Source organism: Panicum virgatum, chromosome 3K (assembly GCF_016808335.1).
Source record: "Panicum virgatum strain AP13 chromosome 3K, P.virgatum_v5, whole genome shotgun sequence".
Taxonomy (NCBI): domain Eukaryota; kingdom Viridiplantae; phylum Streptophyta; class Magnoliopsida; order Poales; family Poaceae; genus Panicum; species Panicum virgatum.
The window spans coordinates 18,292,099-18,363,840 of record NC_053138.1 but is presented as its reverse complement, the minus strand read 5'-3'; the positions used below and the strand labels follow the sequence as shown (position 1 = coordinate 18,363,840).

Below are 71,742 nucleotides of genomic sequence, written 5' to 3'. Positions count from 1 at the left end.
CGCATGTTGGACGCCGAGACCAGGTATCCTGAGATTGAAAAGCTTTGCCTTTGTTTATTCTTTACATGTACAAAGCTTCGACATATTTTGCTCTCGGCGAAAACGATCGTCATATGTAAATCGGATGTCATCAAGCATATGCTGTCGGCTCCTATTCTAAAAGGCCGACTAGGAAAATGGATGTTTGCGTTGTCAGAATTCGATATCCGATATCAACCTGTAAAGGCAGTCAAGGGACAGGCACTGGCGGATCTCATTGCAGATAGGGTCAACACTGACGTGTCTGCACTTTTTGTACGTGTCTGGGCCATGTTTTTCGACGGATCGGCTTGTGATGATGGGTGCGGCGTAGGAATTCTTTTGGTATCGCCTCGTGGGGCGACTTATTATTTTTCCATCAAGATGGCTACTCCATGCACCAATAATTTAGTAGAGTATGAGGCCGTTCGCAAGGGGATGGAATTACTCCTGGAAGCTGGTGCAGAAGCAGTGGAAATATTTGGGGATTCGAAACTGGTGATTTCTTAGCTCACGGAAGAATATAAATGTGAGAGCGAGCTTCTTTTTCCGATATGGATGCAGTGCCGTGAGTTGATGTCACAATTCAGGTACATTAATTTCCACTGGATATGAAGGACTTTGAACAGTTAAGCCATTGACTTGGCACAGATGGCTTCCGGATACAAGAAAACAGCCGATGGGGTCGATGTAGAGGTTCAGTTTCTAGAACCTGGAGACTGGAGAGCCGATATCTTCAATTATTTGAAGGATTCGGCTCGGGGGGCACCCAGAAGGATAAGACTCAAAGCTATGAAGTATGTTCTGATAGGGGACGACATGTTCTACAGGACTTTGGAAGGACTGCTGCTTAAATGTTTGGGGCCTTCGGAGTTGAATCGGCTCTTGCATGAGGTTCATGAAGGAGCCTGCGGTACTCATCAATCGGCTCATAAGATGAAATGGCTGATTAGACGATCGAGATATTACTGGCCTACCATGCTTGAGGATTGCTTTAAATATTACAAGGGATGTCAGGCATGTCAGAGATTCGGCAAGATTCAGATGGTGCCGGCATTAGTAATGAATCCTATCATTAAGCCATGGCCGTTCAGGGGTTGGGCCATGGATATGATTGGCTAGATTAACCCGCCATCTAGCAAAGGTCACCAATAGGTGTTAGCTGTCACGGATTATTTCACAAAATGGGTGGAGGCGGTACCCATGAGGTCGGTGGCATCGAAAGATGTGATCAGTTTCGTTAAAGAGCACATCATTCATAGGTTTGGGATTCCTCGGACCATTACGACCGATGGAGGATCGGTCTTTATATCGGAGGAATTTAGAAAGTTTTCCGATGACACAGGGTTCAAGCTGATCAGATCATCCCCATATTATGCCCAGGCTAATGGACAGGCTGAAGCATCCAACCAGAGCCTTATCAAGCTGATCAAAAGGAAGATCGATGAATATCCTAGGCGCTGGCATGAGGTGTTGTCAGAGGCTTTGTGGGCATATCGTATTTCGTGTCACGGATCCATCAAGACGTCACCATACCATCTGGTCTACGGTCAAGACGCTGTGTTGCCATGGGAGATCACGGCTGGATCAAGGCATGTTGAGTTTTAGAAAAATCTATCGGCTGAAGAGTATGCAGCCTTGATGAGCGATAATGTGGAGGATCTTACAGAGCTAAGACTTTGGTCACTCGAGAAGATCAAGGAAAACAAGGCTAAAGTTGCTCGTGCATACAACAAAAAGGTCAAGCCGAAAGAATTCCAGGTTGGAGACCTAGTTTGGGAGGCAGTGCTACCATTGGGAACTAAAGACAGGAAGTATGGTAAGTGGTCTCCTACTTGGCATGGACCGTACAAGGTTGATCAGGTCCTGCCTGGAAATGCGTATATGCTTGAAGAATTAGATGGTGTCAAGTTTCCTGTAGCCGTCAATGGCCAACACCTAAAGAAATACTTTCCGAGCATGTGGGAAGGGGACTAACAGGAGCCGATGAGATCCATCTGGCTGCATTATAAAAGGCCAACACGTTGAGTTGGCCAGTAAAAAAAAGCAAAAATGAGATAGGCCAACACGTTGAGTTGGCCAGTAAAAAAACAAAAGTGAGAGAGGCCAACACGTTAAGTTGGCCAGCAAGTAAAAATTATATGAGAAGCAAGGCAGCCGATGTGTAACCATCAACTTAAGATGTTTTTAATAGATACGAGTTTCAGTTTAACAGGCAACATTAAATGTTTTCTGAATTATTCTACTAGTTCAGGAATCCTTCTATGGCATGGATGGCTTCTGCGCGTATGGCGTCGGCTCTTGCTATGACTACTTCGTCGTCTTTGTCATCGCCCGTTACAATCTCTTGACTCAAGGTGTTGATTTCTACAAACTCTGCCCATATTTGCTCGGTTATTTCTTGTGCTTCTTGCTTGGAGTTTGCAATCGAGGCTTTCTCCTCTTGGATCAGTCTCTGTGTGGTGCGGACTTTTTCTTTGAGTTCTGCCAGTTCTTGCTCCAGGAGGCTGAGCCGCCTTGTACTCGCTGAGATATAGGCTTTGGCAACCAGAGTTACCTTCTTCTAGTTTAGCATCTTGCACTTTTCAGCGATGTCGGCTTTCAGAGGGATTTAAGAATGCCTTAGTTCTATCCTCTGTTGCGCTGCTTTCACCTCTGCCCGAAAGAAGGGAAGATGGCCGGCTGGCCAGAGCTTGGCCCGAAGTGACTCTGGGAGTTAGGATTTTATCTGCTCGAGGACTTTCTGTATTTCGCTGGAGTCATCGACCAGGGTACTGATTGGAGCAGATAGCAGATTTTTGATGTGTTGAAGCTGATCCGCGAGGTCAATCGGCTGCTATGGTGGTGGTACCTTCGCTCCAGGGGCGATCAGACCCATTGATGCCGGGTCAAAGGAGAGCAAATCTGAAATATTGAAGCCCTGTGAAGATATCAGAGTTAGTTTTAGGAGCAAGGTATATCAATAGAGTTATTGGCTGATTTAGAATCGGCTCATGCGGTGTTACCTGTTGTGAGGAAGAAGCGATGGTCGGTCCGAGTGTGATCGGCTCAGTTGGGGCAACAACAGCGACATCGGCTGTTGCAGTTTCTTCACTGCGAATTTCTGCTGGGATGATGAGTGTTTCTCGCTGTTCTTGGACTTCAGTTGTTCCAGTATCGACTTCATGAGCGGCGGTTCTCTGTTGTGATGGGCTTCCAGTGCTAAGGATGTCTTCAGCTGTGTCCTGGAGGAAAGATTACAATCAACCAGAGTACATGTACATAAGAAAGGAATTTTCCAGAAAAAGTTTCGGAGAGTGAATTACCTGGTTGGCATTGGATTCTGATCGATCTGAGGGAGGCTGTGATGTTTTCTTGATGATTCGTCATGTGAAGATCTTCCTTTTCTTAGTTGGGACTCGGGGGGCAGCACTTCCAGAGATTTGTCTCCGCTTAGAGGCCGACTGGGGTGAGTCTGGCTGAACAGTCATTATCACTTTCTTCATTGGCGGTGATCCCTTGCAAAAAAGAACATCAGGGGCGGTTGGGAGAAAGTGGAATGGCTCCCCGTTACTGGTCATGGGTTCTGGACCATCTTGTTGTTGTAAACAAGGTGAGCAAGGTTAGCCAAGTAAAGCAATAGAAGGCTTAGAAAGAATAGGTGCATGGATCCAGTACCTCTGCCTCGGGGATTGTATATTCAGGATCAATTTGTTGCAGTAGAGGGCCTAAAGTTCTTCTGAATACATGAGTTTTCCACATTCCCCACCATGTGTTAAAGCCGGTTGACGAGGGAGTAAAGGATAGATCGGCTGGTATTGGAATGTGTAGATTGTCAAACATGCTGTAGCATCTTGAACTGGTAAGACCGTCAGGTAGATCGGCTCTACTCTCCACCAAGTGGTGAATATGGAAGTGGGGAGGGACTTGTCCTAGGCCGAATTGCCGAGCTGCTATGACTGGTTGATAGGTTTCATAACCTAGTTTGATGATTCTGTTGGAAGTGCTTATGCCGACAGGAAGGAAGTCAGGTCGGATCATTAGAGAATATAGATGCCGAGTGCTGTTGTCATCGGCAAAGCTATCCAGCCTGAAGGTTGTTGGGTTCTCAAAGGCTTCAGATTCAGTGAATGGAAAGTAGAGGGGATTCTCTAGGCCTTTGTAGAAAATTCTAAACTATTTTGCTGCATCTGTTGAGTTCAGTTTACTGCCAGGGAGGCTGAATAGGGCTTGGCCATAGCTGGTGCATCTAATTGGCTTGCCATTCTCTGGAAGGAATTCTTGGCTAGGCTTTGAAAGTTTGGAATCTGGTGCTGGAAGTAGAGTAGTTCCCATAACTGAATGAACCACCAAGGGCCTCCAGTTCTGAGTTTCCTTTGGCTGAGCAAGCTAGTTGTCATCAAATGGAGACATCTGTATGTTTCTCCGAGGAAAAGCTTGTCTAGGCTGGTGCGGTTGCCATGGGCCATATGGTAAGCCAAAGGAATATAATTCTTGATTGGGGCTAAGGAAGGACCACAGAAGATGAAATGTTCTAACCAAAGATTTAGAAATGCTGTGTGTTACTTTTTATCTACTGGACCTTTCGTTTTCATGTGCTGGTTCATGTAAGTGCTCCAGTTTGTGCAGTCTGTTTTAGATGAAAGTTTGAAGGGGACTTCTACCATTATGTGAGCTACAGGATCAGGGGACCTAATGTCTAGGCCAGTAATCATGGTAACATCTAGCAGAGTAGGGGTCATGAGTCCATGACCAAAGAGGAAACAGTTCAGAGCGTCGGACCAGAAATAGCCGATGGTCTTCAGAAGGTTTTCATCTTTATCTAGGGGGGTAATGATAGACTGAATGCATCAGCTATGTTCAGTTCTTGCCACAAGGGCATATAAGTTTTTGCTACTCTGTTATACCATGTAATCCAGCTTTCAGGTGGATTAGGCCAGACTCTTAAGCAGTCGGCCCAGGAATTTAAATTGATGTCTTGACTCATGAAAGGGATTCTATTCGCTTCACAGGAGATCAGATCCGTGGGATTTTCATAAGCTCGTGGACCAAGACAAAAGGAGTTGAGATTGGAAGGATGCGGCAAAAGGATGTCCGAAGCCTGGAGTTTCAAAAATTCAGAAATTTGTATATGGTGTCATATTTCAGAGCTTAATTTATTCGGAGGATTGATGAGCTGAAAAAAGTTGAAGGGATAGGCTGAATATTACCTTCAGGCCGAAGATTGCCGTATCGACGTTTGGAGATCTCGCTGTTTGAGCTTCAGAGTCCGCCATGGTTCAGATCTACTAACTTAGTGTTTGGTTGTTTTGCGGGCTCTAGTTCAAGTTTTGGATGCTGTGAGTTTTCGTTCAAACTTATGAAGCGGGATTCTCGAATTGCGTTCGGATTTGGAATATCTGTTTCGAGTTGGGTTCAAAGTGGAGGTGATGTTCTGTTCTTATACTGGTTGCTTCCAATTTTGAATTCCGTCGGCTCTTGGTTATTGGTTATTGGAGGGTTGTCCGAGCAATATTTGTCAAAGATGATTCTAGGCGGATTAATTCTATGAAGTGATCTTTAAATGGGCTGTGAGGCTAGTGGTGGAAATGAAATACTTTCTCTTGATTCACTTCTGGTGCATAATCACATTCATCTTAAAATTTCAACCTAGAAGAATCACTCTCATGTTTTTTAGAGATCACTCTACCTGGTGCATAATCCATTCACTTCTGGTGCATAATCACTTTCAGCAAAAGAAATCACTTTCACAGTTAATCGGAAGCAGAATGAGCTTTCACAAACAAGCCCTTACTTTTGTCGTCTAACCACAGTTTTAGTTTTCCGCAAATCCATTATTTTTACATCGGAAAAGCCACTTCCAAATATAAAATCGAAAAGGGTAGCCGATGTGCTATTGGGCAGCAACAAGCGCAATGTTTGTTTGGCAGAATTTTTTTTCTTTTTTGAGTGGAATGTTTGGCAGAATGTTGAGAACAGGTGCGGCTGGCATTAGGACAGAAGCGATTCACGACAGTTCGATGTTTGCCGCTTGTAAGACACGCATTTCTTCTTCCCTGTCTCGCTCCAAACCTCCTGCCGTCACTCACCAGGTAGCCGGCCACTTGCATGGCCAGCACCCGTCGCCAGCTGCGGTTTCGGCTTCAGATCAGGCGTCCGCTCACCAGCCGATGACGCTGCCACCGCACTCACTGAGGGCTCGAGTACGCTTCGACGAGCTAGCCCTGCCAAGCAATGATCGCCCGCCCGCCCGCCCCCCGCTCAGAGGAAGCCTGGCGTCGTGGGCGGCGTCGCGCCTGGGAGGGGAAAGCAAGGTGCCGTGCGCGCCGCCGCAGCCGCGCGCAACGCCAGGCCGCAGCCACCCCGACGGACACCCACGGCGTAAACATTCTAGTGAACCTACTGGCTCGGCGTAAACATTCATGTGTTGTCCGTTAGATGGAATTTCGCTCCGCGGCCGCGCGCGCGCGCGCTCGCCTACCTGCCTTGCGGCTTGCCTTGCCTGCACGCGGCGCGGCGCGGCGCGGCGCGGCGCAGAACGAACCGAACGGGGCGGGGGCGCTGGGTGGCGTTCCGTATTGGCGGGCGGGGCTCGGGGACGTACCGGCGCTGCGTGCGCGGCCGGGCGTGGGAGCGGGACGACCGGACCGGACGAGACAACTCACCGTGCAGGGGGTTGACGTCGGAAAAGGGTAATTGCGGCCGGCTTGAGAAAGTTGAGGAGGGAGGAAGTGGGCACTGTCTCCTGGCGCACGCATGCCCACGAGCTGGAAGGAGGAGATTCTGCCTGCGCCAGATCATCATCAGCAGCAGCCACGGCAAGTGGCCTCCGGTGGTTACATTACAGGTCAATTCTTCTCTTTCCCAGCTGCCCGACCGTCCCGTCCACGGTCGGCGAATGCTCTTTCTCTCCGTTTTTTTTTTAACGTTTGTTCTTGGGGCGGCGCCGGCTTTGTCCCCCGAGGCCCCCGACAAATTGCTCGCCGTGTCTCCTCTTTCCTCCGCTCGGCCCCGGCTTGCTTGGACTCGCCTGTCCACGGCGAGAGGGTGCGGGTGCCTTCCTCCACGCACGCACGCGCGCGCGCAGCCAGCGAGAAGGGAGAGAAGTGGGGTGACTACAAGCTACAGCGTTTGAGGTCGCGCCCGCTTGGACTGTTGCGCCTGCGAGCTAGCTGCCCAAATCGTCAAAGGAGCCTGGTGGTGGCTGGTTGGCTGGCTTGCAGAGGGTTGCAGCGCCAGGCGGTGGGAAAGAGGAGCGATGCGAGGAGGAGGAGGGCCGGGCGTTGTGTGTACGCCATGTGTGCACGCCGGCGACCTCACCTGCGCAAGCTCGTTCTTGGCTACCTCCGCTGCGCGTCGCATGTCGATCTCATGTGCAACCCATCACGCGGAGGCCAACCCTGTTACATGGTCGTCAAATTAAAATAGCTCAGAACCGGGTAGATTCTTTTTGCTTTTGTCTATAGTTGTGCACACTAGAATGGTTAGTTGTTCTCTTCCGAATACAGATGGCATGTTCTTTGTATCCATGATCCAGTTTGCGGTACCGACCACCCCAGTGCACAAACTGGAATCTGTGCACCCACCGCTGCGCGTCGATCGCATGTCGACCTCACGTGCAACTCACGCGGCGGCCAACCCTGTTACGCGGTCGTCAAATTAAAATAGCTCAGAACCCGGTAGATTCTTTTTGCTTTTGTCTATAGTTCTGCACACTAGAATGGTTAGTTGTTCTCTACCGAATACCGATGGCATGTTCTTTGTATCCATGATCCGGTTTGCGGCACCGACCACCCCAGTGCACAAACTGGAATCTGTGCGTATATACGTCGCCAATCCTTCCATGCTGGACTGCCGCCGGCCGCCGGCCACCGGTGCTGCCTGAAGTCGCACGTCCACACCATACGCAGGCAATCATGCACCTAACGTCGTCACATCTTATCACTAGCTCACATGTCATAAGTTCCAGAAGCAATGACATCCTTTGGTAGATTAAAAAAAGACAATATCCATGAATGTATAAAAAATGCACGGCTCCATCGTGGTGTGCGTATATACGTCGCCAATCGTTCCATGCTGGACTGCCGCCGGCCGCCGGCCACCCGTGCTGCCTGAAGTCGCACGTCCACAACATACGCAGGCGATCATGCACCTAACGTGTCATAAGTTCCAGAAGCAATGACATCCTTTGGTAGATTAAAAAAAGACAATATCCATGAATGTATAAAAAATGCACGGCTCCATCGTGGTAATAATGATCCTTTTGCTAAAATAAAATTTAACATGATTCCTTTTGCTGTCAATGCTGATCCTCGGGCATCCGCCGTCGTCCACCGATGCAGGCTGCGGGATCCCCACCGCGTTCGCAGCATTCTCCGGCGGTGGTGGCGCCGTCCTCCTCCACCCCCACTGCTTCGTCGTTGTCGTCGTTCCAGAATGAGAGTTGGATACTGTGAACCCTGTCACCACTGCAGCTTCTTGGCGGCGCTGCTGTTGTTGTCGTCGTCCATTTTCGTTGCATGTCAACTACCGCTCGTGTGCAGTGTTGATTTGTGTTTGATTGAGAAATCGATTGGGATTTGAACTCCTCTGCTGTGTATACGTTCAAATTAATGTGCTCGTCGTAATTTGTTGTTCAATTGTTTGTTGTCGCATATTAACGTATGCGTCGACCGTCGGGGGATTCTTGCCCCTTGGATGCTAACTCAACGGCCACGAACCGTAGTCAACCGATGGTAGAGTCAATCAAATGGTCGTCAGCACCACCCGGTCTGTAGATGCTCGTCCAGAATCTAGATCTCCAATCTTACTAGACTGCGGCGGACCCCGGTTCACGATGCCAGGTAGGTGTCCTGGTGTCATCAGCTGCTCCTGGGGAGAGCCCTTTCATTCCACCCTTCTGCTGCGCAGTCGTGCGGAGCGGTGGCCTCCTCTGGCGGTTCCAGTCCAGCTAGTACATCATCTGGAAGTAAGTCTCATCGGCCGCAACCATCAATTTGTTGATATGACTATAGTTTGCAAGTGATAGCTTTGATTTTCCTCTCTAGTACATGCTGAACTAGTTCCAATCCGGCCACTCCCTCATCCTGCTTTGTTTAGGAACTTTTAATATTGAGATGGACAGAAGTTGGATAACTAATGGGAGAAAATTCACACCTTCATACACCCTTGGAGTGGAGCCATTCATGGAGTTTGTTAAGCAACGATCTCCTGAGAACACCCATATAAGTTGCCCATGCACCTGGCATCTTAACCAAAGTCACAGGGCTCAGGCAGTTGTCCATGAACACCTTCTTCTGTTTGGAATGTCAGCTGCATATATAAGGTGGACTCATCATGGGGAATCTGCAATTGATGCGAATGTTGAGTTTTCAGAGTAGGTGCATCCACATGAATATGATTCTGGATTTGGGTTTCATTTAATGATGAATCTCACCATTATGATGGGATTTATGTGTCTAAGGAACCCAATGATGGTGTCCAAGAAATCCTAGATCTGGAGATGATATCAGAATTGTATGCAGCCGTAGAGGAGTATGGACAGGTGCCAAATTTTATTAGAGTGCTCAAAGATTCGAAGCAGATGCTTTGCCCAGGATCTAGCCACTCAAGATTCTCCTTTCTTGTGAGGCTGATCTGTATCAAGTCGCGCTACCGATTCTGCAATACAACATTCAATGCAATATTGAAGCTGCTGTCCTCGGCATTCCCTGACTCCAAATTACCTTCAACATATGATGATGCAAATAAGTGTTTTCGTGAACTAGGCCTTGGATACAACAAGATCCATGTGTTCCATAATAACTGTGTGTTGTTCAGGAACATGTATGCCAACATGGATGCCCGCCCAAAATGCAAAGAATCTAGATGGGAAGATAAGGATGGCAAACGTGTTCCTCGAAAAGTTTTGAGGCATTTCCCCCTAGTCCCAATGTTGAAGGGGATGTTCGCTTCAAACCAAACAGCTAAGGACCTCCAGTGGTACTGCACGAGGCGCGAACCGGTTGAAGGCCAAATGAGCCATCCTGTAGGTGGGAAGGCATGGAAGCACTTCAACGACAAGTTCAATTGGTTTGCAAAAGGATGCAAGGAACCTGAGACTTGTCGTGGCTACAGATGGTTTCAATCCGTTTGGCAACTTCAGCACAACCTACAGCATGTGGCCAATGCTTTTTATGCCCTTAAATCTTCCACCATGGGAATGTGTGAATCCTGGGAACTGCTTCATGTCTTTGCTGATCCCAGGTCCTAAATCTTCAGGAAAATATTTTGATGTATTTTTGGAGCCTCTTATAGAAGAACTTCTTCAACTCTGGAGTGGTGTCATGACATATGATGCTGCCCGTCGAAGAAAGTTCAAGCTGCACGCAGCTGTGCTTTGGAGCATAAATGACTATCCCGTATTACGCACCCTGTCAGGTTGAACTACAAAAGGTTATTATGCATGTTTTCATTGTGACAAAAATCCATTGTCATGGAGACTAAAGTATAAGTTAGCGTACATTGGCCACTGTCATTTTCTGCCAACAGATCATGGTTGGTGACAAAATAAAGTAGAGTTCGATGGGAACACAGAGGAGCAGGAGGCACCTGGAAAGTTCACTAGGGAGGAGGTTGCGGAGCTACTTCAAAGGGTCAGCCATGTCCAGCCAGGTCTACAAGACACAGGGCTCAAGAGAAAGCGTGGTGATAATGGAGAGCGAGTAATTTATAACTGCAAAACTGGGTGGTGGAAGCTGCCATATTGGAAAGACCTGCTGCTCCCCCACAATCTTGATGTCATGCACGTAGAGAGAAAATATGTGACAACCTCCTTGGCACACAGCTGAAACTGGAGGGCAAGACAAAGGACACACTGAATAGTATGATAGATTTGGTTGCTATGTGCATAAGAAGTGGTTTGCATCCTTACCAGGAGGGTCACGTGGTAAAAATTCCACCAGCTTTATATGTCCTCAAGGCTGCACAACAAAGTACATTTTGTAAGTTTCTAAAAGGTGTAAAGTTTCCAGATGGATTTGCAGCCAACCTAGAAAGTTACATTACTACAGATGGTTCAAATGTCCAAGGCCAGATGAAATCATACCTGCAGGCTTAAGATGACTTGTGCGTCGTGATGTATATGAAGCAGTTGCAGAGCTTGGGAACTTCTTTCAGGAGTTGTGCAGCAGAAATTTTTCGGTACATGTCGTCAAAGTGCGACTTTTGAATTGAAATTCTAAATTTGAATTCAACCCACCCCATGTTCCTGAATAGAATTACCCTTCTTTCTTTTGTTTTCAAACCCTACTACTTAGTGTAGTTAATCTTGTTATTTTATGGAGTTCCTTGTGTTTACTTTTACTCTATAAATGATTGCCCAGTAAAGTAATACTTTTAAGCTCGGTCTTAAATAATTACTTTATTGCATAACAACTTTTTCGTGAAGGAAAGCTATACTCAAGCACTTCACTAATTTCGAGTACTGCATTACATATAGAAATAATATCGCTAGTCGATGAAATGTACGAATTCATCCAGAAACCAGACGGGGATATCTCTGAAGCCCAAGTCAACATTACGGAAGATAACAAAGGCATGAATGTGAAACCGGAATCCAAGAATGAACTGCATGAAGTCCAACCAACATCGTGGAATTAACTGAAGTCCCGAACTCCGATTCGAAAGAACTAAAATCTACTAACTCTATAGACCCTTTTAAAGGCAAGCCCCGGTGCATAATCCCATTATTTTAAATTATGCAATTTATTTACTTGTGCATTTAAGTTATTAGAGTTGAATGAAAACCTTAGATGCATAATCTTAGGTACCTATTGTTGAACACTAGAAATAGAGTTCGACTAGCTGCTATGCTAATAGGACCAGTAAAAGTCGAGTGATTGCCTGTCACTCGCGAGCTTTATAGGAATTGATTATTTACTTTCTACAATCACTATAAGGACCATGGACGGATTGGGTTACTAGTTTCAACTAGTTTCATGGTGGAAATCCGTCTGTGTTGATAAAATTTTGTTAAGGCCGCAGTGTGTGGTAGTGTTGATTAAGCGTTTGAAAGTACTAGCCACATGCCGTAAATATGGTACGCGGCAATTCTAGTAACCAATCGGCCCGGCAAGTGGACATATCCCCCACTCTCTCTTAGGGATAGGATGAATAAAATAGATAGAATGGATGATATGGAATCTGTAGCGCTACAACTACGACTATGAGGGACGAGGTGTGGTGCCCTATAGTTGGGGAGAGTGGCGCTGATCCACGACCCGGAATGAGAACCAAACGGTTGCTTGAGAGTGACTCAACAGTGCTCCAAGCGTGTGTGTTAGGTTTTACCTTGCAAGGATTGAAATTCGGTTCGAACTGTTCCGCCGCTCACGGATATTGAGCCTGCTTAATCTCTTTGCCACATAGAGTAAGAAGTGGAATAAAGGTGATACTTAATTTTGTTGGATGCAATTAATTCTCTACATAATTGTATAGATAGGTGCAAACCTAGAATGGTTAACCCAACTAGAATCTGAAAGCTAAAACTTGAAAATAAGGACCTACTCTTTATTGCTTTTCAGCAAAATAAAACCCAGGGCCTTCACAAGCATTGCATGTCTAGTTAAAGGGATGTTATATACCCTTAATCGAGTCAGTCTTGCTGAGTATTAGTATACTCAGTCTTGCTTTTAACTTTGTTTTCAGATAACCTTTGGAAAAAAATTTTGATGAGATTGACGTCATGTACGGGCTTCATCATGATGTCATTTATCGTCGCTAGATATCGTTTCCTTTCCACTATTTATAAACTCTGAAGAACTTATCTACTTTCAATTTTTTGAGGTACCCTACTTGAATCCTCAAACTCAGTTTGCAATAACTTTTACTATTGAAGTTTGTATTGTAATCTCTGGGCTCACTTTCGAGTGAGGTATGTTGTTTCGATCCGAAATACAGTGGTGTTATCGGGATTTTACCCGACAGACTGTTAGATTACTCCGTTGAAGTGCGTGTAGATGATGGTTAGGGCACTTTAACTGGATTAATTCAAGCAATTCTGCCACAGAACGTTAATAATTTTTAAATTTTATAAATGAAAATTATTGATGGTGATCCGATTGTTATTTTTCAACTATGTACATTTTTATTAGTTCAAATTCAATCAAATTTTAGAATGACACCATTAGCATGTATTCAACAATTCTCATGTTTGTTTCTATTTATTTAGCTCATTTTTCCTTTCTAACGAATATAGGAGACTTTAAAAATATATGTACCAAGCTCCTAAAAGGTACCAATAGTTTGTATCAACATATTGGCCTTGTTAGCTTAACAGTGCATATATAATCAAACATATCGGAAACAATGAGGAAGAATTTTTTAATATTGAATATCAAATTAAATAGTTTTAATCAAAATTGAATCACTATACAAAAATAATTAATGTAAAGACATAACATTAATTTTTAAACACTGAGGGTTTTTTATCTTGGCCAAATACATTGTCGCACAGGTACAGCACGAAAATCAATGGTCAAAATAATGCTTAATAATTTTGTCCTAACATGAATATACTCTTTATTGAGACCTTGCGTTAGTTATATTGTTGTGTAATATTTAGATTGTGAATGTACCTATTTGCCAAGTTATCGCATTAAATTAGGCATTTTACAAGTTGTTGGACCGATCTGCATCCACCTGTCAAGTTATTGCACTAAATTGAACATTTTATAAGTTGTTTGACCAATTTGCACCCACCAAACAAGTTATTGTATGGTGGGTGCAATTTACTCATTTATAATTGGAAACATGTCTAGTACAAACTAAGGTAGTTGTGCAAGCTTACAAATTATGGGTCCAATCCACACGATGCTCATCCGATGGCTCCCTTTGGAGGTGGGTTCATTTTGCATTTAAGCCCTCACCATTTTCAAAGCTAATTACAGTTTTGCAGAGAATCCTTTTTTATCCTCCTCACATCTGTTCGTTTCGGATTGCCGTCGTCCCCGTCGCGCCTCCCACGACTCCTCGTCGTGCCTCCCGCGACTCGCCGCCCTGCCGGCCCTTCGCCGTTCTCGTTGCACCCGCGGCACCGCGCGCCGCCGCCGCGCCCGCCGTCGAACACCTTACTGCTGTGGTCGCACACCAGGAAACTCAGGCCCCCGCACGCCTCGCACTTGCCGCCGCCCCCGGCGGCGGGGGGCTTCTCGTCGAGCGCCAGCACCAACGGCAGCAGCATGGGGACGAGGCAGCCCTCCTCGTGGAGCGCGAGCACCTAGGCCGCGCCGCCGACGTCGTGGCCCCGCACGAAGAGGCGCGGGGGCACGGCTTTCTCCCCCGTGACCGCCCACAGCTGGTCCCGGAGGCCCCGGTCCATGGACATGTCGCACTCCTGTAACGCCACGGCCAGGTTCTCCATCAGCGCACGCACGCCCTTGCAGTCCTCGAACGTCAGCGACCAATTCTCTGTACACCATGGCACCTGCTGTCCAAAGAACAATGTCACCTAAGAAGATGAAACCCAATTGATGTAGCTGTGAACCATGTCATGTAACTGAGATGTGAACTTAGTGTCTACTTTCCTGGGAGTCACGGGAGGCGTGGCGGGGAGGCGCTACGGGGGGCGACGGCGATCCCAAATGAACGTGAGGTGGAATCGTAAGGGGTTCTCTGCAAAACTGTAATTAGCTTTGCTAATGGTGGGAGGGTTTAAGTGCAAAATGAACCCACCTCTAAAGGGAACCATCGGATGAGCATCGTGTGGACTGGATCCATAGTTTGCAAGTTTGCACAACTACCCTAGTCTATTATCTTATTATTTGGCCAACAAACGGATGCTCCACGTTCGCTCTGAAGGCCTAGAAATTCTCACATTAATCGGAGAAAATAAGAAAAAAAATAAATTACCCACCACTGGCATTATAATAAAATTAATCAAAAATACCCCTTATCTTATTAGCCAGGCGGAGCCTCCACGTTCACTCTCAAGCCCTAGAAATTCTCACGTTAATCGGAGAAAATTAAATTACTCACCACTGCCATTATAATAAAATTAGTCAAAAATACCCCTTATCTTATTAGCCAGACGGAGCCTCCACATTCGCTCTCAAGGCCTAAAAATTCACACGTTAATCGGAGAAAATAAGAGAAATTTAAATTATCCATCACTGCCATTATAATAAAATTAGTTAAAAATACTCCTTATCTTATTAGCTAGGCTCACTGCAACCAATGTACGTAACGTGCGGCACATGAACATTTATAGGAATCGGACAAATTACGTCATCATCATGTTTCCATACGTTTCCATAAATAAGATAGATTTACTATGTGCACTACAAATAGGGATTATCAATTGGGACACCTAAGGGACATGAACGAGATTTCTGGTAGTTAAAAAAAATAGAAATTTTGAAAATGTTACTGGAAAGAATGCTTGCTGGACAAAAAAAAATGCCATAACTCGCCACGAAGAAGCTCATCACACCCGCTTGCCGCATCCAAATTCTCAGCCATGCTTTCTGCTCCTACTTGCCATGCTTTCTCGACGCACGTGTTGCGCCCGCTTGCCGCATCTTACAGAATCCACTCAGCACACAAGCCTCCTCGCCCGCAAACCAGCCTACCATTAGCGCTGCCGGACCGAGAATCAGAAATGAGACTACGGGAAGCCAACGAGATAAGGTACTGGAAGACAAGGACAAATCGATGCTACTACAGTACCGATTTGGAGTAAAATGAGCTGCAGTGGCATACTTCCCGATTTCTCTATCCATAGCAGGGTAGAGAAGCTCCTCTATTTGCCATGCGGCCCACCCCGGCCACTGGCTGCACCGTCCGCCTCCTGACCCGGCCGCTGCGCGGCCCGCCCCGAACGCCCCCCGCTCAGATCGCCGCCGCCAGGGTCCTTCGCTGTGGGAGGAGCTGCGCCTGCCGGGCCTCCGACACCGCCCTTGTGCCGCTCGGGGCTGCCGCCGGAGATGAACTGGGTGAAGAGGGAGAAGAGAAGAGAGCAAGGGAGGAGAAAACGAGAGGAGAGGAGAGCGCTGGGGAGAGAAATTGAGGTGAGGAGAAAATAGGAAAAGGACAAAGAAATAAAGGGAAAAAATAAGAGAAAAAGGAGAAAAGAGAAAGAAATGCTATTATTTAATTAAAAAAATTGTATTACTAAATCATTGTAAAAGATACTGAAAAGAAAAAGAGGAGGAAAGAAGAAAGGAGATGATACTGGGAGATGGTTAAATAAAATGTGGTAGTTGGTATAGAGGACGATATATACTATGGATGGGTGCGAGAAAACTAGATACAGTGAAGAGAATCTTAATGACCAGAACGGAATATTCTTTTTAGAGAGTAGAAATAAAGTACCACGAGTGCGGATAGCCTAAGGTAATAGAAGACAAGGAAAATAAATAAGGCTAATAAGGTTATTAAGGTCATTTCTCTATCTCATGTGAACTATCCACACTATTTTATTAACATCTCAGAGTTTACACATACCCTCAATAAATAACTTTGTATACTACTCTTGTCTACAAAATGTCAAAACAAATTAAAATTAAAAAATTGCACGTAAAAAATATAGTTTGTACTGAAAGCTTAAAAAACTCAAGGTTAGAATAAAAATGAAAGATGTAACCTTATATAATATCTAGCCGCCCAAATACGCGGGTGGCCCACCTAGTTTGCACTAGATATGTTGCCTTTATAATTATAGAAATAGAATAGCTAATAATAAAAAAACATACATATCACATAAGTGGCTTTGAGACTATGGAGAAGTAAAATAGGGGGTGGGGGGGGGCATGACTTACGTAACTTTTAAAATTGGAATGTTTCACGTAGGAAAAAAAAGGAAAAGTATTTATACCATAGATACAATCCAAACAGATTTATTTGCTCTTGAAGCTTCCATGATTTTAGAATTCGATTTCATTAGGATATTGTACGGGATCGAAACAAAATTGTATTAGAAAACATTATTCGTTTCTCTATTAGATAGAGAAGAAGATAGTGACAATAGACCAAACTCAGCCGCGCGATAAAATTAATCGGATGCGGTGTCATCGATGAACCAGAACAGAATATGGAACAAACGTATCGAAATACTGTACCAGACCTCTCTCTCAAGCCATGTCATTTTTCAAGTAGCTACTAAGGAGGACAACGAACCTTCCATAATTCCGGAAGTCAACTTTGATAATACATTGTATGAGATGGAAACAAGTTATATTAGATAATATATGTTTCTCTATTAGATAGACAAGAGAGATAATTGGACCATCCTTGCGATGAAATTAGTTAGAGGCGGCATCATCGATGCGGACGGTAGAAAACTACAAAGCAGAGAGAGCGAAGGATCAACCTGGGAGAACAAAATGGGGGAACAAACTTATTGGAACACTGTACCGACTCTCTCACTCAGACCATGTCATTTTTAAAGTAGCGACCAGAAAGAACAATGAAGCATACCCGCGTATAAATGTTGGCATGAAAAAATCTAGGTACCCACGCAATTTGCGCAGGCCACCTTGCTAGTTTAAATAGATTTGAATGATCCTACCATATTTTCCATCATTTCATTCCCGTGCTTGTAAGCACATTACTTTCAACTATTCATATTTTGGTGGAGGAATTATCACAAGGTGTTGTATATCTAGCTTACGCACCCATTGCAATCTCCATCACATGGGATGGGAAAGGTCCGAGTGAGCTTCCCGTGTGAGACCGATCACAATCTGGTGTTAGGTTGGTCGATGACCATCTTAGATGACCGAAAGATCCGATCTTCCTTCCCTCGATAATTGTCGTTTTCACAAAAGGGTTGTATCTGGTGATTATAGGAGCCTCAGTAGTATTTTAGGCCTTGAGTTCGATTTCCCGTGAGAACGAATATTTTAGGATTTAACGGCGTTATGCTTTTAGTGGTAGACGATGTTTCTATCAACAGCGAGACGTCTGAGGTGACTTCGTCGATCTCATGAATTTCTCGGCTCAGTCTTTGAAGATACTTATAAGGGTAGAATTTGCGTACGTATATTTATAGAGATGAATGTACTTGTGTTGTGAGTGTCTTTATTGTACTATGTATAATCTTAAAAAGGATAATCGTTGTTGTCTGTGCAGCCTGGATGATCCGTCGCTTGATCTGGCCCTTGTTTAAATGTAAAATTCAAAATTCTAAAACTATCTTTCGACACATGCATGGAGTATTAAATCTAGACAAAATAAAAAACTAATTGCATAATTTGCTTGTAAATTACGAGACGAATCTAATGAGCCTAATTCGGCCATGATTAGACAATAAATTGCTACTGTAAAGCTACAGTAAATATATGCTAATGACAGATTAATTAATATTAATAAATCTGTCTCGTAGTGTACAGACGAGTTCTATAATTAGTTTTATGATTGGTCTATGTTTAATATTTCAAATGTACAAAAATTCTATTTTCAAAAATTTTAGACGATGCATCTAAACAAAGCCCTGATGCATCATCGTACACGTTGTACCTGAGCTGCATGCGGGACGTTTCGTCACTGACAGGCCGCGTCAAGTTGGTCACGGTTTGAACCAGTGGAAAACGAATCAATGGTAAGGTCGGCGGCGTCCAAAGCTCAACGACAACCTAGGACAAACGCGGACGTCTTTGGGGTACTGCCAAAATCTGGACACTGAAAAGCAGGAGTGAGAATTTCTTCATCACAAGACTAGCATGATATGGTACCAAATTAAAACTGACCAAAGACCCCTTGGCAGTCAATCCACTAATTGGATCTCTCGGTAGGTGAAGAAAAAAAACGCATGACCAGTAGAACAATGCGACCGGAAGGGAGAGACGTCCCTCCAAGGCTCCAACGATTTTGAATAAGGAAGGTGTCGAACCCTATCTGGCAAACGAGTGGTAAAAATGACTTCTGCGACTGCACATTCCGTGAGGATAGTTTCTCTGAACTGTCTGGTTCTCCTATTACGTTTTGCTGCAGTTCACAAGCACAATTCAGGACATGAACTGGGCAATTTATTCAGAAAGATTTAATCATAGTCATCAACCATACTGATTCCAACGTACTTCTCATTTGTTCTAGAAACAATATTTTAAACACAGGCATCTCAACCTAGAGTACGAACAATCTATCATGAACATGTGTTCAATCTCGATCATGGGCGAGCTGATACGATTCAGGAATTGCCAAGCAGAAACCTGTATCTGTATACCACATGACTTGGCCCCCAACGTCTTCCTGTGGCAAAGTCAGATGTGGAACATGGTTGTGATAGCTATGTCATCTAGAAATTTTACTTTATCCCCCCCAATATAATTAGTTTTGTTCTTATGATTACTAGATGACCAGTCATTTCGATTAATGGCGCTCATGCCTCTTGAGAACATCCCCTCTCTTTGTAATTTGTAAGTCAAATCAGCTGGACCCCAATAATCAAGAGCAAATCAATCATATGCAAAGAAGCGTGTGATCTCGTTATGGACTTGGTCATCGAGCATTCAAGCTCAAAGATGTCCTCCACTACTATGCATTGCGCGGTACATGCATCTCCGTGCTTCCTATCCTCTGAAACACTCAAACATAGGTATTGCCATAGAAATCCATTGACCAAGCTCGTCAAGCTCAGCTCAATGCTAAGTTCACTTCAGGCACGTTAAGAAATGTGAAAGGGAATCGGTGCTCATAGACTAAGAGGGAGAGGGGTGAATTAGTCAAATTAAAAATTTTGACTTACGGCTCCAACTAAATTGCACAAAATATAATCTAGAACATGCTATTTAAATGTGCAACTACAGTTCATCTAGTGTGAAACCCTCATCTCAAAGTTTTGCCCTATAGCTAATCCTAACTTGTTACTAAACTAAGAAAGTAGAGACACATAAGTTCCAAGAATTAAATGCGAAAACGTAAAGAGGGAATGAAGGAAAACAAACTCTTGACACAAGGATGTATCTCGTGGTATCGTTAGGCACCAAGCCATCCCTAGTCTATGTTGTTAAAGCACTTGTCAGACCCGGCCCACAGGATACCAGACGTGGCCCAGATCCATACGAGATATGGGATGGGGTATATGTCCCATACCCATACATCTTGTAACGTATTCGTGAAGATTTAGAACTAGTCGGTATAGAAGGAAACGACTCGAATACTTGAGAGGGACTCCTAGACTGATCTCGATCTAGGGTTTCATGTAACCCCGTCCCCCAAGGCTATATAAGGGCGGACAGGGACCCCTCCAAATCATACGCACTGCATACAACTCTCAAGCAATACAAACCACCAAACAGAACGTAGGGTATTACGCAACTCGCAGCCCGAACCTGTCTAAATCTTGTGTTGCTTGCCCCATCTTGTTCTTGATCTTATTTTTTGCGACCGTGCCTGAGCACGTTTTTCATTAAGAGGAGAGTTTAAAGTTACACAAAGGTTGGTTTCGGAGACTAGGAAACCAACCCAAGATTACAAGACTCTACCCGTTTATGATTGCGCGACCTGTTAATCTTGTTCTTGATATCGACGATCCCCTATGAACATTCCTCTACCTCGGGGTATCCCTAGGTAGACTTGCCGGTAAAACACCGATAACACTCAATCAAGAGTATCGCTTCTCGGCCACCAAGTCTCTTTCGGGGACCCCTTGACTGGCTAGGTCACCAATGCTCACACCAAGTTCCCGGCCACCTTGATCTCGCTTTCCACTAAGGAGTTTTTCCATAAAAGAAGGGGGTCTCCACGTCCCCTGCACAAAGCTGTCGACGCCGCTCCAGACCGAGCCGGAGGGTCAAAGATGTAGCCAGCGAGCCACCAAAGCTCCAAGGGGCCGGCTGTCGGCGGTGCATATCGCCGGCAAGTAGATTAACATATGCGTGTCACTGGTTCGGATGGTAATGTAAGGGGAGACACAAGGACTATACTGGTTCGGGCGGAATGTCTCTACGTCCAGTTTGGGTCACTTGTGTTCTCGCACTAAGTTTGAATTAGGGGGTTACAAACGGGCGAGAGAGGAAAGAGCTCCCAAGTCTCTGTGCGTCCGTGTGTGGTTGCGAATGGATTTGAGAGTATGTCTTTCGATCCCCTTGCAAGGGGTACGTCCTCTCACTTATATAGCCCAAGGGAGAGGAGGGGGTAGGATACAATGGTGAGTGAAATAAGATAAAGAGAAAGCTTGGGGGTCGGATGAAGTCCGACCCCTTCTCCCTTGTCGCTAGCTCCGGTGGGTCCTGCTGATGGCGATGCGTGTCGTGCGGCCCCATCCCTGGCACTGTGCGGGTCGTGGCTGCCCGAGATGGGTGGTTGACTATGGATGACGTCTCCGTCCGATGGAGTGTGCGCTCTGTCTTGTCCCTGTCCTGTCGGTCAGCGCGCCTCCGCCTGTTGCACGCCGCTGGGCTGCGCTCCGTCGCCTCCGCTGTCATCATGATCCGTATCGGGGAATGGTTGCCGTCGTGGGCGGTCACACCCTCCATTGTCTGACGTGACTGCTCGGTGGCGGACCCCTCATTGATTGGGGGGCATCCCCTCTGGCTTAGGGTCGGACGGCCACCACGTGGCGGCATGGACCCTTTCCCAAGCCAGGCGGAGCAGGGTAGCTCCTGCAGGGGTCGAGTGAGGCGGAACTCCCTATGCAGGAGTCGAGCGAGACCGTCTGCCCTTGTAGAGGTCGGGCGAGGCTGCTTGTTGACGAGTTTGTGGGTTGTTTCCTTGAGTTGGGCCGTCTGTGTCTTAGACTGGCGTTCACTGCCTTGTCTTAAGCTTTGGGTTGCTAACAGGGATTAAGTCTGTAGCCGGTGGTTTAGCAGCACTGGTTACTTTTATCCTCATCACCGGCACATCGAGATACAAGTCGTGGTTCACTCTAGAACCAGCCACAAGGCAACTACACCTTGCACACTCACTCAATCTTGAGCTAGCCTAGCACTATCACTCACAAAGCATATGGTAAACCTAAGTATTTGATCAATGAGCTCTTGGAATGCTTGGAGAACTTGTTCCGTATGTGGGTAGCTTCACACGAACTCGAGCAACATCAAATGACCCGGGATGAGGCATATATATAGCCCAACCACTCAAATGAGCCATTGCAAACTGTTGGGCTGTCAGTGCACAAAGTGTCGGTTAAACCGGTCATATGCGTCGGTTTAACCGGTCACACTGAACCTTCCTCCTAGCCGTTGAACTTCTGACAGACCCTGCTGCTAACGTTGATGCACCAACACTACGTCGTTTTAACCATTCCTGGAGGCTTGCTCTCCCACTGCTTGACATGCTCTCTGGACAATGCAACTACCATTGCACCGACGCCCTTCCTGGAACCATCGATTTAACCGGTGCTACTAGATCTTCTCTTGTTGGATCGTCTTAGTTTCTTCCCAATGCACTGACGCCTCATTATCTATAGTGTCGGTTTTACCGGCGCTACGAGTTCTTCTTCACTTGGTCTCTAGTTGCACTGACCAATGCACCGACGCTCTCAATTTTCATGCTGTCAGTTCAGCCGGTTGCTCATTTTCTGCTGAACTCATCCAATTCAATATTTCTTTAAGTTCTTTCTTCATTTCTTGTTTTGCTAGGGCTTTGTACGTCATCCTTGGGATCTAATATTATTCACTTGACATACTTGTTAGGCCCATGATCATGTGGTCACACAATCATCAAAATCACGAACTATAGCTTAATGGTGTCATGTTACTTACAAAATGTTTATGGGTATGTACGAAGGCGATCTTTTATTTGATGCACGAATATAAATCTTTAGCTGATGAGCTGGTTAATCATGGGGCTAATCAAATAGGCAGGCCATCCATTCGTTGGGAAAAAAAAAGTGTGCATATTATTCGGTGCATCACAACTCCTCCTTTCTCGATGTGCAACTCTCCGTAGTTCTCCTGTTATAGTTTGTTTTACAGAGCTCACGCATGACAGCTTCTAGGAGGCTGATTCCATGAGAAGCACTTCGAAACAATATTTGTCAAAGATGATTCTAGGCAGATTAATTCTATGAAGTGATCTCTAAATGGGCTGTGAGGCTAGTGGTGGAAATGAAATACTTTCTCTTGATTCACTTCTGGTGCATAATCACATTCATCTTAAAATTTCAACCTAGAAGAATCACTCTCATGTTTTTTAGAGATCACTCTACCTGGTGCATAATCCATTCACTTCTGGTGCATAATCACTTTCAGCAAAAGAAATCACTTTCACAGTTAATCGGAAGCAGAATGAGCTTTCACAAACAAGCCCTTACTTTTGTCGTCTAACCACAGTTTTAGTTTTCCGCAAATCCATTATTTTTACATCGGAAAAGCCACTTCCAAATATAAAATCGAAAAGGGTAGCCGATGTGCTATTGGGCAGCAACAAGCGCAATGTTTGTTTGGCAGAATTTTTTTTCTTTTTTGAGTGGAATGTTTGGCAGAATGTTGAGAACAGGTGCGGCTGGCATTAGGACAGAAGCGATTCACGACAGTTCGATGTTTGCCGCTTGTAAGACACGCATTTCTTCTTCCCTGTCTCGCTCCAAACCTCCTGCCGTCACTCACCAGGTAGCCGGCCACTTGCATGGCCAGCACCCGTCGTCAGCTGCGGTTTCGGCTTCAGATCAAGCGTCCGCTCACCAACCGATGACGCTGCCACCGCACTCACTGAGGGCTCGAGTACGCTTCGACGAGCTAGCCCTGCCAAGCAATGATCGCCCGCCCGCCCGCCCCCCGCTCAGAGGAAGCCTGGCGTCGTGGGCGGCGTCGCGCCTGGGAGGGGAAAGCAAGGTGCCGTGCGCGCCGCCGCAGCCGCGCGCAACGCCAGGCCGCAGCCACCCCGACGGACACCCACGGCGTAAACATTCTAGTGAACCTACTGGCTCGGCGTAAACATTCATGTGTTGTCCGTTAGATGGAATTTCGCTCCGCGGCCGCGCGCGCGCGCGCTCGCCTACCTGCCTTGCGGCTTGCCTTGCCTGCACGCGGCGCGGCGCGGCGCGGCGCGGCGCAGAACGAACCGAACGGGGCGGGGGCGCTGGGTGGCGTTCCGTATTGGCGGGCGGGGCTCGGGGACGTACCGGCGCTGCGTGCGCGGCCGGGCGTGGGAGCGGGACGACCGGACCGGACGAGACAACTCACCGTGCAGGGGGTTGACGTCGGAAAAGGGTAATTGCGGCCGGCTTGAGAAAGTTGAGGAGGGAGGAAGTGGGCACTGTCTCCTGGCGCACGCATGCCCACGAGCTGGAAGGAGGAGATTCTGCCTGCGCCAGATCATCATCAGCAGCAGCCACGGCAAGTGGCCTCCGGTGGTTACATTACAGGTCAATTCTTCTCTTTCCCAGCTGCCCGACCGTCCCGTCCACGGTCGGCGAATGCTCTTTCTCTCCGTTTTTTTTTTTAACGTTTGTTCTTGGGGCGGCGCCGGCTTTGTCCCCCGAGGCCCCCGACAAATTGCTCGCCGTGTCTCCTCTTTCCTCCGCTCGGCCCCGGCTTGCTTGGACTCGCCTGTCCACGGCGAGAGGGTGCGGGTGCCTTCCTCCACGCACGCACGCGCGCGCGCAGCCAGCGAGAAGGGAGAGAAGTGGGGTGACTACAAGCTACAGCGTTTGAGGTCGCGCCCGCTTGGACTGTTGCGCCTGCGAGCTAGCTGCCCAAATCGTCAAAGGAGCCTGGTGGTGGCTGGTTGGCTGGCTTGCAGAGGGTTGCAGCGCCAGGCGGTGGGAAAGAGGAGCGATGCGAGGAGGAGGAGGGCCGGGCGTTGTGTGTACGCCATGTGTGCACGCCGGCGACCTCACCTGCGCAAGCTCGTTCTTGGCTACCTCCGCTGCGCGTCGCATGTCGATCTCATGTGCAACCCATCACGCGGAGGCCAACCCTGTTACATGGTCGTCAAATTAAAATAGCTCAGAACCGGGTAGATTCTTTTTGCTTTTGTCTATAGTTGTGCACACTAGAATGGTTAGTTGTTCTCTTCCGAATACAGATGGCATGTTCTTTGTATCCATGATCCAGTTTGCGGTACCGACCACCCCAGTGCACAAACTGGAATCTGTGCACCCACCGCTGCGCGTCGATCGCATGTCGACCTCACGTGCAACTCACGCGGCGGCCAACCCTGTTACGCGGTCGTCAAATTAAAATAGCTCAGAACCCGGTAGATTCTTTTTGCTTTTGTCTATAGTTCTGCACACTAGAATGGTTAGTTGTTCTCTACCGAATACCGATGGCATGTTCTTTGTATCCATGATCCGGTTTGCGGCACCGACCACCCCAGTGCACAAACTGGAATCTGTGCGTATATACGTCGCCAATCCTTCCATGCTGGACTGCCGCCGGCCGCCGGCCACCGGTGCTGCCTGAAGTCGCACGTCCACACCATACGCAGGCAATCATGCACCTAACGTCGTCACATCTTATCACTAGCTCACATGTCATAAGTTCCAGAAGCAATGACATCCTTTGGTAGATTAAAAAAAGACAATATCCATGAATGTATAAAAAATGCACGGCTCCATCGTGGTGTGCGTATATACGTCGCCAATCGTTCCATGCTGGACTGCCGCCGGCCGCCGGCCACCCGTGCTGCCTGAAGTCGCACGTCCACAACATACGCAGGCGATCATGCACCTAACGTGTCATAAGTTCCAGAAGCAATGACATCCTTTGGTAGATTAAAAAAAGACAATATCCATGAATGTATAAAAAATGCACGGCTCCATCGTGGTAATAATGATCCTTTTGCTAAAATAAAATTTAACATGATTCCTTTTGCTGTCAATGCTGATCCTCGGGCATCCGCCGTCGTCCACCGATGCAGGCTGCGGGATCCCCACCGCGTTCGCAGCATTCTCCGGCGGTGGTGGCGCCGTCCTCCTCCACCCCCACTGCTTCGTCGTTGTCGTCGTTCCAGAATGAGAGTTGGATACTGTGAACCCTGTCACCACTGCAGCTTCTTGGCGGCGCTGCTGTTGTTGTCGTCGTCCATTTTCGTTGCATGTCAACTACCGCTCGTGTGCAGTGTTGATTTGTGTTTGATTGAGAAATCGATTGGGATTTGAACTCCTCTGCTGTGTATACGTTCAAATTAATGTGCTCGTCGTAATTTGTTGTTCAATTGTTTGTTGTCGCATATTAACGTATGCGTCGACCGTCGGGGGATTCTTGCCCCTTGGATGCTAACTCAACGGCCACGAACCGTAGTCAACCGATGGTAGAGTCAATCAAATGGTCGTCAGCACCACCCGGTCTGTAGATGCTCGTCCAGAATCTAGATCTCCAATCTTACTAGACTGCGGCGGACCCCGGTTCACGATGCCAGGTAGGTGTCCTGGTGTCATCAGCTGCTCCTGGGGAGAGCCCTTTCATTCCACCCTTCTGCTGCGCAGTCGTGCGGAGCGGTGGCCTCCTCTGGCGGTTCCAGTCCAGCTAGTACATCATCTGGAAGTAAGTCTCATCGGCCGCAACCATCAATTTGTTGATATGACTATAGTTTGCAAGTGATAGCTTTGATTTTCCTCTCTAGTACATGCTGAACTAGTTCCAATCCGGCCACTCCCTCATCCTGCTTTGTTTAGGAACTTTTAATATTGAGATGGACAGAAGTTGGATAACTAATGGGAGAAAATTCACACCTTCATACACCCTTGGAGTGGAGCCATTCATGGAGTTTGTTAAGCAACGATCTCCTGAGAACACCCATATAAGTTGCCCATGCACCTGGCATCTTAACCAAAGTCACAGGGCTCAGGCAGTTGTCCATGAACACCTTCTTCTGTTTGGAATGTCAGCTGCATATATAAGGTGGACTCATCATGGGGAATCTGCAATTGATGCGAATGTTGAGTTTTCAGAGTAGGTGCATCCACATGAATATGATTCTGGATTTGGGTTTCATTTAATGATGAATCTCACCATTATGATGGGATTTATGTGTCTAAGGAACCCAATGATGGTGTCCAAGAAATCCTAGATCTGGAGATGATATCAGAATTGTATGCAGCCGTAGAGGAGTATGGACATGTGCCAAATTTTATTAGAGTGCTCAAAGATTTGAAGCAGACGCTTTGCCCAGGATCTAGCCACTCAAGATTCTCCTTTCTTGTGAGGCTGATCTGTATCAAGTCGCGCTACCGATTCTGCAATACAACATTCAATGCAATATTGAAGCTGCTGTCCTCGGCATTCCCTGACTCCAAATTACCTTCAACATATGATGATGCAAATAAGTGTTTTCGTGAACTGGGCCTTGGATACAACAAGATCCATGTGTTCCATAATAACTGTGTGTTGTTCAGGAACAGGTATGCCAACATGGATGCCCGCCCAAAATGCAAAGAATCTAGATGGGAAGATAAGAATGGCAAACGTGTTCCTCGAAAAGTTTTGAGTCATTTCCCCCTAGTCCCAATGTTGAACGGGATGTTCGCTTCAAACCAAACAGCTAAGGACCTCCAGTGGCACTGCACGAGGTGTGAACCGGTTGAGGGCCAAATGAGCCATCCTGTAGATGGGAAGGCATGGAAGCACTTCAACGACAAGTTCAATTGGTTTGCAAAGGATGCAAGGAACCTGAGACTTGTCGTGGCTACAGATGGTTTCAATCCATTTGGCAACTTCAGCACAACCTACAGCATGTGGCCAATGCTTGTTATGCCCTTAAATCTTCCACCATGGGAATGTGTGAATCCTGTGAACTGCTTCATGTCTTTGCTGATCCCAGGTCCTAAATCTTCAGGAAAATATTTTGATGTATTTTTGGAGCCTCTTATAGAAGACCTTCTTCAGCTCTGGAGTGGTGTCATGACATATGATGCTGCCCGTCGAAGAAAGTTCAAGCTGCACGCAGCTGTGCTTTGGAGCATAAATGACTATCCCGTATTACGCACCCTGTCAGGTTGAACTACAAAAGGTTATTATGCATATTTTCATTGTGACAAAAATCCATTGTCATGGAGACTAAAGTATAAGTTAGCGTACATTGGCCACTGTCGTTTTCTGCCAACGGATCATGGTTGGTGACAAAATAAAGTAGAGTTCGATGGGAACACAGAGGAGCAGGAGGCACCTGGAAAGTTCACTAGGGAGGAGGTTGCGGAGCTACTTCAAATGGTCAGCCATGTCCAGCCAGGTCTACAAGACACAGGGCTCAAGAGAAAGCGTGGTGATAATGGAGAGCGAGTAATTTATAACAGCAAAACTGGGTGGTGGAAGCTGCCATATTAGAAAGACCTGCTGCTCCCCCACAATCTTGATGTCATGCACATAGAGAAAAAATATATGTGACAACCTCCTTGGCACACAGCTGAAACTGGAGGGCAAGACAAAGGACACACTGAATAGTACGATAGATTTGGTTGCTATGTGCATAAGAAGTGGTTTGCATCCTTACCAGGAGGGTCACGTGGTAAAAATTCCACCAGCTTTATATGTCCTCAAGGCTGCACAACAAAGTACATTTTGTAAGTTTCTAAAAGGTGTAAAGTTTCCAGATGGATTTGCAGCCAACCTAGAAAGTTACATTACTACAGATGGTTCAAATGTCCAAGGCCAGATGAAATCATACCTGCAGGCTTAAGATGACTTGTGCGTCGTGATGTATATGAAGCAGTTGCAGAGCTTGGGAACTTCTTTCAGGAGTTGTGCAGCAAAAAAATTTCGGTACATGTCGTCGAACGCCTGAAAAAAGAGATCCCACCGATCCTTTACAAGCTTGAGAAGATCTTCCCTCCTGCCTTCTTTGATGTGATGGTGCACTTGTCAGTCCTGATGAGGCACTGTTTAGAGGTCTTGTACAGTATGGCTGGATGTATCTAATTGAACAACGGCTTGGCACATTGAAATTTTTTTTAAGGAATAGGGCTAGGCCTGAAAGATCAATTGCTAAAGTGTACATAGAAAGTGAAGTCTTGACATTTTGTTCTTCGTACACGGACAATGATGTCGACAGAATTCCTGAATTTGATGGGCCATCAGATGGTGACACCTCTGTTTTCATGCGTGGTGTTCGCCTTATTGGTAAGGATCGGGTACATTACATCGATGACAAAACCTTTAACTAGCTTGTTTGGTATGTACTAAATATCAGTGACGAAGTTGAGCCGTATTTGGAGTAAGTATATCTTTTACTTGTTGTCTATTTATTATATCCGCATATATGATGACCAATGTTGATATATTCCTAATAGTGTCTAAACTTTGCCATGCAGGAAGCACAGGGAATTGTTGGCGCAAGCAGGGGTACATGATGTTGACCAATGTTGATATATCCTAATGGTTTGCTGAATGGTTTAAGCATCATGTAAGCTACTGTCATCCTATCAATTATGGAAGTCACTGGCATTGCGCTAGCCTCAACAACTTTATTACATGCTTGGTTCTAGATGGCAGAGAAGTGTAAAGAAGAACCTAATACGGTTAGCGAAGGATTGTTTGCACTCTCCTATGGTCCTGATCTCCGAGTCAAGTCATGTGAAGTTTGAATGTCAATGGAGTCCGCTATAGCACAGTTTCCTGTGAGCAACACCTAAAAACATAGAATAGTGGTGTCATGGCCAAGGGGACACATAGAGGCAAGACAGTTGAATTTTATGTTGCCCTCAAAGAGGTAATAGAGTTGCAATATAACTCTCATCTACAACACCGTCTGTCAATGGTCCTATTTCGATGCGACTAGTACAATCAAGAAGAAAAGACTGTAAGCATTAGAGATGATAGACATTTCAAGTCCATCAACATCAAGTCATTTTAGTACAAGTCTGACCCTTTAATTTTGGCGACACAATCAACAAAGATATTTTACTTGCAGGATAATGATTTAGGCAACGATTGGCGAGTTGTGCAAAAATTTGAACACATGGGCATTTATGATGTGCCTGAAAAGGATGGGGACGTACACCAAGACGATTATTGTTCCGATACAGAGCGTGCAGTGCATGAGGGCGCTGAATATGCTGTTGATGATGTGTACCAGAAAGAGGATGCAGACGTCATTGAAGCTAATTTAGCAGACCTTGTAATAACCACGGGAGTTTCATCAGATGATGAGGAAGACGAGGAGGAAGATGAGGATGATGAAGATGACATTATCTTGGAGTATTGTAGTGACACTGCCGCCAATGCAAATGGTGTACATGATGATGATGATGATGATGATGATGATGATGATGATGATGATGATGATGATGATGATGATGATGATGACGACGACGATCTATAGGAGTTTGTATTGATTTCGGACGTGTGCTTTTGTTGCCTGTTATTGGACTTATAGACTTCTCATGAAATTGTTGTTGTACTCGATTAATAATTCATATTGAATTTGCAATGATGATGCATATTTATTACATTTGTACACAGAAATTGTGGAAGGACACGTTTAAATAATAAGCAAAACAATGGATTGTTCATTCATTATGTTTCAGATACAATGGAAGACCTTGTTTAGAACACTATCAGCGCTGACTTCATTGCCGATTGTGTCAGTGGCTACATCAAATTGCACAATGAGCTCGTCAAAGCCTGCTCGGCCTTCTTCTTCAGGGAAGACAGGCTCCAAAAAGAGAAGCTTGTGCCCGGTACAAGTTTGCGCCACAGCCAGAGCAGTTGCAGCCCCCTGGTGGACCCCATGGGTGACGATCTCCTTGGCGCAGTTGGGGGTGTCCTGCAGGCGGTCCACCAGCAGGTCGCCTCTAACGTTCACCATGCTTGCGGCGCCGTTCGCCGCATGGTGGAGGGCCTAAATTTGTGCCTCCGGGACTTTAATTTCCATGCAGAAAAGGGAGATGGTTATTGGGAAAAAGGATCTTCGCTGACAATAAATTTTGCTCAGAGAGAATAACTGCACCTGCAACTCTGCCATCGGCATCGGACAGCATTGCCCGAGCGGCGGAGGTCTCACCCTCGGCAGCGGTCAGGGCGGCCTGGGTGGCCTCCAAGCAGAGTTGGAGACGCACAATCTCACGAGTCCTATACTTGCTTCGGCTGCGGATTCGGCGCCGTGAGCACTCCTGCAGGCCAAGCCGGCCATTGAAATTGTCCTATATGAAAAGAACAAAATTAGTCGTATAAACATATGCATGTGGCCACGCAGGATTAAGATCTTCTTACCCTTGGTGGCGAAGGCGGGCACGGAGTGGCAGATTGCCTTTTGGAGCTCCATCTATCGGGCTCTTGTTGTTACTACCCATGATCATGATGGAGATTGCGAGACGGGAGGCTGAGAGACTGGAGCAGATGAGAAGATATAGATTGATTTTCATTGATCTACTCAGAATTTGTATTTATAGCCGCGGATGGAGAAGGGGTGCCATTCGAATTCGTCGCCGTCAAGTTCATGCAACGCGCAAAAAGGTGCGCGGGAAAATGAACCGTTGCGCGGGAAGTGGCGAACCGTGTTAGCGATAGTTATATTGTTCCCTCTAATAAAATACAAATGTGGAGTTCCTTGAAAATAATTGTCTAGCATAGTGGTTTATAGCTACAGCCGATCTGCCTGTGGCCCATGTTCGAATCAGCGCGACAACAAAATTTTTTCCTACATTTTATGGCTCCTTCGGCACACGTATTTCCAATGCGGGCCTGTTTCTCTTCCTGTGCCAAATCCTGGTGTCTCACTCAAACCTGGCCCATACACGTGGACCTCCAGGACTCGTAGTTACACGTGTAAACCACGTCGACCTACTGGCCAGCACTCCTACACGTGGACGGTCGGGTCCAACTTCTCCAGTGGTCCCCACATTGACATATTTGACCCACAACCCTGACACGTGGACCGTCTGGTCCAACACAGCACACGTGGCAGCCAGGTAGACATGTTGGACCAGTCAAACGGGACCACACGTCTTAGCCACGTCGGCCTGTAGTGCCCGCACTCGTGCACGACGATGTTGACACGTGGACCTTCGGTTCCCAGTCAACACACATGGCTGCTAGCTAGACATACTGGACCAGTCAACCAGGGCCTACAGTTGCATGTGTTAGCCACGTCAGCCTGTTGGGCCTGCATTTGTACAAGTGGACGCCCGGGTCAAATCTAATGGACTGTCGTTGACATTTTTGACCAACAAGCTAGGGATATGGACCGGCAGGTGCAGGTCCCTACACGTGGCAGCCAGTCTGGTTCTATGATGAATCGCGCCCATCACAGGTACGAGGAGTTGATGGCGCACCATTTTTGTGATGATATGAAATGTTGTTCTGTGACGCGTGTTTTACTTTCGTCATAGTTCCGCAGGGGTTGAGGGCTACGCCGATGAACTATGATGAAACCTATGTTGTCTTGTGACACATTTTTTACTTTTGTCATAGTTGCGTAGTGTCCGGAGGCTGCCGCCGAAGACCTGTGATGAAGCTAGGATTTTCATCGTAGATGTGGACTGTTCAATGATGAAGTTCCAACGTCATGCGGAAAATGTCATGGAAGCTACTAAAGCATATGAAGGCAGGAATGAATACCTGTACATCACAGGGTGTACTAGAGATAAAAACAAAAGTGGTTGAAAAAACACTAGGTAGTGCCTCTGGAATATACTATAGAACTATTAAATCCCCCCCCCCCAAGAATATGTCTATATGCCTACTATCTTTAAGAATCCAGAATCCTTTAGGATTTGGCATGAAAAGCTGGGTAAATCCTGGATTAACAATGATGAGAAAAATTGTAAAATGTTCTGGTAGTCATGGCATTAAAGACATCCAGTTTCTGTAACAAAATAAATTTTTATGCACCTCGTGTGCTAAAGAAAAGTTGATAACTAGGCCATCTTACCTAAAGATAGACCGAACCATTGGATTCCTTGAGGCGAATCCAAGGTGATATTTGCATCCCAATACATCCCTTGTCTGGTCCATTTCGATATTTTATGGTTCTCTCATAGATGCTTCCACAAGGGCATAAACTCTAAAAACCTCAATCCTAGAAAAAGGGGAGAGATCCGATGACACAGTATAGATGAAGAGTGTAACACCCGAGTGTTAAAAACTGGGCTTAACTGATTAATTAGTGACCTGAGTTAATCCGTCGCAAATCAAGTCGAAACTCGGCTCAAACTCAGTTTCATTTCCTGGAGTCTGAGAAAACAGGAACCTCCGGAATTGGACCCGGAACTTCCGGAAATATCCGGATACTCCGGGTATTAGACCGGAAACTCCGGATTAACCCGGATACTCCGGACCTGAAGTGATATATCACGTGTCCTGGGTATGGTGACTGTTCCCAAACGTTATTACTCCGTTTTTCACTCCTCCTCACTCTCTCCACGAGCTCTTCCTCTCTCCTTAGCCCTAAACTCCAAATCCTTCCCTTCCAATCCATTTCCAAGGCCAAAGAAGCTCAAATCGACGTGGGGAATCATCTTCTCCAGGTATTCCACCTTGGGGTGGTTTCATTTTCCAGTTTTTCTTGCAAGGGAAGCTTCCTCAAGGTACCCAAGCTAGGGCTAAGTGGTTTGATCATTTTAGGATGTGTTAAGCGATTTCCTTTGGGTCAATCATCTCCTTATGAATCACTCTACTAGGGTCTAGAAGGGTTTCAAATTTTGTGGGTTAGTTTTGCCTCAATCAAAATTTTCAGATTTGGGGGCAAAAGCAGTGTGTAACCCGGAAACTCCGGGTATTTATCCGGATATGCCGGAAATTTCACACCCGGAAACTCCGGGTATTAATCCGGATATTCCGGATTTTGCAGGATTTTGGACGTCGGGTTGTCTCGGGTAGTGGTGTGTAGCTACGGGTTAGGATTATTTCAAAGTTACAATCATACTGCATGCATTCTTATATCTTTATGCATACGTATAGCAGCCGCGGCCGGGGAGGTCGTATACGAGGTGGTTGCGGAGCCACAGGAGCCCCAGGGGCAAGCCCCGCAGCAGGAGGTTCGCGGGGAGTCCGCCCAAGGCCCAACTCACCCTAGTGCTGAGCAGCAGACGCAAGGCAAGCCCCGGTGCACATCCTATTATTTTAAAGTTATGACACCTATATATGTTTCTAATACTTGTGCATTAAGTTCAGGAATTGTTTGGAACCCTAGTTGCATGATCCCTAGGATTCCCTGAGTTATACTAGTATGTATAGGACGATAGAAGTGCTATGCTTAATGTTTCCGGTAGAAGACGAGTGGTCTCCTGCACTCGCGAGATATAGGATATATAGAAGTCGAGTAATTTCCAGTTACTCGCGAGACATAAACTATGTCTACTTATGTTACAGTACTTGAGTATTGAAATGGATATGGAGATGTCAGACCGGGCGGGGATGATGTATAGGTATGGCCGCAGGACAGGGTTCCTGGGTGCCTTAGCCCCGTCTGAGTCGATTAAGGACCGGTCCTTGTCGGCAGTGCTGATCGGGGATTGAATTGTACTAACCGCATGCCGGGAGTAGGAGGTAGTCGAAACCGGTAAGCCGAGTACTGCCTTGCTTCGAAAGTACAGAACTTCTACCCACCCCTTAGGGCAAGTCGAGTGGCCGCGGATAATCGGGGTGCATATGTTTACTTTTGGTGGTCTCTCGTAGGGCTTGGCTGACTATATGCAGGTGGGGCGGTTCTGTAGTTCGAGGCAGGGAGGGGAATGGTTGGCATGTATAGTCCGACGGGGCAAATGCGTGCCGTGTTGGTTAGGTCCACCTTGCAAGGTTAAATCGGATCGATTCGCCGTGTCTCGCGGTTATGAGGGCCTTGATCTCTTTGCTGCATCGTAGCAAAATGTGAGAATGTGAGTTATGTATATTTATATAAAACATTGAGTACATTGAATTATTTTTGCCTGCACCACCATGATTGCTATAGTGGGTCTATGCAAATATTAGATGAGAGTTCTTTTATATAGAACCTGGAGCTAAAATGATGAAAGTAAGGAAACTACTTTAGTCGCTCTTTATGCAAAAATAACCACCAGCCAAAAGCCTTGCATGTCTAGTTATGTGGGCTAAGTTATACCCACTGGTCGGGTAAGCCTTGCTGAGTATTAGAATACTCAGGGTTTGTTGCCATATTTATTATTACAGGACACTCGGACGTCGATTTCTGCCCCTGCTGCGTTAAATTTATCCGCAGAGATGCAGAGGGGTGGGAAGTGGTGGAGAGAGACTCTTAGGTTGAGGACTTCTCGGGTCATACGCTTGAGGGCTGAGCGTGCGGCCTTTCTGTTTTGCGCAGACCGGCCTGACCGGTCTTGATAGTTCAGAACTGGTGGAAGCTAGAGTAGTTGTAGGATTTTCTTTATATTTGAACTTCAGTCGTATCTATTGTAAAGTTAGGTTGTAAATTATTCATGTATTTGAACTCGGTTTGTAAAACTAAATGTTTCGTGTCGTGATCACTCTTGTATTGTAAAGTAATGAGTCGTGCTTGTGCCATCTGCGCCCACCTTCGCGTGGGACTACCGGTATTGTTTCGATCGGGCCGTGGGTGGAGAAAGGATTGCCAAATTAAGCCGTTAAGCTAATACACCCGATGTGTTCAAATGACGGCCATTAAGCTTAATTAAAGTTTTAATTTGGCGGTTCGGTCACAAAGAGGAGACGCCCACTAAGGCAAAGTACTGGAGTACATTCCTTACACTCCTATTCAGTTGTCCTAGTGGTGACACACCCCGAAGGTGAAGGCCCTAGTGCACAAGTGTGCATAACTGAGAGCACAGGGGCACCATCATAGCTCATGCTAAGAGCACAAGCTGGATAACTTAAATGAAATTGCACACAAATTATGCTGAGTCAGGAGAATTATACAACAGAAAGACTACAATTGTTGACATACATTTCATCTCTAGGACCGTGGATGCGATTGATGAGGATCCTGAACCAAAGACCATGGCAGAGTGCCGGGAGCGCTGAGATTGGATTAAATGGAAAGAAGCAATAGAGGCAGATTGCACTCACTCAATAAGAAGCAAGTATTCGGGCCTGCAGCTCGTAAGCCCCCCCCCCCCCCCCCCCAACGCAAGTATTCCCTATAGACATAAATGGGTGTTTGTCTGAAAGAGGGATGAAAACAACATGGTGAGATATAAAGCGAGCCTGGTAGCACAAGGGTTTACGCAGAAACCCGGAATTGATTGCGATGAAACATATTCTCTTGTTATGAGTGGTATAACATTCCGACATCTAATATCTATGGCAGCAGGTTTAAATCTACACATGCAGTTATGTGCAGTCCGAGTTTTTTCTACACTCGCATGTAACTACTCTAACCATCAGCATACTATTATGCATATGTCCACATACTCATTTATTATTTTGATTATGTTCATATACTAATTATAAGATACTTCAAAAGGATATATATGTATGAAAATTTTTAAAAGCATCCATATTTTTTAAAAAAATATTATAATTATACCTTAGTACTAGTATATAAAAATAAGTATGTCCATATACTCTATGTATGGTCACATACCCAAAGTATATATACCATCATAGATGTTCTAGTATGATCACATAATCTACGTACATACTCTTCGTTTGATCAGATACATCCTAATTATGAGATACAAATGTGAAAGTAGCTACAAGCGAGTGTAGAAAGTCCCTGATGGACTAAAGATCCAAGATCCAACGGCCAATCACAACATGTACAGTGCTAAATTGCAGAGGTCACTATACAGGCTGAAGCAATTGGGCAAGAGGTGAACAATGAGGATTGTCCTTGCATATTTATTAAAAGTCCCAGAATGGATTTTGTATTATTTCCCTATATGTCGATGATATAAATATCATAGGATATGCAGAGGACATCCAAGAGGCAAGTTTGTATCTTAAGGCGGAGTTTGAAATGAAGACTTAGGTAAAAACAAGTTATGTTTGGGCATACAGATCGAGCACCTCCCAGAAGGAATACTTGTACATCAATCAACCTACACAAAAAGAGTACTTGAAAGATTTAATATGATAAAGGCTCATCCTTTGAGAACTTCTATGATCGTGAGGTCTCTTGATAAGGACAAAGATCGATTCGGACCCAAGGAAATCTTGGAACCAGAAGTTCCATATTTGAGTGCCATATCGGAGCACTAATATATTTGGCAAACTGCACGAGGCATGATTTTGCATTTGCAGTAAACTTGCTAGCTAGATACAGTGCAGCCCCAACTAGAAGACATTGGGTCGGTGTTAAAACAATACTAAGATATCTCAAAGGTACAATAGATTTTGGCCTATTTTTCCAGAAGAATCAAGACCAATCCATAAGAATCAAGACCAAGCCATGGACTCCTAATAGTATTCTTCTACGAATCCTACTAGGACTCTACCCTATAATCCTATTATGACTCCTACCTTGTAACTGACTAATATTCCACCCCCAGGAGTATACAAAGGAGGGCAGGGCCACAGGGGTACCTAGATCGGCAGAACCAACTCAAGCCTAAACTAGAGCAGCCAACAGGCACGTCAACACCCAAGCGTAGGGCGCAATATACAAAACCCCCAGACAGAATGTAGGATATTACGCTACTCTGGCGGTCTGAGCCTGTCTAAATCTGTGTCTTGTGTTCTCTCGTTTACCTTCAAGTTTTAGATCCGGCAATCCCTCAACAAATAATCTCCTACCTTAGGGATCTCAAGGTAAGGTAGGTTGCCGGTAAAAATACCGACAGCCATCGTGTCGGGCGAGGAGAGCCGACCATAGCTCGCGGCACGCGGTGTGGGTAGGAATGCAGCCGCAGCTGGACTGGGCGGCGCGGGGCTAGCGGTGCGCTGCATTAGATGTGGGTGCGGGGACAGGCGACGCTAGCCGCGGGAGTGCCAAAGGCAGCGAGCGAGGCCGTGTACGCAGCTTCGCCAGGGTGGCCCCAGACCGAGCGAGCAGAGGTAGAGGTGGGCACTGACTGGTGGGGCTAGGGGTAAAATGGTCGTTTCCCATCTCAATTAATACCTATTGATGATGGAATGGTGACGGAAATGGCACTAAAGGGATAAATCAAGATTTCTTTGGCATTGAAGTGATTTTCAAAATTTTATGGCACTGGGAGAGGCAACAATTTTTGTGGTATTAAAGGAATTGACTCTATAATGTTATCTTTGAGCTAAAATATTTTGTTTGCAATACTATTAGTGCAAAACGCTATATTAGTGCCTGAAATGCTAGTATCTGGAAAAAAACTGTCGATTCTGTTTCACTGGAAATAACTCATTTTTTCTACCGGTAGGTTCATCAAATTTTCTATTAGTACTCTATCATCAGGGATATGTTTATAACACTGTCGGGCAGGGTCTACAGAATAATAATTCTTGATGTGGTTCCTTTAACATGACATATCTTAATTTTCCTGTGAGTTTCCCATCAGAAAAATCCCGTCATGGAAAATAATTCTATCAGGACATCTATCATTTTATCCCTAACGGGATTTGCCTGTCGGTAGGCTAGACAGAATTATTTTTAGTGACGATATATTGCTATTTCCTTGTCGGGCTTTGGCACACAGGGAAAAGGCCAAAAAAAAACAGAACAGCAACTTGATTTTTTAGATTTAGGAAAGCCCAGTCTCGATACATCACATTTGATGATCCACAGCCAACAGAAATACAGCACACAGGCTGCCAGAATGGGCATTAGCACCCAACGACACAACAACGTTCATCTGGAGAAAACAAACCAACAAGCTATCTAACTAACTTCAACTGAAATTACGACGGCACATCCGCCTATGATCAAAATACTACAGCAGACCCAGCAGGCTACCATCTGTGCATTTCCCTCCTTGAAACCACTAGTAGACCAAACGGTTTCTGAAGTTCCAACCCCTTCCAGCAAACATCTCAAGTACTCTTCCTTCTAAATGACGACAAATGTTCTTCAAAAAAAATTTCTCTTCATCTTTAGACAGCTGCGACCAAAACTTGGTCCAGTACGTCCCCCTGAAAATGACCTGCAAATATGAGTTAGGAAATTTTTTACTGAAAACTGCATCATTTCGACTCAACCACAAAGCCCAGCAAATAGCTGCTGCTCCAACCAACATTTATTTTCTAAGCTTTAAGGAAAAACCATTTAGCCAAGATCCCAGCAAATGCGATATACTAGCAGGTGGGAGGATTCCAAAGAAAAGAAGGCAGCATTCCAGGCAAACCTTGCCACATGGCAATCAAAAAACAAATGTTGTATGTTTTCTTCCTTATTACAAAAACAGCATTTGCTATCCCCTTTCCAATTTCTTTTGATTAGATTATCCTTTGTTAAAAGCACCTCTTTTTTCAGATACCATAAGAACAGCAACTTGATGATGTGAACATGCTCATTTAGCGAGTCCTTAGCTAGTAATAAAAAAATTTCTTGAATGTACGTACGCTCAGCAGCAGAAAGGAAGACGAAAATCGGCGAAACAACGATCGACGACCCCTGTTGCGGCCAGAGCTAGCTATCTAGCACCGGTTGATAAATACTGAGTGTCCACGTTCCTGACTGTGCGCTTCCCCAGAAAGCTTGAGCCGCCATGGCCTTGATCAAGAAGGTACCAAAGACCCTTCTCCTCAGCCTCGCCTACCTGCTATGTGTTGCTACCCGTTGCCATGCCACCTCGCTTAGCTTCAGCTACAACTTCTCCACTCCCGGCGCCCTCACCAGCCCCGACCTCAAGTACATGTCCAACGCCACAGCCGCCGGCGATCGGGTTGACCTGACGAAGAACACCAAGTGGAGCACGGGGCGGGTGGCGTACGGGCGCCCCGTGCAGCTCTGGGACGACACCGGCAAGGTCGCCAGCTTCACCTCCAACTTCACCTTCGTCATCAAGTCGCTCAACAGCAGCGCTCAGGCAACTCATCCGATCCAAAGAATTTCTTGAGCTTCTGTTAGGAGCCCACACACCTGATGACGTGCTGTGCTTGCTGCACGCAGGGCGACGGCGTGGCGTTCTTCGTCGGGGCGTACCCCCCGGACCTCCCGCCGGATTCCGACGGCGGCCTCCTCGGGCTCTTCGACGAGCCCTTCAACCCGGTCAACACCAACTCGCCGGCTACCGTCGCGGTGGAGTTCGACGCGTACAAGAACGAGTGGGACCCCAAGAACACCACGAGCCACGTCGGGGTGGACGTCAACAGCATCTCGTCGGTGGCGTACGCGGCGCTGCCGGACGGGTGCTTCAACGGGACCATGTCGGCGTGGGTCAGGTACGATGCCAACGCGAGCACGCTCTCCGTGACCCTCCGGTTCGACGACCGGCCGGGGCTGGGCGTCTACAACGTCAGTGCCTGCGTCGACCTCAGGGCGGAAGAGCTGCCGCAGCAAGCGGGGGTGGGGTTCTCGGCGACCACCGGGGATCGTGCCGAGAGACATCAGATCCTTTCTTGGTCGTTCGAGTCCACTCTCACCAACGTTGCCGTCATCAAGAAGACCGGCAAGTGGCTTCCCTTTCGTTAGTCGTATTTCTTCTTGTTTCTCACATGCTGTTTCACTACACATGTGCTCTTGCATGCAAAATCACTCTATGAGAATCCTGTATGCTTGCTCATCATCAGCAAACGATGCACATCTTTTTTTACAAGCCTCTGCAATAGGTTTCGAGGTTACTATATATGTAGTTGTGTCGCTCCTAGTATTTACACCACATATATGTTACTAATTGAACTTCTCTTGGAATGACAGCATCAAAGAGTACAAAGACAACACACATACGCCTAATTGCCGGGTTCGTATCCGCTGGGGTCGGCATGCTGCTCATCATAGCGGCATGTCTCTGCTACCAGAAAAGAAAGGGCACTCAAGCGTCACCACGAGACATGGACGATGAGTTCAATATGGGGACAGGGCCTCGGAGGTTCACCTACAGACAACTATGGCTGGCGACACGGCGATTCTCCGACGACGGCAAGCTCGGGGAGGGCGGATTCGGCTCAGTCTACCGTGGGTTCCTGCCGGATCTGGGGCTCCATGTGGCCATCAAGAGGGTCTCCAAGACGTCCAAGCAGGGGAGGAGGGAGTACATCTCTGAGGTGACCATCATCAGCCGCCTCAGGCATCGCAACCTTGTGCAGCTCGTCGGGTGGTGCCACGAGGGCGACGACCTCCTGCTCGTCTACGAGCTCATGACCAACGGCAGCCTGGACACCCATCTCTACAGCGCAACAAACGTCCTGACGTGGCCAACCAGGTACCAACATGGTCGATCACATGATGAACTACTGCACTAATCTCTTTGATTTGGTTGCCATCTTATAAATTTCCTCCCTCTTGATGAAAAATGGCGGGGCCGTCATACCCCACCGGTCGTCGAGCTTATAAATTTGCAAAAAAGAAAATGGAGACACTCAATTCAGTTTCAATTTTTGGGGCGCGTCAGGTACAACATCATTCTCGGCTTGGGCTCGGCTCTCCTGTACCTTCACCAGGAGTGGGAGCAGTGCGTGGTGCACCGGGACATCAAGCCCAGCAACGTGATGCTGGACTCGTCGTTCAACGCGAAGCTGGGTGACTTTGGCCTCGCACGCCTCGTCAGCCACACCCGCGACGCGCACACCACCATGGTCGCCGGCACCAGGGGCTACATAGACCCCGAGTGTGCCGTCACCTGCCGGGCCACCACCAGGTCCGACGTCTACAGCTTCGGCGTCCTCCTCCTCGAGATCGCCTGCGGCCGGAAGCCCGTCGTCCCCGAGGAGGACGAGAGCAAGGTGCTGCTCGTGCGGTGGGTCTGGGAGCTGTACGGGAGAGGCGAGCTCCTCGACGCGGCGGACGTGCGGCTGCTCGACGGCGGCGAGGCCGGGGCGCTGGAATGGGAGCTGGAGCGCACGCTGGTCGTGGGGCTCTGGTGCGTGCACCCGGACTCCGCGTCCCGGCCGTCCATCCGCCAGGCCATGAGCGTGCTCCAGTTCGAGGCGCCGCTGCCGGAGCTCCCGCCTGAGATGCCCGTGGCGACGTACGGGCCGCCTGTGCCTGCTGGCGGGGGTTACCAGCCGACCAACACCGCGTCCACGTCCGGGACCGGGAGTGCCAGCAGCAGAGGGCACTCGTCGGCTAGTGCACGGGGGGAGCTGCATGGGTATTTCTAGGAATATTCAACTTTTTTTCCAAACAATCAAATACATATCAAAGTATGTACATATGTATAGCTTATGTGGTCTAAATTTTCTGCTTTCTGAGTTAGAAATCAGCCCAACACGACAGCCACACGCACACTGGTCCACTCCTCTCTCACCTGATGCAAGTCCAACCACCGATCGGATCGGTCTTGCTCGTCTTCTGTCCCAGTTTTCTGAAAAATGAGCTCGAGCCGCGTGGTGGTAAGGGGAGAGGCAGGTCACAAAGTCGGAGAACCAGCCAAGTAGACAAGAGTGAGGCGCCATGCATGACTAGCTAGCGGCAGAAGCTCAGCATGACGGCATAGAAACCTCGGCAACATGCCACAACCATCTCCGACCTACACAAGGGGATGCTTGAGCCTTCAAGTAGGTGATGCTCAGACATCACATAGAGAGGTGGATCGAATATCCAAAATTATATCTTCATATCATGATCGCTCTGAAATTAGTTATAACTAGTCTATCAACTCGTGCTCCCGCACGGGCTAGTTAGAGATATCTAATAATTATCTATCACATGCTTTCTTTTACCAATTAAATATTCTAATATAGTACTGCAAAGATACATATTTATCACTATGTAATTATAATAAATATTGTAGGTTTAGTTACTAATAATTTTTTTCTCTTTGCATCACACCTCTCTATATATATTTGATATGTGTTTAATTGAACATTTTGTTTGAGTTATGTAAACAACATGAAAATTGATATTTTTATCTCTTCTCTTATACATGAATATATGGTGACAAACACATTATGGTTAGTATTTTTATATAAATAATAACATAAATAATATATCAATAATGATAGAAATGATAACTTAAAATTTTATATTGATGCGCTTTAAGATTTTATTATAATAATATAGGGCCTGTTTGGGACCGTGACCCACAAAATCGCGAGGCTTATAAGCCATAAGCGGGCCAGGGGACGCTTCTGCGATTTTGCCGCGCGCAGTTCATTTTCCGTGTTTTGCTGCGGTGGCGGCGGGCAGAAGCGCGTTAGACGCCAGGCCGTTCGGCGGGATTTTTTTGCTTCTTGTGTTTATAAGCGACGCAGACTCGGTCCCAAACAGGGTGATAATTTTGATTCAGATTTAACTTTTTTATTATGTTATCATTAGATAATATATATGAAAATTTTGGGGGTTATTCGATATTATTTTATAATGACATAAGTGGGTAATTTACATGAAGATTAGGGGGTTACTTTAGATTATTTTTATAATGGCAGAGGTGGGTAATTTAGATACATATTTAGGGGGTTATTTTAGTCTATTTTTATAATGACAAAGGTGGGTAATTTATTAGAAAAAATAACAGATCCAATGGCTATTATGATTAGAGTTGCTGAATTGATGGCCGGATGTTTTTAATTTTTATGAGAATTTGTAGGATTTCTCTATTTTTTTACACTGTCCACCTAGGATCATAGGTGGTTTCATGATAGAAATGGTAACTTAAAATTTTATATTGACGCGCTTTAAGATTTTATTATAATAATATAATTTTGATTCAGATTTGGGGTTTATTTTAACTGTTTATTATGTTATCATTAGATAATATATATGAAAATTTTGGGGTTATTTGATATTATTTTATAATGGCATAAGTGGATAATTTATATGAAGATTAGGGGGTTAATTTAGATTATTTTTATAATGGCAGAGGTGTGTAATTTAGATACATATTTAGGGGTTATTTTAGTCTATTTTTATAATGACAAAGGTGGGTAATTTATTAGAAAAAAATAACAATGCAATGCCTATTATGATTAGAGTTGCTGAATTGATGGCCAGATGTTTCTGATTTTTATGAGAATTTGTAGGATTTGTCTATTTTTTTACATTGTCTACCTAGGATCCTAGGTGACTTCATCTGGAGGCTTCAAAAGAGTCTCCAATTAGTAAAAAAAAACTCTACCCGGGGGGTGTGAAACGGCCCCACCGTTTTTTCATTAAGAGGAAGCCTAACCGGCTTACCCGGGTAGAGAAACCCCCGAACCCTGGCCCATGCCCATGAGGGCCAAGCCTTGCGGCGAGCACAGCGCGGGGTTTTTTTTCTCTCAGCAACCTGAAATTCACTTCTGATGAGAATAAAACTCAGGAACTGCTGAGAGCACGACGCTACCGGGCCCGGGCTAGCCAACTGGCCGCCGGACCTTTCGCGAGTCTCCAATTAGTAATAATAAGATAATTTATTTGACCAAGCCAAGGGTCTATTTAGGACGGCAGAGAGCAGCAAGTTAGATATTTTTTGTAGTTTGAATACTGGAATATTAGCATATATGCTTAGACTTATGACTCTAATTTGGTAATGGACAGTTCCGATTTATACATATCATCATTAGACTTAACTAGACATGTTCTCCTGCTTCTAATTGCATGATCGGAGAATGTTCCTGAATATTAAGTAGAATAGAAAAGCCTAATATTATGAATTTTTTATATATTTTGGATTGGGAATACCCAACTCTAAAATTCTGGCTCCGCCACTGTGCTAGAGACCGGACGGCGAACTCGTCCGCGTCGTCAGCGATCAGCAGCGCCTGGGGAACACGTTCTTTCCCCGCTTCCAACACGAGGAGTGAAACGATAGGGAGTGCACGTGAATCCAACAGCGGAAGCGCATGACCGGGCAATTTCAGTCAATAAGCTGCCCCGTCCTGGCTCTTGCAATACATCGTTGGATGGGTATCATACTGGGAAGTAACAGGATTAGGTTGTAGCCACTTCCGCAGAAGCCAGAGATCAAACATGCAAAGCGTTAGGCCTGCCTACTCAACTCTGCCACCACGGTACAGTGACCATCAAAGAAACTCTTTTATTCTTCCTTGAATCCGTTTTTCAATTTATCCCCTTGATTTTGCGTCCATATGATTTCAATTAATCCAGTTGGTTTTCGGATTTTTTTCATAATGGCATAAGTGAACAATTTAGATATAGATTTATAAATTACTTTAGTTAATTTTATAAAAAAGATAATAGATCCAATATTTATGATGATTAGAGTGTACTGGATTGATGATCAAGTTTCTAAATATTTGTTCTCTAATGCGTTTGGGGAGGCTCCAATCTATAATAGCAAGATGTGAAAAGTATTATTGTCCAAATACATGTATCACAAGAGCCTTACCTTCCTCTATTTCGTTATATATGCACTCTTTGCTAGCTCGAATACCAATTCATTTAGATAAAATTGACACCGTTACAAGAACTTAATGCGAACTCTTTATTCACCTCTTTTTCCAAAATTCATACAGTAATAACCAAACCGGTGATTTTCCTTCATTTTTCCTCCAAATTTTAGCTAATTATTAATTACATTTGATGTGGGCAGTTTATTAATTATTTTGCTGGATTCTTTTTAACACTACGCTACTGCGGTAACATATCAAAATAAACGTGGGATGAAATTTTTTTACCACATTTGAAGCCTGAACTTTTGCTTATGCTATTTGTTTGGTTGTGTGGTTGTGTCTGCTGTATGTGGCATTTTACTCCCCTTCCTCGCTGTTTGGTATAAGTACCATTCTCCTCATGAACCAATCCGTCTCCCCTTCTACATATTTCCATAAAAAAAATGAAATATTCATGTCTTGTTTATAGGGTGATCTGAAGTGGTGAACGGATTGCAAGACAAACCACAGGTAACACTTGTACGCTGTGCCTCCGTAAGGAACATCGCGTTCAACCGCCACGGATTTGTGCTCCAATCCTCGTGAGAGGATAGCTAGCTCGATGCCGAGTTGGCCGCGCGGTGTGCCATACAGTTCATGTTCGTCTCCAGCAGCACTTGGAGCGCGACTCTTATGCGTCGTGTGTCACTGTCTGATTGACATGGTCGCGCGCTCGGTTCAACCGAACTGCTGCTGTCCAATGTTAGAACCGACGGCGAACAAAACGATAAAAACAGTAAAGATCAAATTTTAAGAGACATAAGGATTTAACGTGGAAAACCTCTTCAATGCGAAGGGTAAAAATCACGGGCGCCAGCCAGCAAAAACTTTACTATATCGGGTGTGTGTTTACAGCGCCTAACGGTGGCTTACAAGAGAAATAATCGAATTGATGTTCTCCGGTGAAGCTTATGGGTTAGATATATAGGAGAGTCATATGATCTCCTCAACTTCTACTAGCAATGTGGGATTAAAAATTTGCACCACATGGACCTTTGGGATTTATTTGGAATAACTGAAATACTTAATGGGCCAAACCCAAATTCCAACAATCTCCCACCAGAATTTGGATCACAATATAACATACTCCACCTTGAGACAAATTCATTCTTGTAACATATCAAAATCATCACCTGAACACAACAAAGAATAGAAGTTCTGGCGCCAAATAGCCTCTTGGGCTAAGCTGTCAAACCAATTAAGCTTGAGCAAAGCTCAAACTTAGCTTCAGGAACTGGTTTAGTCATCATATCAGCTGGATTATCATGAGTACTGATTTTGCATACCTTCAATTTACCTTGTGAAATAACATCACGAACATAATGGTACTTGACATCAATATGCTTTTTACTTTCATGAAACATCTAATCTTTGGTGAGGCAAATAATACTTTGACTGTCACAGAATAGATCAATGAAAGAATCAACTCCACACAGCTCAGCAAACAAACCTTTCAGCGAAACTGACTCCTGTGGCCATATATTCTGCTTCTGTGGTAGATATAGCAATAACAGACTGCAAAGTAGCCTTCCAACTCACAGCACAACTGCCAACAGTGAACACATAACCTGTGAGTGACCTGCGCCTATCCAAATCGGCAGCATAATCTGAATCCACATAACCAATGAGTCCCTGATCAGTTCTCCCAAACTTCAAACAAGAATCTGCTGTTCCTCTGAGGTACCTGAAAATCCACTGAACTGCCTTCCAGTGTTCTTTACCAGGATTAGACATGTATCTGCTAACCAAACTCATAGCATATGATAAATTTAGGCGAGAGCAAATCATGGCATACATCAAAGAACCAACAGCACTAGAATATGGGACTTTTGACATGTATTCAACATCTTCATCAGAACTAGGACACTGAGCGGCTGACAATTTAAAGTGAGGTGCAATAGGAGTACTAACTGGCTTTGAATCATGCATATTGAAATGCTGAAGAACCTTGTTAATGTAATTATGCTGACTAAGAAATAATAAACCAGATTTTCTGTCTCTAGTAATCTCCATACCTAGAATTTTCTTAGCAACACCAAGGTCCTTCATATCAAATTCACTACTCAACAATTTCTTTATTGTAGTGATTTCTTTTCTGCTCTTGGCAGCAATAACCATGTCATCAACATATAACAGCAAGTATATAGGTGATCCATCAACAATCTTAATGTAAACACAACTATCATATTCAGATCTTTTAAAACCATGTAACAACATAAATGAATCAAACCTCTTATACCACTGACAAGGAGACTGTTTCAAACCATATAAGGACTTCTTCAACTTGCGAACATAATTCTTTTTGCTTGTCACTATGAATGCAGTCTTCTCATCTAACTGTTCAAGCTCAAGATCATGCATAGCAACAATACTAAAGAAAGTCCGAATTGAGCTATACTTCACAACTGGAGAGAACACATCATTATAGTCAACACCAGGAATCTGACTAAAGCCCTTTGCAACTAACCTTGTCTTAAATTTTGGAGGCTCACTAGGAGACAAACCCTCCTTTCTCTTGAAGACCCATTTGCAGCGAACAAACTGTTTTTTTCTAAGGCAAACTCACAATCTCCTATGTGTCATTCTTCTCAAGAGACTGCATCTCCTCCTGCATAGCTGAGATCCACTTCTCCTTATCAACAGAATCAACAGCTTCAGAATATGTTGCTGGCTCACAAACATCCTCCACCTGTTCAGCACAACTCAAAGCATAATAAGTCAGATTACACTCCTCAATTAAATGGTTTGGAGGCCCACAACTCCTCTTTGATCTGCGAAAAGCAATAGATAAATCTACATCATCCTCATGCTGCAAATCAGACTGTGAAACTGGAGGTGAGTGCTGAACAGTATCAGGAACACTATCTGAAACATCATTACCAACAACTTCATTTTCTTGGTCATCCATAAGCTCCACCTGCACACTAACTTGTGGCTGCAATTTTTCAACTAAAGTATCATCTGTGGACAGACTGTCAGTAAACATCACAAACTCATTGAAAACAACACTTCTGCTCATGAAAGTCTTTTTAGTTTCAGGATTCCACAATTTATATCCTTTAACTCCTGAACCATAACCAAGAAACAGATATTTAATAGCTCTATGCTCTAATTTTCCATTATCAACATGAGCATAAGCAGTGCAGCCAAAAACTCTCAAGTGTGAATAATCTGCAGGTGTACCAGACCATACCTCAATAGCAGTCTTCTTGAGTGGAATAGAAGGCGACCTGTTGATCAAATAGCATGCAGTATTAGCAGCTTCAGTCCTAAAACGCTTGTTCATGCAGGTGTTGGATAGCATGCAACGAGTTTTCGAGATAATGGTCCTGTTCATGAGCTCAGCCACACCATTCTGCTGCAGAGTGTATGGGATGGTGTGATGCCTAACAATGCCTTCTTTTCTGCAATAATCATCAAACACATCCGAACAAAACTCTCCACCATTATCAGTGCGAAGCACCTTGACCTTCTTCTCAGTTTGCCTTTCTATCATAACTTTCCACTCTGTAAAAGTAGCAAAAGTATCATCTTTGTTTTTTAGAAAATAAGACCAGACTCTTCTAGAGTAATCATCAATAATGGTAAGCATATAACGAGCACCACCATATGAAGGCTTACAGAAAGGACCCCACAAATCAGCATGAACATAATCAAGTGTACGTTTTGTGGTATGAACAGAGGTATTGAATTTGACCCTCTTGTGCTTACCAAATACACAATGCTCACAGAACTTCTTGCCACTCAAAATACAGCCATCCAGCAGGTTTTTCTTCATCAATTCTGCCATACCGAGTTCACTCATGTGTCTAAGACGCATATGCCAAAGGCCAGTCTTACTAGGTTCAGCATTAGCAACATTAGCAGCAGAAACAGAACCATGCAAAGTACAACCTCGGAGAACATATAAATTTGAAGAATTTAGATCACCCAGCAAACATATAAGAGAACCTTTAGATACCTTCACAACTCCACCTGAACCGGTGTATTTGAGTCCTTCTTTATCAAGTGTGCTCAACGAGATCAGATTTTTTTCATTCCTGGTATGTGCCTCACATTCTTCAGTGTGCGAATCATGCCATCATGGGTCTTGATCTGAACAGAGCCAATGCCAACAATCTCACACGAGTTATCATCTCACATGTACACAAAATCACCGTTCTGCAAAGACTCATAGGAACTGAACCAATCTCTGTTAGTGTAGATATGAAAGGAACATGCAGAATCAAGAATCCACTCATCATGACCAGCAACACAACCAGCAAAGACAACCAAACAATCTGACTCAGAGTTTTCACCAGCGGAAGCAACACTAGCCTTACCATCAGATTTATTTTTTCTCTTCTCCTTATTCTGCAATTTCCAGCAATCCTCAATCATATGAGATTTCTTCTTCCAGTACTTACAAAATAATTTCTTCTTGGGACCTTTGGACTGGGAGCGGCCTCTACCGTCATTGCTCTTGCTACGATCGTTGTTGTCGCTAGATGATCTTTGCTCTGATCTGCCTCTAACATGCAAGGCGTCGCCCCTTGAGGACGATCCATCTGTCTGTACCATGCCTTTCATCTTCTTCTTAGACTGGAGTGCCTCACAAACTTCCGCAAGGGTTAGTTTATCATGACTTAATAGTATGGTGTCACGAAAACTTGCATAAGAACTTGGCAAAGAGCATAATAAGAGAAGACCTAAGTCCTCATCTTCATACTTAACCTCCATCGACCCTAGGTCAGCAACGATCTCCTGGAAAACAGATAGGTGACCCATCACCGAATCACTCTCTTAAGCGTATACAGCTTCAACTTCATATGCAATTTACTGGTAAGATCCTTCGACATGCAGATCGATTCCAGTTTTAGCCACAATTCTGCAGCAGTCTTTTCCTGCAACACTTCTTGCAGAATATCATTAGATAGATAAAGCTGAATAAAAGAAAGAGTCTTACGGTCCTTGCGCTTCTCCTCATCGGTCCACTCATCCTTCTTCTTCCTGAATTTTTCCAGCGCCTCATCAAGATCATTTGTTTGCGCCAGAATAGCTCTCATCTTGACTTGCAACAGCGAGAACCTCGTCTTGTAGTCCAACATCGGTAGATCATACTTCATCGACACCATCACGAAACCCTAACTTGAAACCACCACTCTGGTACCACTTGTTAGAAGCGACAGCGAACAATACGATAAAAACAGCAAAAATCAAACTTCAAGAGACACAAGAATTTAACGTGGAAAACCCCTCCAATGCGAATGGTAAAAACCACAGGCGCCAGCCAGCAAAATTTTTACTATATTGGGTGTGTGTTTACAATGCCTAACGGTGGCTTACAAGAGGAATAATCGAATTGATGTTCTCCGGTGAAGTCTATGTGTTAGATATATAGGAGAGCCATATGGTCTCCTCAACTTCTACAAGTAATGTGGAATTAAAAATTTGCACCACATAAGCTTTTGGGATTTATTTAGAATAACTGAAATACTTAATCGGCCAAATTCAAATTCCAACAATCTCACATCAAAATTTGGATCCCAATATAACATCCAATACGGAAGGAGCGCCGTAGCAGCTATCGGACGGCCGGAAACTGAGCGACGTCATAGCAGGGCCGCTGCCGGAAGCGGCGTGCGCCGCGTTCAATTCAGTTCAGTCTCAGGCTATCCGTTACCAGAGGGAGTGCAGCGCTACGGCGCGCGGGGGAGTGGAGGGAGGGAAGGCCGGCCATGGCCATGCTTGCGCGTCGCTTGACCGGACGGACGGTGCAGCCATGCCCACGGTAACCTGGGAGCCGCATTCAAGAGGGCATAGGCTTCACAGATCGGCACTAGACTGCTGTCTGCTAGTCTCAGATCACGCGTTCACTGTGGTCGGCAGCTAGGCGAAGCAGGCGCGGCACCCTAACATTTGGCTGCAGTGATAGGCTGCGGAAGTGCTCTCCTCTGTCCTCTTCCTGCGTGCGGTGTGGCGCTTCGCTACGGTCTTTTTCTTCTTCTTTTTGCAACGAAAGGGGAAGGTGTAAACGAAGGTATCAACAACGGACGTTGCCCACTTGACCCATGTAGCGACAAAACAGTACCGGGCCGATCCAGGCCCACTGGGCTAGTTAAAACAGGAGTCTCATAGCCCGTTGTGTTTTCCACCGACCTGGGCCTGCGGAGTATTTCGTAATATAGCAAATGCATGCTTCCTAGCTCAACTAGCTAGCAATCTCCTCTATTTCGTAATTTATTTCTACTTGTGATTTGCCTTAAGTAAGAAAGGCCTCAGCCTGAATATGTCCAATGATCTTTTCCCTAATTAATGCATTGCTGATTCAGAATTCACAAACATAGATTTGCATGTTTACCAGATTGAAGACAGCAGGTTTCAGCTAATGCAATCAAGTTTCAAGGCATATGATGTTGAACCATACAAAATCAGGCTGTGAGTTTGTACTGATTCAGTTTCAAATGCGCTCCTATTTGCTTCTTAAGGCCAATCTCGTCTTCCGCTCCCTCTAGATTATAGTATCAACATGTCTTAGTTATTTGTAGTTTGGAAATATTCTATTACTATAATGAGTTCTTGAGAAGCATATTTTACACGAGGTTAAATAAAAATGGAAAGGGTAAATGATAGTTGCTTGTTTACTAGATCATTTATCATGTACTACTTGTTTAATCGGTTTCTTGAATACTGGATGAAATAATTATAGTATAAGAAACAATTATAGTGTTATTTAATGCAAGAATGACAAATATGACGAATCCATAAATCCTAGCTCAACTAGCTAGCAATCTCCTCTATTTTCTCAACCAAAAAAAGCAATCTCCTCTATTCGTCGCCGTCCTCGGTGGGCAGCTGGCGGTGGCAGAGAGGGCAGACGACGCTACGGCGGAGCCACTCAGAGATGCAGTGTTGGTGGAAGGCGGGTCCGCCGTCCTCTATTTAAGCGAATGAATGTTGCATTGGTGCTCAGGACAAAATACTACTAATAGCCAGCAGTTTAAGGTTCCCAAGTACTCTAAAAGCGTTCGAAGAAATGAAACATAGAGTTATAACAAGTAAGTATGTTGTTTGGAAGACAACACCAACGCCAACAAATTAGGTTGAAACGTACACGGTGTCCAACATGTATGTTGGGGAAACTAAAACCGTTGGATATATAAGATAAGAGTATGTATTAGTAGTATTTTTTTTCAATCTATTGAATATTGGGAAACTGAAAAAGAAATTCACCGAATATGTCAGCCTTAGAGCCTAGAGGCTGCACGGCGTGGTGTCGGTGGTGGTGTGGGTACTGCTTCCCGTTTCCCGTGAGCCATCGTTGAAGCGGCGAGAGGAGCTGTTCCATCTCCGCGGACAGTTGCTGGCCTGCAACCGCCGCTCGGATGGATGGCTCCTTCCTGCACGAATCTCCGAGAGGCCCGCGAGACATCCCATCCTCAGGTCAGGAATCCCGACCCCCCCCCCCCCCCCCCCCCGCTGGGCCCGTCAGTCCACGTGGGACGAGCCCCCCGCTTTCAATGCCGCGCAGCGTATCCCTATCTAATCACTATATACGATTCTTGGATCAAACCGCGGGTGCCCAATAGGGCCACGTCGCCCGCTAACCCAATAACCGTCAGATCCAGCCAAAATATGATATGGACCGTCCGATCTGGTCGTAGCGGATGTCTCACCCGTTGAGCAGTGAAGGGTCGCGAATCCTCGCGAACCCGTTCGCATGCGACACTCGCAGCCCTCCCCCTTGTGCGGGCGTCGCCGCCGCGGGCGCGTTCCCGGCCATCCCGGCGCGGATGACAGTCCGGCGACCCCGGCGCAGGTGGGGTGCGAGCGCGGCGAACCGCCCGCTCCAATCCTAGCCATCTCGGCGCGGGCGGAGCCCCAATGGCTCGTGCATTCCCGGTGCGAGCACGGAACCAGGCCGCTCCAGTCCCGGCCATCCCGGCACGGGCAGCGGCCCCTGCGACCCCGGCGGCGGTACAGGCGTGGGCTCAACCTCCACCACGCTTTCCTCAACTGCGCTGCAACATTTGGCTACCTTGCCGTCGATCTGACCCAGACTCACCGCCAACCGTCGACCTCCAGCCAACGTGAAGCCCATGGATGGTTAGCATCTTGCCTCTCCACGTTTATCTGTACATGAATACATGCGCCGGTACAGCGAGTGGATGTGCATAACTATGAGCTACGCATCGATGCTGCTCCTCCCTTCCCAGGCCGCTGACTCCCCAACTCAATCACGCTAATATGTGCTGCATCAGTATTCCAGATGCCTGAACCGACAGGTACAAACAGTGTGCTCCAAGTCTTCAACCCTCCATCTTCGTAGATAATCTGTATCTCTTTCGATTTGTTGCAATCAAATTGCAAATATCTTCTTTCTTTGAATTTCAGTATCCAACACTGTCACACATGTCTGGCTCGGCACTGTGAAGCTATGGCTGGCCACAGACACAACACGGCATGACATTATCACTGACTAACCAGTAAATTGAAATTGCAGCCTTAGTTCAAAAATAAAACAGGGAATGAAAAATGCAAATTCACCATGCTGCCAAGTTAAGCATACATAGGATTTTAAGCATAGATAATATTGAACGGAAGCATGCTTGGCATATATATAAACTAGATATATATGTGTAAAGTTAGCTAGAGGCTGCAGCCATTTTTCCGTACGACTCAACTAGATCAAATACTATTTCAGTAATTTGTTCTTTTAAATTTTGTCAGACTATATTTGCAACTATCAGTTAGCCATAAGTGTGAAATGGCAATTACCTAACCAAACAGTTCTGAATCAAAGAGTGGCAGTAACCATTTGGCAATACCTTCCATTTGCATAATGTATGCATGGTAAAAAACAAATTGCTAAACTTCTGATGTCACCACACATTTCAGTTTTCGCTATCTTGAGCCTCATGTAACTGATGCATCAATTCTTTGTCATGTAACAGATGCATCAATTATTCTTTGTGAGTTCATTATCAGGTACCACTTGTTGATCTGCACATTGTATGAATGTTGCCTGACCTGGTTGATACTAGATGATTTACATAATATTAATACTAGAAGGATGTCTTTATAGCATATACTATATGCGCTGGCAGAAGATTATTTTAGATGTTACACGGTTGTTTGGCCTGAATCCATGAAATTGTATTATTCAGATCCAACTTTACATGTTCAAAGTTAAAATCTGATGTGGAAGTACAAAGGTGTCCCAAGAAGAGCAAGCCTTAAGAGAACAAATTAGCTCCTCCAGAATGATGGAACAATGTACTTAGTTATGAAATTGTCAATGGATGACTGACAAATTCTCTAATTACTATGTACTGATTCATAATTATCCATACATAGCAAGTAGGAGGCTGCTCAGGTATGACAACTGACAAATTTGTCACTCTTGCTTGTTTCTACAATGGCTGATCAATGATAGATTGTGGGACGATGACCTGTGCCGAGGCAAACTTGCATGCCCTTATCCAACAATCTATAATTTTGAACAAAAGAACATGACTTCGCTAAGAGGCTGTTGTATCCTCTATGCAAGCTATTGTATTCAGCTTGTAAGAAAATTTTCCTTCCTTTGAATGTTCAAACCTAAATCTCCTGCTACGGTAGTACATTAAAATTTCTTATTGTATTGACGATTTAAGTTATACAAATCACTGTCGCCTAGAATTACAACAGTTTAATGAATACCGATGGTACCACTAGCAACTTAAGGTCAAAAGACCAATACAGGTTTCCAAGACCTTGCCTGCTCCATTGACCATATATCGATGTCATGAGCATCATTGGTATTTTTAAATCCTGAACTGGGCCTCGAGGAAGGGCGCGGCAAAGCCGCGCGAGTCTTCCTAGTTACCTTCTGATTTGGACTCCGCGGCCTACCGCAACGCCCACCGCTTTCGCTGGAGCGTGGGCCTCCGCTCGTCTGGACCACACGTCAGTTCCCACTGGCTAGCACGACAGATCACCCGATTGGTTTGGTGAGACATTTCTTGCGGGATCAAACGCTTATCTGTTTCCATCCTCAAACTAATCGCGTACCCATCCGGTAATTAGCACATATCCTCTCGTCCCGGAAGCTATATTACCAGGCAGGCCCCGCAGATCCGTTTACCCCACGCTCCGATCCGGCCCGTCCAGCCCGACGGCGGAGGCATCCCAGCCGTCCGAACCCGAGGGTGGACCCGTGAATTGCGGAAAGCCGAGGTGGGGTTGGCTACCGGTTAAAACGCCCGTGCCAGTGGCTCCCCGTCCTCTTCTCCTACGCGGCCGGGGCAGGAAGGGAGGGAGAGGTGATCCACTGGTGTTGGGCCCTCGGATCCGGAACGCGGAGCTCCTGCGGCGCTCGGATCGGTCGCTCGGAGGGCGCGGGGCGCGAGGTAGGGACCGGGATCGGCAGTGATGGGGAAGGCCGCGGCGGTGGGCACGGCGGTGGTGGTGTGCGCGGCCGTCGGGGTGGCGGTCGTGGTGGCGCACAGGCGGCGCCGGCGGGAGGCCGAGCTGAAGGGGTCCGCGGAGGCGGACAGGAAGAGGCGGGCGGCCGCCGTGATCGAGGAGGTGGAGCGCAGCCTCTCCACGCCCACCGCGCTGCTGCGGAGCATCGCGGACGCCATGGTGTCCGAGATGGAGCGCGGCCTGCGCGGGGACATCCACTCGCAGCTCAAGATGCTCATCAGCTACGTCGACAACCTCCCCACCGGGTAAAGGCTCCGCTCCCGATCTGATCTCGCTTCTCCTTTCATTCCCTTTGGGCTGTGATCTGGCCTGTGAGCTTTCTGATCCGAGAGATGCCCGGCTTCTCGGGGAAAGGTCGCATACGGACGTGATCTGCACGTGTGTCGCGTAAGCGCGGGGATTTTTTTATTGTTTTACTTACAATGGACTGACTTTTGATAAATTGGGTGGAGATCTACGAATTTGTTGTGATTTTTACGGGGAGGTTGTGCCTGTCGTGATTAAGCGGCATTGGGAGTGCTCCCCTCCTACCTGATCTTCCTATGGTTCTCCATGACTCATGCGCTAGAATGTGGATTTTCGTTGTTGCATGAGCTTCTGATCATCTGATGTCTATTACATCCTAGATCGCGTGCAGCGAGCTAGTTATAGGCAGCTCTGCTGTTACATAAATCCATGAGAATGACACCGATTTGGCAGGCATTCTGACGAGCTGGGGATGGTGTTCGCAATGCAATTCTGGCGTTGACGCTTAACTGCTAATTTATGGCACATATATTTATTCGATTTACTCCCACTCAGTCTATATTTATTCTGTAGAAATGTGAATACGTGGCCGTGTGCCTTGTTATTTCTTTTAGCAGTTTGACCAATTAATCCACTAACTGAACTTATCTGGTGCGTTAAATTGGTAGAATCATGGTGCTCTGAAGAAGCAATATCTGTATTCTATAGTTAAATTGTCACAGTGATGTTCAGTAAAATGAGGGTTATTAAATATAATGATTCTTTTGCCACAGTTTGTTTTAGGAAATCCACTCATGAATGAAGAATATTAACTCCAACACTTGTGCTGCACTTCATCCATTAATCATCTGGGTCTTACTTCTGCAGGGATGAACATGGGCTGTATTATGCACTGGATCTCGGAGGCACAAACTTCCGTGTGCTGCGAGTCCAACTAGGAGGAAGGGAGAAACGGGTTGTCAAACAACAGTATGAGGAGGTTTCCATTCCACCACATCTGATGGTCGGGTCTTCCATGGTGAGTCTTGATGTTCTACTTTTAGTTTCTCAAGTTGTACACATTTTCAACGCTGTTTCCCTTATGTATCTTGAATTGTTGATACAGGAACTATTTGATTTTATTGCTGCTGCATTGGCCAAATTTGTTGATACTGAAGGTGAAGATTTCCACCTCCCAGAGGGTAGGCAGAGAGAACTTGGTTTCACCTTTTCCTTCCCAGTGAACCAAACATCAATATCGTCAGGAACACTCATTAAATGGACAAAGGGATTTTCCGTCAACGGCACGGTAAAAAACTTTAATATAACCCCATCTATTCAACTCCTTTCTGTAGTTCAGGAAGCTGGGATTGAAGCGAAATTTCTTAATAGTACATGAATTTCTGTCAAACATTCCCTGTCAGACCCAATTTAAAGGCTACCTATGTATCTTTGTGTATACTATCAGGTTATAGTGCTTCAAGTCATTACCACGTATTGGCCTTCCACAAAGACATGACATGTAGTTTTTCCTACAATTTTTTTTTCTAGTATAGATATAGAATTTGGTTTGATATAAAGTGTGGAGACTCTGGCATTTCCTCGTTTCTTCAGGGACAAGCTCTCAGTTACACTAGAATTTTGTAGCAGTTATGTCAGTTTGAAGTTTGATTATTGTCTTTCTGTTGATGTGATCATGTGATTCATGTAGAATTACTTACCCTTAAGCAAACTTATGTTCGGCTCTTTTGTTTTCCATATTAAAGATTATGATCAAACAATTTGTTTGTCTCAAAGTAATTCAGGTTATCTTGGTTGGAAGCACATTTCTCAGACTCTATTAGAATAGCATGTCTGTCTGTTGAATGATGTATGTGTTGATTGTTAACTGTCCTATAATAAAAAACATTTTTTTATTTGGATATATGATTTCCCCGGAATCAGGTTGGTGCAGATGTTGTGTCTGAGTTGAGCAAGGCCATGGAGAGGCAGGGGCTAGATATGAAAGTTACGGCGTTGGTAAGTAACTATCAGTTTTATTCAAATTTGCGCAGTATCTTTGTATTGAAAACACGTTTTTTTCATATGGTAAATTAATTTATTTCAGATTTTTTTATGTTGACATAATGCAAAATGGTTAAATATCTGAGTATTGATATTTTGTAGGTTAATGATACGGTTGGCACATTGGCCGGTGGGAGATATTTGGATAACGATGTTGTTGCAGCTGTAATATTGGGCACTGGTACAAATGCAGCATATGTGGAGCACGCAAATGCAATTCCTAAATGGACTGGTTTACTGCCTAAATCTGGGAACATGGTTAGTGCTCGAACTCCTTATTAGTTATTAATGGGAATAACAAAGTTATGGAACAATTGTATGGTCTTACACAGTTAGCACTATATTTTCGCTGTTGTAGAATTCAATCCACATGAGAAATGTGTAACCTTGGAATTATTCTGGGTGCTTTAGGTAATTAATACAGAATGGGGGAGCTTCAAATCCGACAAGCTTCCTCTTTCAGAATACGATAAAGCCATGGACTTTGAAAGTTTGAACCCTGGAGAACAGGTATTGTCACCCTGGTTGTTTAGTTTCCATTTTTCCCCCTTTAGGTGAACTGTGTGAATATATGTGGATAACTTGTGTACGCCTTCCTACCACAGATATACGAAAAAATGATTTCTGGCATGTATCTTGGAGAGATTGTGCGAAGAATTTTACTGAAGTTGGCACACGATGCTTCTCTGTTTGGGGATGTTGTTCCATCTAAGCTGGAGCAGCCATTTGTACTGAGGTATGCTTTCTTGATCTATTGTCACCGAGCTGTTTGTGCCTATTTGCTGGTATGGCAACGTCATTTCTTCTTCTTCTTTCGTTGGCTGCCCAGCTGGTTAGAAGTTTCCTCAACTTCCTTGATCGTCTACATTGAATGTTAGCACATCTGACATCAAGAGTTTGGCGTCTTTTCCCATGATAGTTTTTAGATTGTGGCAATAAAGTCGTACATGAATAGACAGGGAAGTTGTATGTCTTATCAAGTTACATGTCACATCAATAAGTAATCCAAAGAAGGCGACATCTCAGAATATTTTTGGTCAACTCTCTGTTTCATTTCAAGTGGTTGCAGTTCTAAACTTAGTCTCTGATACGCTGCAAATATTGAATAACTAGCTGGGTGGCATGAGAAATTGTGTGTTGCTTCATTGATATTTTTATATTGTAATTTCAAGGCTAATAATTTATTTGTCTGGGACAAAAAAGAAACACCTTGAAACTTCTAATTTGGTAGATAAATGGATTGTGCTGTATAGTATATTTGCGACATGATGAAGTTGAAGTCCCCATGCCAATACTAATATAGTCTTTGTGACATTTTTTTCCTGTTCTATTTTATGTTTAGTGAGTTAGGCTTCTGAATATTTTGCTTTTATAGAATGAGTTTTATGAACACATTAATTGTGGTATCACAGGACACCAGATATGTCAGCCATGCATCATGACTCCTCACATGACCTCAAAATTCTGGGAGCTAAGCTGAAGGATATTGTTGGGGTATTACTTGTTTGTGCCATTTGGTTATGACAAAGATTTAGTGGCTATTGATCACTTATGACATTTTTATCTCATATTTAGGTTGCGGATACTTCACTGGAAGTAAGATACATTACTCGACACATCTGTGACCTTGTTGCTGAGCGTGGGGCACGCTTAGCTGCTGCTGGTATATATAGCATCCTGAAGAAGATAGGCCGGGACAAAGTACCAAGCAATGGCAGTAAAATGCCGAGGACCGTCATTGCTTTGGATGGTGGGCTCTATGAACATTACAAGAAGTTCAGTAGTTGTGTAGAAACAACTCTTACAGACTTGCTCGGTGAAGAGGCCTCATCCTCCGTGGTTGCCAAGCTGGCCAACGATGGCTCTGGCATTGGAGCAGCTCTTCTTGCAGCCTCACACTCCCAGTATGCCGATGTTGACTAGTCTTGAAATCAAACGTGGATCAAGCTTTGGGTGTAGTTTCTCTTTTTTTTCCCTCCTTTTCCCTTCAAACATTCCTAATATTCCGGGCACTCCGTCGGGAAATTTTCGGCTTCCTTTCTCTGGATGCACCCAAGTTCTCTGCAGCGGAATATAGCTAGTATTGAACCAATGAGTTTGGAGGTTCTCTGATGGCATAAATGTTTGGACGGCAGGAGCATAGAATTGGAGGTTGAACAATGCCATTCATGTTCTGCCCATTCTTTCCCCTTGCATGGTGTTGTAAACCAATCGAATTTTTAACCTTTTTTTGTGTTAGCAATAAAGAGGAGGACAAGAACGAATTTAACCATGTGTTCTCTTCATTGCTTCTTCAAATATGTACGAGTGAATTTAGTTGCATGGCTTCAAAATTATATAGTTACAGTACATTGCTATTTGTTACACACACCTACATGATGCCACTGTTGCATTGTCAATCGATGTCGTTGCAGGAAGTGGTGCTGTGGCGAGCTAACTGAGCTCGGAAGTCTTTAGGGGCCGCCCAGTCGACCGAAAAGAAGTGTTGTAGTGAGCTGTGACTATCCTTTGCTCTGATCACCTAGCACTGCACAAGGCTGGCTGCTACTGTACCGTCCTAGATCCTAACCTCAGTAGGAGATCAGGGTTCCTACAGACATTTTCCGATTTCCCCATTCTGCTTTTCTTCAGACGTTGCAGTCGAAACCGCCATCGTCGCTCACTTTGGCATCGGAGAGCTGTTTCCGGCGGCTGCCTCCTGGCACCTGGAGTAGCGGGGCGGCGTCGTAGTCAGCGACCTTCTCGTCGGCGACCTTCCGGTGCGCCTGCTCGCAGCGCTGCAGTATCTGCAGCACGTCCTTCATCGTCGGCCGCGTGGACGGCTGGCGGCCGGTGCATATAATCCCGAGCTTGAAGACGGCCTCGACGTCGTCGCCGTACCCGGCGTCCCTGATGCTCTTCTCCGTGGCGGCGGCGATGCTTTTGCCGGCCTGCAGGTGCCGCCACGCCCAGTCGGCCAGGGACCCGTGCTCGCCGCCGTCGCTGGCCTCCCTGCCGGTGGTCAGCTCCAGGAGGACAACCCCGAAGCTGTACACGTCGACCTTCTCGTTCACCATCCTCGTGTACGCGCACTCTGCACAGAGGAACGTGACAAAAAAAAATTAAGTCGATGTGCCGCTAGAAATTGGTATTCAGGATCAGCAAGGCGATCGCGAGGCACGCACCGGGAGCCATGTAACCGAACGATCCGGCGACGGCGGTCACCGTGTCAGCCCTGCCGGCCTCGACCAGCATCCTTGCGTGGCCGAAGTCGGCGACCTTGGCGTTGAGCTCCGAGTCGAGCAGGATGTTGCTGCACTTGACGTCCCGGTGCACGATCGGCGGCGAGCACTCGTGGTGCATGTAGTAGAGCCCGCGCGCGGCGCCGACGGCCACCTTCACCCTCGCCGGCCAGTCAAGCGGCGCCCGCCGGACCGACGGGGCCCTCGCCGTCGCGCCCCCGGCCTTGAACCATTTGTGCCCGTGCAGCCACTTGTCCAGGCTACCGTTGTCCATGAACTCGTAGACGAGGAGCTTGGTCTCCGCGCGGGAGAGGCAGCACAGGAGCTTCACGATGTTGCTGTGCCGGATGTGGCCGAGGACGTCCACCTCCGACGCGAACGCGCGCTCCAGGCTCCGGTCCAGCTTCCCGCCGGTCCAGATGCGCTTCACGGCCACGGTGCCCCCCGCGCCGCCGCCGCTCCGGCTGGTGTACGCGACGCGGTACACGCGCCCCGCCCCGCCCTTGCCGATGAGGTTCTCGTCGGCGAGCCCGCGCACCACGGAGGCCTCGCCGAAGTCCAGGGGGTGGAAAGGGGTGAGCTTCCAGGGCTCCTCAGCCTGCGCGAGCCGCCGCTTCCGCCTCCTGATGTCGCGGATGACAAATACGGCGAGCGCCGCGATGACGGCGACGAGCGCGACGCCCGCGGCGAGGAGGACCGAGCGGAGACGCGGCGAGACGTGGTCCGCTGGCGGGGCCGCGCACGAGCGCACGCCCTTGAGGCTCCCGACCATCGACGCGGCGGCGCAGAGCCCCGGGTTGCCCAAGAAGCTTTGGTCGTTGGCGGGGTTGGCCAGCGCCGCCGGGACCTCGCCGGTGAGCTGGTTGGAGGACAAGTTGAGCTGGCTAGACCTCAGCGATCCCAGCGACGGCGGAATGGAACCGGAGAGCTGGTTCGACGAAAGGTCCAGCAGGTTGAGCACCGGTATGGAGCCCAACCCTGCCGGAATATCGCCGGTGAGCTGGTTGTGGCTGAGGTTCATCTGCGCCACGCCGGTGAGCGACGCGATGCTCTCTGGGATAGCCCCAGAGAGCTGGTTCGCCGACAGGTCCAGCTCCTGCAGCCGTGGCATCCCGGCGGCAAACTCCGCCGGTATGTCGCCGGAGAACGAGTTGTTGCTGGCGTGGAACCTCTGGAGACGAGTGGCCGATATCGGAATCCGTCCGGTGAACCGGTTGTTGTCGATGTAAATCCTCGTCGTGTTCCAGTACAGCTTCTCCGGAAGGCTTCCGCTCAGCTGCCCGTTGTCCTGCAGGCACAAGGTCAGAAGCTTCGGCACCGTCCACAGAGCGGCCGGCACCTCGCCGGACAACTCGTTATCTTGGAGCTGGAGCCATATGAGAGCAGAGCAGCTGGCGAGACCGGTCGGGATCGAGCCGTTCAGGCGGTTACCGGAGGCGGTGAGCACCCACAACTGTTGGTGGCTGCAGATCCCCTCCGGTATCGGCCCGAAAAAGTCGTTGCCGTCGATCTGGATGTCTCTTAACAGCGGCGTCTCCTTCCCGAGCTCCGCCGGGAGCTCCCCGCTGAGGTGGTTGTCCCACAGCCACAGGAATACCAAGGACGGCAGCCAGGCAATGCTCGGCGGTATCCCGCCGGTGAGATTATTCTGTTGCAAGTTCAAGAACCGTAGTTGCAGCAAGCTCCCTAAACTTTCTGGGATGGTTCCGATCAGCTGGTTCATCGACAGGTCAACCTCCACCAAACTTGCTGCTCCGATCGGGCCGCTGATGGTGATCTCGCCGGTGAGGTTGTTGGAGTACAGGTACAGGTACTGCAGCTTCAGGAGGTTCCAAATCCCGGGCGGTATGCTGCCGATGAACCCGTTTGTGGACAGGTCGAGCCACTCCATCTCCGTCATCTGCGTGACGTAGCTCGGGAATTCGCCGCCGAGGCTGCAGTTGGCCAGCCAGACGGTGGTCAGCTTCGTCAGGTTCTTGAACGACTCCGGCAGCGTGCCGGCGGCGAACAGATTATTCTCGAGCTTGATCGTCTCGAGGTTAACCAGCAAACCGAGCTCCGGTGGGATCGTGCCGGTGAGCTGGTTTCCGCTGAGGCCGAGGTACGTCAGGTTGGTGAGCTTGGACACCGCCGCCGGGATCGCGCCGGTGAAGGAGTTGAGGTCCAGGGCGAGGTAGGTGAGGCTGGCCCCGAGCCGGCCGATGTCGGCCGGGAGCACCCCGGCGAGGCGGTTGCTGGAGAGGTCGACGCGCACGAGGGCGGTGAGGTCGTAGAGGAACGCCGGGAAGCCGCCGCCGACGCTGGTGTTGGAGAGGTCGAGCGCCGTGAGGGCCGCGAGCCCGCCGATGTCGTCGGGCAGCGCGGCGCCCGCCGGCAGCGTCACGTTGGGGAGCGCCAGCGACGCGACGCGACCCGCCGCGTCGCAGGACACGTAGGTCCAGTTGCAGTGCGAGGCCGCGGCCGCGGCGCCCCACGACGCGAGCGCCGCCGGGTCGCCCCACGCCCGCTTGATCCGGAGCAGCAGCCGCGCCTCGTCGGCCTGCTGCGCCGCGGCGTGGCGCGGGAGGAGGCACGCCAGCGCCAAGGCGAGCGCCAGGGGCAGGGCGCGGCCGGGTGCCATGGTCTGGGCGTGTCTTTTGGGGGGCGCTCTGGTTCCGCTGGGTTTCCCGCCGCCGCCGCCGGCCGCGCGTGCGTTCACTTCAGTTTGCCCGGCGTGTGCGCTGGTGGCTGTGGTGGCCTGCCATCCTTGGCCGTGTGATGCCGTGCGTGTGCACCCTGGAGCGTGCGCGGGCGCGCTGTTATGTAGCGGTGGGAACGCGGGGGGGGGGGGGGGGGGGGGGGGGGGGGTGACGCCGATCCCTTTTGCGTTATCCCCTGAGGTTTTGGTGGAGATCGGGGGGTGATGGTTGCTTGGAAGCTTCAGAGCTCGGCTCCGCTGGCGTCGCATTTGGTAGTGGCGGTTGCGCGCTGTTTTCTTCTCGGGTTTGGCCGGGTCAAATTTTAGCTTAGCTTGAAAGGGACACGTTCGGGAATGATTTTATTTTATTCAATGTGGCGGCTAAATTACGGATCAAACTGAGCTACGTGGCTTGGCGGCAAGTATATTGTGTGTACTGTTATTCCTGCCAATAGTTTGGAAAAAAAAACTAAAAACCATGCCAAACTATTTTATTATTAACACATTTTAGAAACCAAACCAACTCCACCCATGTTCTGCTGGCTGCGGCTGGTGGCTGGTGCTGGTTTGTTGTGAGAGAAAATTACCGCTGGCTGGGTGATGACTGATGCTGGTTTGGTGTGAGAGAAAAATACTGTTGGCTGGCTGAAGAAGCAGCCAACAGAACAGAGTGGTGTTGCAACTCTACTTGATCTTTTCTCCCAAAACAAACCAAATCAATAGTTTCGACCCAAATCTTCAAATCGGTTTCGAACTACTAGATCATATTCTCTCCAACTAATTTTAATATATTGCTTCCGATGTGAGGCCCATATATATATATATATATATATATATATATATATATAAACCCACCGATCTACACAGAGTAGTTGGCAATCATTATGAGACATCTCTAACAAATTTTACTCAGATTCGCTAAAATTTTAAGGTGCGAACGTGAGCTTTTAATTCTAGGATCTGACTTTCGACGCGAGGCCCACGTATAGGTCTCGCCACATCTTTAACAAATTCAGTCAATTTCGCTAAAGTTTCATAGTGTGAACACGAGCTTTTAGTTATAAGGTCCGGTTTTTTACGTGAGGACCACATGTTAATTTCGTTGCACGGATTTGTACAAAGCTGTTGACTGTCATTTTGATACATCAACATAAGGTTCTGTCAAATCCGTTTAAATTTTAAAGTGTGAACGCGAGTTTTTAATTTTAGGGTCCGGTTTTTAATTTATCACATATGTAGCCATAAATTATTATTTTATTATTAAATCTTTTGAATTGGCCAAGCCAATCTCAACCAATCCTAACTAGATCAAACCATTATAATTTAAAACCAAACATTATATATCACACCTCTATTATTGCGAATTTCTTGTTCCAATTTTTTAGTTGGCTCACTGCTAAAAATTGCCGTACGTGTCAAATCAAGTCGTTGTCAAGCTACCGGCCGTGGAGATTGCAGCGCTCGTGCTAATTGAGTGCGTTTCAATGCGCCGCCCTCTGACATTTTGGACCCGCTAATATTTGTGATTACTGTGCTACTATTTTTTTTTCGCCTCTCATCTGAGTACTGCTGTAGTATCTGCTCATACATGTATACGCACACCCACTCTACACACGCACACCTCACTCACACCACTATACACGTACAAACAACCCTACAACTACACTCTGAAACGAAGACCGCGTCCTTCTCGAGATCACTGGAAGACTCCGTAGGCGACGGGCGCGTCGCATCCCTTTGTGGCTCCACGTGTGAGAGGCTGCAGACCTTGGCTCGCTGCGTCAGCTCGAGGTCACGTCACACGGGGCGGGCACACAGCGAGGCAGCCAGCCACGACACGGACTTGCCGCCTGGTAAGTGGGCCTCCCACGTCAAGCCCCACCTGGTCGCTTGCCAATCCTATGTATCTTCCGGAAGGTGGGAAGCCCCCTCACCTTCCGATGTTTGAGATTCGTGCGGCTTATGTGGGCCGCACAATCTCCTTCTTCCTCCTCTCTCTTCTCTCTCGCTCGTACCCGCCACCGCTGTCTCGCGCGCGCCGCTCGTGTGAGCCGGCCGGAGGAGCTAGGGGAGGGAGAACGGGTGGAGGGGCCGCTGGCGAGGGGTGGGTGGTGGGCGGGAGCGGCCGGCGGCGAGGTCGCCGCCGTCCGGGGGAGGCGGTAGAGGCGGCGGCGGTTAGGGTCTGGGGTTACCAGGGTTGGGGGGCTTCAATGGCCTCTGGCCATAGAAGAGACCGGGGTGGTGGTTGCGGCTAGCCCTGGGCACGAAAAACCGAGAACCGAGGACCGAACCGAAAAAACCGAGAACCGAAACCGAGAATTTCGGTTCCTCTTCAATTCCTAATTCTCAGGAACCGAAATATTCGGTTCGGTTCGGTTCCTGAGCTCGGTTAACCGAAGAACCGATCTCATCCTACATTCGGTCCATAAACTGCTAGATGGCCCAAAAGCCCAAACAAAACCCTACCCCTGGCCACTCATCGTCTCACCCCCACCAGCCCCTCCCCCCACCCCGTCGTCGCACCAGGCCCCCCACTCCCCGCCTCCCCCGACCCCGCCGCCGGCAGCAGCCCAGCCCCCACGGTCGCAGGCGCAGCCGCACAAGGAGCCCGGCCCCTCCCCGGCTGCCGCGTCGCCCACCCAGGCCGCCGCCCCGGCTTCACTCCGGCCGCCGCCCTGCCCTCCTTGGCCGCCGCCCCACCATCACCGGCCGCTGCGCTGTCCTCCCCGGCCGCCGGCGCTGCTCCTCTCCGGCCACCGCCCCGCCCTCCCCGGCCGCCGGCGCTGCTCCTCTCCGGCCACCGCCCCGCCCTCCCCGGCCGCCGGCGCGCGGCTCCTCTCCAGCCGCCGCCCCGCCCTCTTCAGCAGCCCCGCTGCCCCCGCAGTGGTGGTCTCCGAGTCCGGCAGGCCAGGCGCACGGCTGCGGCAGGCCAGACGGCGACACTGCCGTCCCCTGCAGGCAAGAAGCTGGCGGCGCGTGGCGGCAGTAGTCCCTGGCAAGCCAGGCGCGCCGCAGTGGCTCTCCCCTGCACTGCATGCAAGGTGAAGTTCGGTTAGTTCGGTTAGAACTGGAACCGAACCGAACTAACCGAAACCGAAATTGCTCGGTTCTTGATCCTAAAAAGAATCGAACGGTTCCTATTTTTGAAGAACCGAACTTCACTGGGAACCGAAGAACCGAACCGATCGGTTCGGTTAGAACCGAATGCCCAGGGCTAGTTGCGGCGGCTGGGCTAGGTCTCGGGCGGGGGCATGATGTCGGGCCAGGTTAGGGGAGGGCGGGGTGCGGCGGTGGCGGGTGGACGGGGGCGCGGTCGAGATGGCGGAGTCGTCTCCGGCGGACCGCCGCCGGAGACAAGCAGGGCGGCGGCGGTGGCGGTGGTCGAGCCAAGAAAGAAGATGATGAGATGGGCTTAGGTGAGCCGGAAGAAAGATATTTTATCCATCTTTTGGAATATAGATAGGGTTCCCCCTTGTCGCTCCTGCCCAAGCGAGGGAGCCAAACGGAAAAGTCCAAGATAAGATCGCGGGGACCCCACTGTTTGGTTGTTTGACCCTTTGATTGAGCATAATATATGGTCGGTCGTCTTCAAACAGAAAGCGAAGATCGAACGGACGGCACATATACCACACGTGCTCCATGACAAATACATACTACTCTTATTCATGTGGGCCGCATCACGGTCGGTCACTTTCTCCGGTTTATTTTATTTTATCGGCCGGGCACCTTTCCTTCCTGGGTGGACACGAGACAATTGTGCTCCTAGGTTCAGGTCGATGCTCACCGTGGCGGACTGGCCGTCCTGGCGGATCAAACAATTCTGATCCAAGAATTTTAGAACAAGGAACTGCGGGCAGCCTGAGTACGCATTGAGATTTGCTTCTAGTTTCACTGCACCTCTCTTCTCATCTTCTAAAAGTTGACGCAGCATGCTAACATCTCCCAAATCTAGAGTCGAAGGAAAATAAATAAGGGCATTATGTATTTAGACATAGTATATATCTAAGTGCATAACAACTTAATGTTTATTAAGTTGAAAGAAAAAAAAAGAAAGAGGCTCCCGTGTCGCTCTTTCCTCGGGGCGACACAGGCGGCACCCTGTCTGCCGCCGGATCGGAGCTCAAGGCCGGAAGTCCGGTGGAGAGCAAGGACAGCGACGGCTAGGTTCTTCCTCCTCCCTCCTTATCTCTCCCATCGGGGAAACCGGCCGACAAGGTCAGCATCGGCAGCACAGGAGCGGCGTCTCCGATGCCGTTGTGACCAGATCCGGGTTACCTTTTGCCGGATCCGACGAGTGGGGAAAGGATTCGGCGGGCGTGGCAGTCCCATCCTTCGTGACGGTGCCGTCGGTCATGGCAGCTTCGACGGCGACAGCTGTGGTCCGGGTGCGGATACGGGGGCCGAGCATCCGGATCCATGGGCTACTCCAACGGTAACGGCAGGCTGTGGTTTGACGCAGCGGGGGCCCTCTTGGCGGCGGCGTTGGCATCTTCACACAGCGCTCTGCCGGGCAACTGCTACGAGGCGGCGGCATGCCTACCAGCCCTGTTCAGGGGAGGCTCGGCCATGATGTCGGCGCGACAGCAAGATTGGGAGACGGCAATGGCTTCTACGGCTCGCTGGTGGAGACTCGGCCTTGGAAGCTGGCCGACCGTCAGCAAGTGCTCCTGTGGTCGCAGGCGTGCAAAGGTGGGGAGCGCAGGGAGAAATTCTAGTCCGGCCTCACGCCGGCCGGCAATGGCGTCGCTTCTTGCGCCGATTTTCTTGTTGGAGACGTTGCTGATGCGCTATCTTCACAAATTTTAATGAATCTTCGGGTGAAAATTCAATTCTAGCTTGCTGGATGAGGCGCCGACGACGCCTTTGATGTTGTTTTCTTCTTGGAGCGTCGTCTTGGAGATCTTTCGATCAACTTTAATACCTTGGCGGCATCAACAGACATCGAGTTTTTAAGAAGACAAATAATGTGATGGTTTGGTGTTGCTTAAAGATTTTGCAAAGATTGAACGTGGACCAAGAGAAGAATTGAAGCTTAGTCTTTTCTATTTCTTTTTCTGTTTTAGAGTTTTGTTTCTTGTATTTTTAGATCTTCTTTTGAGGTTTAGAGTCTAATAACTCTTGTAACTTCAGGTTGTAGGCTTTTGTTTATAAATGTTCAAGGCCTGGATTTTCCTTTATCTAAAAAAATGTATAACAAAAATTATACATCTAGAAATACCATAACGGAAGTACTATCATGAATATTATCTAGAAAGTTTGTAGCATAAATAGTTTTCCACGCCATGAACTGCCGCTTCTACTCTCATAAAAAAACACTGCCGCTTCTAGAACGCTGCTACCAAATGATTGGTTGATCGCCGGCCCATTGACTGGTCTCCCTCCCACAGAGATGGCCAAGTGCCGATCCAACCAGACGTCCCGTCGTGTGCGTGATCCAGATGTGAGCTGGTGGTGCGGTGCAGGGAAGGAAAGGAGTGGGAAGCGTCGCCGCCCAACGTCAGGGTGCGGAACAAAATTTCCAAGGGCGGCTCGCCTTTGCTGACCATCCTCACGAACTCGCCGTGCGTGGACCAGCTTCTCAAAGCTGTACTGCCTTTCCACGGGAACATCACTAGCGCCCGCTGTCGGCTGTTCTCGGCAAACCTACCAACTCTGCACCTCTCTCTTGTTCTCGATCGCAACTGAACTGAACTGTACGGGCCGCCACACCTTCTTGGTCTGTGAGCTACTGTATCTGGGGTCTAAAATTTCCAGCATAGAGCAGTCTTCGAAACATGCATCTGTTTCTCTGATAGCACTTTATTATGCAGCAATGGTCATCACTGGTATTCAAGTAAGTTGCTCGCTACTCGAATCGCGATTTCAGCCGTTTAATCGTCTGTTAAGTCTGAATACCCCTGTTTCACACTAGATTTCGGCACAGCCGAGCAAGTAAATGCGGTTTCACAGCGAATCCCACAATCCTGAATTCCTGAACATTTTTTTTTGTTTTATCCTTTTGGAAAGTGACAAAGCGGTATGGAAACATGGTGCCACTGCAAAGTCCACACTGTCCATCCGTGGACTGAAAAGATAATTTGCTTCGAGAGACGAAGAAGAAGAGTAGCCTCTCTCTCTTGTTAGATTGCAGTTGCAGAGGAAGTGAAAGATAGCCACCCGCCCGCCCGCTCGACGGCGCGTGGCTAGACAGAGGAGAGGTTCGTCCACGAATCGATCTGTCCACACCTCAAGCGTCAAGCCGCCGTATCATCTGGCGTCTAGTAGTTTTCAACTTTTCGGAGTCCAAAATGTCTAGAAGGGTAGTGGACAGGGTGTCGAGATGGGCCACTCGCCGGATAAAGAGACCATAGCTGAAAAAAAAAAACAGACAGCTTCTAGAATGCAAGTCTATGTTAAGTCTCAAGTGTACTGTAATTCTGTAATGAACTGATTTCCGCGCAAACTGAGCTTTTAAGCCTGTGCTTAGTCTCTGGTGTTAGTCGAAAGGTCTATGAATTAAACATTGCCGCCATCTAGAAGCTTTGCAGTATAGCACACTAACTGCAAAAGGAGAAAAACAAGAACAGCGAAGAGAGTCATCAAATTTTGATATGTGTATCATTGGGTGCTTTTCATTCAGGACATCTAGAGGTCGTCGCTGTAGAGTTGTATAGGGCAACCGAACCAAGTATATTGATCATCAATGAGTACAATATATAGTGTACAAGGGGTGCCCTTGGGCCAAGCCGTGATGGCGTACAGGCGGCGTTCAGCCGTTGTGCGCAGCGCGCGGTGCGGACGCGAGTGCGCGTGGAGCGCAGGCCGTTGGAGATCCGCAGAACGCGGGTGTGCCCGGTCACGCTCTAGCTGTTGGCAATGTGGTTCTGCTGACCCCCCCCCCCCCCCCCCCCCCCCCGCAGTCGCGACGTCGCCGGTCGTGATGGAGAGGCTGTCTCTGAAGTCGAGGAACAACGCTGACGGTAGTCCCTTCGTGAACATATCCGCGATCTGGCGTGCACTAGGAACATGCGTGACTCGGACCTCGCCAATGGCCACCTTCTCTCGGACAAAATGAATGTCCAGCTCAATGTGCTTCGTCCTCTGGTGATGCACAGGATTCCGAGACATATACACCGAGGAGATGTTGTCGCATAACGCCACGGTGGCCGACGGCACCTTGCAGAGAAGTTCGCCAAGTAGATGTTGCCACCAAGAACACTCGGCGACGACATTGGCGATGGCTCGATATTCGGCTTCAGCGTTGGACCGCGAGACCGTTGTTTGGCGCTTGGAGGACCACGAGATGAGGGAGTCGCCGAGGAAGACACAGAATCCGGACGTCGAGCGCCGAGTGTCTGGGCAGCCGGCCCAATCCGTGTCGGAGTAGACAGTGATCGTTGGTGAGCGAGCAGCGCGGAGCTGAATGCCCATGCGCAACGTCCCCTTGATGTACCGGAGGATCCGTTTGAGCATCGCCTGATGCACGTCCCGTGGTGCGTGCATGTGAAGGCAAACTTGTTGCACGGCGTAGGCGATGTCGGGCCGTGAGATTGTGAGGTACTGGAGTGCCCCGGCGATGCTGTGGTAGGTGGTGGCGTCAGTGAGGAGTGCGCCATCAAAGGACGAGGGCTTCGACTTGGTGTCTGCAGGCGTGGCAACGGGCTTGCAGTTCGCCATGCCAGCACGCTCAAGAAGCTCGTCGGCGTACTGGGATTGTGAGAGGAAGAACCCCGCACTGTCCCGGCGTACGTTGATGCCGAGGAAATGGCGCACCGGGCCCATGTCCTTGACGGCGAAGGCGTCGTGGAGACGGGCGATCACTTGATGAAGAAGGCTTAGTGTAGACGCAGAGAGGATCATGTCATCGACATATAGGAGGAGGTATGCAGTGGCGCCGTCGTGGTTGTAGACGAACAAGGATGAGTCCGCCTTGGATTGTACGAACCCAAGCGACGTGACATGGCCGACGAAGCGCTCG

At 47.3% G+C, this 71,742-nt stretch overlaps 3 protein-coding genes across 3 annotated transcripts; 2 read left to right on the top strand and 1 right to left on the bottom strand.

The window, feature by feature from the left end:
• Positions 1–39,388: 39,388 nt before the first annotated feature.
• On the top strand, positions 39,389–42,036 carry LOC120700678 (L-type lectin-domain containing receptor kinase IX.1-like). Its single transcript, XM_039984924.1, has 4 exons — positions 39,389–39,709; positions 39,793–40,291; positions 40,540–41,044; positions 41,234–42,036. The coding sequence occupies exons 1-4, from the start codon at positions 39,389–39,391 to the stop codon at positions 41,940–41,942; spliced, it is 2,034 nt and encodes a 677-aa protein (XP_039840858.1). The 3' UTR covers positions 41,943–42,036.
• Positions 42,037–55,403: 13,367 nt separating this feature from the next.
• On the top strand, positions 55,404–60,209 carry LOC120698077 (hexokinase-5). The gene is made up of 9 exons (XM_039981555.1): positions 55,404–55,843; positions 56,712–56,862; positions 56,950–57,132; positions 57,768–57,842; positions 57,990–58,145; positions 58,299–58,397; positions 58,493–58,623; positions 59,300–59,381; positions 59,463–60,209. The coding sequence occupies exons 1-9, from the start codon at positions 55,545–55,547 to the stop codon at positions 59,808–59,810; spliced, it is 1,524 nt and encodes a 507-aa protein (XP_039837489.1). The 5' UTR covers positions 55,404–55,544; the 3' UTR covers positions 59,811–60,209.
• Positions 59,863–63,881, bottom strand: LOC120698076 (receptor-like protein kinase HSL1). The gene is made up of 2 exons (XM_039981554.1): positions 61,052–63,881; positions 59,863–60,960 (listed from the first exon to the last, which is right to left on the bottom strand). The coding sequence occupies exons 1-2, from the start codon at positions 63,726–63,728 to the stop codon at positions 60,515–60,517; spliced, it is 3,123 nt and encodes a 1,040-aa protein (XP_039837488.1). The 5' UTR covers positions 63,729–63,881; the 3' UTR covers positions 59,863–60,514.
• Between the last annotated feature and the right edge of the window lie 7,861 nt (positions 63,882–71,742).

Bases quoted from the DNA above. Each gene is read 5' to 3' on its own strand.
- LOC120700678 (XM_039984924.1), top strand. From the start codon at position 39,389: ATGGCCTTGATCAAGAAGGTACCAAAGACCCTTCTCCTCAGCCTCGCC. The intron at 39,710-39,792 runs GCAACTCATCCG...TGCTGCACGCAG, and splicing joins CGCTCAACAGCAGCGCTCAG to GGCGACGGCGTGGCGTTCTT. The intron at 40,292-40,539 runs GCAAGTGGCTTC...TTGGAATGACAG, and splicing joins TGCCGTCATCAAGAAGACCG to CATCAAAGAGTACAAAGACA.
- LOC120698077 (XM_039981555.1), top strand. From the start codon at position 55,545: ATGGGGAAGGCCGCGGCGGTGGGCACGGCGGTGGTGGTGTGCGCGGCC. The intron at 55,844-56,711 runs GTAAAGGCTCCG...TTACTTCTGCAG, and splicing joins GTCGACAACCTCCCCACCGG to GGATGAACATGGGCTGTATT. The intron at 58,146-58,298 runs GTTAGTGCTCGA...TGGGTGCTTTAG, and splicing joins TGCCTAAATCTGGGAACATG to GTAATTAATACAGAATGGGG.
- LOC120698076 (XM_039981554.1), bottom strand. From the start codon at position 63,728: ATGGCACCCGGCCGCGCCCTGCCCCTGGCGCTCGCCTTGGCGCTGGCG. The intron at 60,961-61,051 runs GTGCGTGCCTCG...TCCTCTGTGCAG, and splicing joins GTTCGGTTACATGGCTCCCG to AGTGCGCGTACACGAGGATG.